Source organism: Chiloscyllium plagiosum, chromosome 24 (assembly GCF_004010195.1).
Source record: "Chiloscyllium plagiosum isolate BGI_BamShark_2017 chromosome 24, ASM401019v2, whole genome shotgun sequence".
NCBI classification, from domain to species: domain Eukaryota; kingdom Metazoa; phylum Chordata; class Chondrichthyes; order Orectolobiformes; family Hemiscylliidae; genus Chiloscyllium; species Chiloscyllium plagiosum.
Genome location: NC_057733.1, coordinates 47,655,200 through 47,727,288, shown reverse-complemented (window position 1 = coordinate 47,727,288; position 72,089 = coordinate 47,655,200). Strand labels below are relative to the sequence as shown.

General features: G+C 42.7%; 2 protein-coding genes across 2 annotated transcripts; both read left to right on the top strand.

The window, feature by feature from the left end:
• Nucleotides 1-21,313: 21,313 nt before the first annotated feature.
• p4hb (prolyl 4-hydroxylase, beta polypeptide) lies at nt 21,314-54,065 on the top strand. The gene is made up of 11 exons (XM_043715016.1): nt 21,314-21,609; nt 33,358-33,564; nt 37,672-37,805; nt 40,774-40,911; nt 46,798-46,902; nt 47,352-47,477; nt 48,871-49,071; nt 50,106-50,226; nt 50,758-50,939; nt 51,160-51,246; nt 53,272-54,065. The coding sequence occupies exons 1-11, from the start codon at nt 21,471-21,473 to the stop codon at nt 53,356-53,358; spliced, it is 1,527 nt and encodes a 508-aa protein (XP_043570951.1). The 5' UTR covers nt 21,314-21,470; the 3' UTR covers nt 53,359-54,065.
• An 11,309-nt stretch (nt 54,066-65,374) lies between these two features.
• LOC122562256 (protein phosphatase 1 regulatory subunit 27-like) lies at nt 65,375-71,096 on the top strand. The gene is made up of 3 exons (XM_043715015.1): nt 65,375-65,672; nt 68,074-68,224; nt 70,168-71,096. Exons 1-3 carry the CDS (start codon nt 65,492-65,494, stop codon nt 70,286-70,288), a joined length of 453 nt encoding a protein of 150 aa, XP_043570950.1. The 5' UTR covers nt 65,375-65,491; the 3' UTR covers nt 70,289-71,096.
• The last annotated feature ends 993 nt before the right edge of the window (nt 71,097-72,089 follow it).

The window sequence follows — 72,089 nt, the reverse complement described above, 5'->3', positions numbered from 1 at the left end:
CAGGTAATGTTACAGGAGCCCAGGTTCAAATCTCACCAAGGCAGATAGTGGAGTATGAATTCAATGAAATAAAGGTTGCCATGAAAATGTTGTCAATTGTTGTTTTAAAAAGAAAACAATCTGGTTGACTAATGTCCTTTAGGAAAGGAAATTGCCATCCTTGCTTAGTCTGGCCTTCATGTAAATGGGAACTTTGTATCTAAGATGGTGCCATGTGTTGGTGACGTTGTACACTTTCCAATGTACTCCTGCTCCTTTGCACTTGAGGACACACGATAATAAAATCTAATTCTGATGTGACTCCAGACCCGTAGCGATGGGGTTCATGTTACTCCAGTTAGGGACGAGTAACGAATGATGAGTGACAGCCTTGAGTGACTTAAAAGAAAAGTGTATTAAGGCGCTGTCTCATGAGAGATAACTGTTGGATTTCTGTGTGTATTGTTGCAGGATTTGGCCTGAAAGCCAACATGTTTGAAAACATTTTGAAAGACTGCATGACTGAGGAGTCAGTGCTCCTGGTCCAGCTCAGCAGCCTCTGATTAGAGGTAGGATCCAATCTGGTTGGAACATCCGGACAGTAACTCCACACTGATGCCAGGAACTCAACCTGCCAAATCCATCAGCAGTGCTTTTTTTCTGGAAAAATAATTATTCACATTTTATTGCAAAATCAGATGTGACACTGAGAGACACGGTACTAAATTTCTAGCTTTTTCCTGGGGGTCTGTCCATTTTGTAATATCAGAGTTGCCTCACTCTCTCATATACTGAGGCCTGGGAAGGAAGCTTTTGTTTCACAAATAATGACAGAAAATGTTGGCAAAACTCTGTGGTTTCTGGCAGCAACCGTGGAGAGAGAAGCAGCGTTAATATTTCAAAGTTTCACTAAAACTTAACCCTTGCTCACCTACGCTTTTCCAGCAACACATTTTCAGCTCTGATCTCCAGCATCTGCAGTCCTCACTTTCTCCACCTACAGATCTAGTGAAAAGTCATCAGAGGTTTCTAAGGGGCTTGACAGGGTCAATGCAGAAACGCTGTTTCCCCTTGTGGGAGACTCTGGGACGAGAAGGCATCCTCTCAGAATAAGGGGGACGCCCATTTAAGCCAGAGATGAGGAGGAATTTCTTCCCTCAGCGGGGAATAAATCTGTGGAATTCTTTACCACAAAGGGCTGGGCTATTAAGTACATTGAAGTACATTGAAGGATGAAAACGAGAGATTTTTAGTCAGCAACAGAATCAAAAGGACCGTGGAGTTGAGGATTAACACATGGGCCATCATTTCATTGAATGGTGTAGCAGAATTGAGGGGCTGAATGGCATATCTTTGCTCCTATATCTTATGGTGCTGAAATGTTAACTCTTTGTTTGTCTCTCTACAATGCTGGCAGGCCTGCTGAGGTATTTCCAATTGGGGCTGTTAACCTGGTTCAATCAGGGAGCCCTGGCTGACAGATATAAACAATAGTGTCAGAGGTTCAGTTCACGCTGACGGCGCAGGCTCTGAGGGAGCTGGATTAGTGTCAAGGACTCTCCGTGTGTAAATAAAGGGGGATTTGGTGACAGGATTCCAGCCTCTGGGGAGTTTTTTCATATAAGTGACTGGATTAGTTTTGATTTGTTTCTCAGGTTACCTGCATTTACAGCATTCCCCTTTCTGATTCACCATTTTGTTTTTGTGATTAATGGAGAAAACGCCCAGTTTTTACCCAGTGTGTAACGCCAACACTTTTCCACACAATCACGACAGTCTGCACACTGATAACAGGTGATGCGGAGGCTTGTAAGTATTTTATAAAAATTAATTCATAGGACTGCATATGGCTGGCTAAGTCAAATTATTGTCCAACTACATTGCTGTGGGTCTGGAGTCACATGTAGGCCTGACCAGGTAAGGACAACAGATTTCCTCCCCTAAACAACATGACATAGTGATTTGAACAGGGTCGTTCAGGTGGGCCTCATAGAATATGAGTTCCAACTGGGGCTGTTAATCTGGTTCAATCAGGGAGCCCTGGCTGACAGATATAAACAGGAGTGTCAGAGGTTCAGTTCACTCTGAGGGAGCAGGCTCTGAGGGAGCTGGATCAGTGTCAAGGACTCTCCGTGTGTAAATAAAGGGGGACTTGGTGACAGGATACCGGCATCTGGGGAGTTTTTTTCATATAAGTGACTGGCTTGGCAGGATTTGAATCCAGGTCCACAGGACATTATCTGGGTCTCCGGATTAACAGGCCATCCCCTCCCTACCTAGTGTCACTATCTGAATGGAATTCATATCGCTGGTGGTATAAAGGGAGTGGCCGAGAGGAAGAAAGACTAAGAGGGATCGAGTCCCTTCAGATGCAGAAAGACTCAAGACTCGAGACTGCTTTTGGAGCAGTGTGTGACAATTATCTCAATTGAAGGTATTTAAAAATAACATTCCCTGCCTTCATTCTTCACACATGCGGTTCCTTTTATTTTTTCACTTCTGCATTTACTGCTCTGAGAGAGTTAAAAAATGTTTCAACCACTCGGTCAACCGTCTAACGAAATCGTTGGCAGTTGGTGGAGTACGTGCAGTCTCACACTGTGTCTCACTGCCTCATCAGCTGGGATATACTCACTCCCCTGTGGTACACCCACTCCCCTGTGGTACACCCACTCCCCTGTGGTACACTCACTCCCCTGTGGTACACCCACTCCCCTGTAGTACACTCATTCCCCTGTGGTACACCCACTCCCCTGTGGTACACTCACTCCCCTGTGGTACACTCACTCCCCTGTGGTACACCCACTCCCCTGTAGTACACTCATTCCCCTGTGGTACACTCACTCTCCTGTGGTACACTCACTCCCCTGTGGTACACTCAGTCCCCTATAGTACACTCATTCCCTGTGGTAAACCTATTCCTGTGTGGTACACCGACTCCCATGTGGTACACTCACTCCGATGTGACACATTCAGTCCCATTTGTTTGAGAAATGTTGTAAGGAGAAACCAGGGATCCATAGACCTGTGAGTCTGATTTTGGCTGTGGGTAAATTGTTGGAGGTGATTATAAAAACTGGGATTTATAAACATTTAGAGAGGCAAAAAAATGTTTAAGGATAGTCAGCATAGTTTTGTGCAAGGAAAATCGTGTCTCTTAAACTTGATTGGGTTTTTTGATGATGTTACCAAAAAGATTGATGAGGACAGAGCAGTAGACTAAGTCCAATCATTTGGATTTTAGGAAAGCCTTTGACATGGTTCCGCATGGTAGACTAATTGGTAAAGTTAGGTCACGTGGGATTCATGGTGAGCTTGCCAATTGGATACATAATTGATTTAATGGCAGGAGACAGAGAGTGGTGGTGGAGGGTTGTTTGTCAGACTGGAAGCCTGACACCAGTGCTGTCCCACAGGGATCGATTTGGGTCCTCATTTATATAAATGATTTGGATGAGAACGTAGAAGACTTGGTTAGTAAGTTTGTGGACGATACCAAAATTGGTAGCATAGCAGACAGTGAAAAAGGTTTTCTAAGATTATGAAAGGATCTTGATCAAACGAGTCAATGGGCTGAAAGCAGCAGATGGAGTTCAATTAGGATAAATGCAAGGCATTGCATTTAGGTACAACAAACAAGGGTAGGGCTTACTCAATTAATGATAGGGCCTTGGGTCATGTTGTAGGACAGAGGGACCTAGGGGTGCAGGCAGATTAGATTAGATGATTAGATTTGTGGGCGGCACGGTGGCACAGTGGTTAGCACTGCTGCCTCACAGCGCCAGAGACCCGGGTTCAATTCCCGCCTCAGGCGACTAACTGTGTGGAGTTTGCACATTCTCCCTGTGTCTGCGTGGGTTTCCTCCGGGTGCTCCGGTTTCCTCCCACAGTCCAAAGATGTGCAGGGTCAGGTGAATTGGCCATACTAAATTGCCTGTAGTGTTAGATAAGGGGTAAATGTAGGGGTATGGGTGGGTTTCGCTTCGGCGGGTCCGTGTGGACTTGTTGGGCCGAAGGGCCTGTTTCCACACTGTAATGTAATCTAATTACTTACAGTGTGGAAACAGGCCCTTCGGCCCAACAAGTCCACACCTCCCCGCCGAAGCATAACCCACCCATACCCCTACATCTATCCCTTACCTAACACTACGGGCAATTTAGCATGGCCAATTCACCTGACCTGCACATCTTTGGACTGTGGGAGAAAACCAGAGCACCTGGAGGAAATCCTTTGAAGTTTGTGTCACACATAGACAGGGTGGTTAAAATGGCGTTTAGCACACATGCCTTCATTACTCCGTTCTTTGAGTATAAGGGTTGGAATGTTCTGTTGAGGTTGTACAGGACATTGGTGAGGCCTCTACTGGAAAACTGTGTCCAGTTCTGGTCACCCAGATGTAGGAAGGATATTATTAAGCTGGAAAGAGTTCAGAAGAGATTTACCAGGCTGCAGCAGGGTATGGAAGGTTTGAGTTATAAAGGAAGGCTGGATAGGCTTGGAGTTTTTTCACAGGAGTGGAGGAGGTTGAGGGGTGACCTTATAGAGATTTATAAAATAATGAGAGGTATAGATAGAGATGGTGGTGGTTGTCTTCTCCCTCGGATGGGGGATTTTAAGACTGGGGGACACATTTTTAAGCTGAGAGGAGAGAGGGACAATGTTTTGCGTGTGGAATAGACTTCTTGAGGAAATGGTGGATGTAGGTACAATTACAATGTTTAAAAGACATTTGGTTATGTACATGAATAGGAGAGGTTTGGAGGGATATGAGCCAGGAACAGGGCAAGTGGGACTAGTTTAGTTTGGGAACATAGTTGACATGGACTGGTTGGCCCAAAGAGTCTGTCTCCGTGCTGTATGACTCTATAACTCTATGTGATACATTCACTCTGATGTGGTAGACTCAGTTTTTAACCAGCATGTTAAACATGGCTTGGAAGAGAAATTTATCTTCCTTGTTAATGGAGCTGAGGAATGATTTGACAAGGACACTGTAATCTCAGTGCACTGTGAACCTGTTACTCACTGCTGATTGATGCTGGATTGTATTCAATTTACAAGCTGTAACATCAGCTTCATATTTATTCAACAGAAGAGCCAAAAATACACTACCACGAGGAGCAGGTGAATTGATGCTAAAATACTGAGTTAATGTTTAAACAATTTTTTCCTGACTGCTAATATTGTCCCATGGAGTTAGTGTACCATAGATACTCCAACTCAACACTGTGAGTAGCTGCAGGAAATGGAGCATTCTATACTGATGGTTATTCTGAATTGTTTGAAACTAGTACAATGTGAAAGACTAGGGTGTGTTTGTCTTTCTGATGAAGTTCAATGGGGCTCTGCTCGGTTATCGGACCCTCCTGGTGCCTCAAATGTTTGTAAGTATGGTCTTGTACAAGTAAGACATGCCTTGGATTTTGTTTCTGGATGGAGAAGTTTTGAGCAAACTTCTGCAGATGCTGGAATCAGTACTGACAGCAACAAACGCTGGAGATCACAGCGGGTCAGACAGTATCCGTGGAGAGAGAACAAGCTAACAGAAGAGTCACCTAGACTCGAAGTATGAGCTTGCTCTCTCTCTGTAGATGCTGTCTGACCCGCTGTGATCTCCAGCGTTTGCTGTTTCCAATCCTTGTTTGTTTCTTCATATTGCTACTGTCCAAAACCAAACTGCTTTAGTGACTGTGTATGTAGATAAAGATATTTTATGAATAAAGTATATTTTTGAAATAAAGAAAAGGATTGTGTGGATTTGTTTATTCTCCATATGTAAAGACTGTGTACAGAATCAAACTAGGACACAGTGAGGACTGCAGATGCTGGAGATCAGAGTTGAGTATGTGGCGCTGGAAAAGCACAACAGGTCAGGCAGTATCCGAGGAGCAGGAGAATCGACGTTTCAGGCCAGAGCCCTTCTTCTACAGAATCAAACTACTCGGGCGACCCTGTATGCATCTAAAGAGTTTGCTGAATAAAGTACATTTTTGGAATAAAAACAAGATCATCTGTTGATAGACACATTAAAACTAGAGACAGATGCTGGAGATGTACAATGGGTAAAGGCTAATTCTCTCAGTGGAAGAAGAAAATATGGGCCTTTGAAATATGGACACTTAAAAATTCCAGATAGCAACCACAATGCAAACAAAGGGGTGTTTGAAACTGCAAGAGTAAAATACTGGAAAGCAGAAAAGGTAATGCCAGAATTTTGTCTGTTTGATCAGAGCTAATCCCTTCTGCAAGGTAAATTGAGGGGCGATTGGAAGGGGGTAGGTTGACCAAATGTAGTTGAATGGTGCACAGTGACTACAGATGATCAGCAATGCATGACATAAGACAGACGGGTAAGATTTTCAATGACGATAGACCCCAGGAAGGGTAGCTGTGAGCAGCAGCTAAACCCCTCCTGCCATTGGAGACAGAGGGGCTGGGACCTGGTAACACACTCGACACTGAATGTTGACATGAGATGTACATCATAAATATTATCTGAAATTGCAGTGCCTCACTACAGGGTCCCATATACTGTACTGAGAGAAATTGAACTCTATTACACTTTTTGCAATCTCAAATTTCTGTTAACCATGTGCTGATCAGTTTTAAAAACCTTATCAACAAACTACATTTTAGTGGAAAAAGAATCAGTGAATTATTTCAAGTCTCTCAGTGTATGTCTGAATGAGATAGGGCTAGGGATGTTAGATACAGGAAAGATGTTCCTGATGGTGGGCGAGTCCAGGACCAGGAGTCAGAGTTTAAGGATAAGGGATAAACTTGTTAGGACTGAGATGATGAGAAATGTTTTCACCTAGAGAGTGGTGAGCCTGTGGAATTCACTATCACAGAAAGTGGTTAAAGCCAAAATATTATGTGTTTTCAAGAAGGCGGTGGATATAGCTCGTTTCTCAGAGGTCAAGGTATTTGGGAGGGGTGAGTGGGATTAAAGCATTGAGTCCGATGATCAGCCATTGTCATAGCACAGCAAGGTTCGGGGTGGAATGGCCCACTCCTGCTTCTACCTTGTATGTTGCTATAAGATTGGCAGAGGTTCGGTATGTGAGTTACCTTCTCTGCTCCAACAACACAGGCTGATCATCCATTCACCACATTGCTATACCACCCCGAGACCATCCGCCCTTCCATCAGAAGGAATTCAGACATACCTGAAAAGAAAATGCTACTCAGTGTGAAGGGAGAGTGGGACCAGCACTGCGATCGATCTGGCACAGGCTGAACCAGCCAAGTGGAGGGCCAGGGTTCTCTTTCATCGGCGGTGAGGACACAGGGCATCCCTCCACCCCACACTAGCTCTGTATACCCTGGGGCCTGCCACCTCCTGCAATAGGGCAGAAAAGAGGATAGGGGCAGTAATGAAGTAACAGTGGGTGGCACACTCTGTGTGTGTCGTGCAGGTTTAGGGATGGTGATGAGGTACGCCTAAGGACTGAGTAAGCAGCACAGAGGCCAGGCAGGGTTGGTGGGGCGGGGGCTGGGGTGGGTGACAGTGAGTGAGAGAAAGCCTTGCTGTACAACTCTATGACTCTGTGCTACATGAGAGTGGTGGAGCATGAGCCTTGCTGGGAGCTGGGCCCAGTAGCGGAGACAGAGAGAGCCTGACCTATCCAAACATGGCACCAACCCTGGCAGAGCAGAGGTCACTGAGCTTGTGCCACCTGCTGGCTGTTCTATCGCACCCTGGAGATTGCATCGACCAGGCGGTAACCTCAGCCTGTTGGCATGGGCTCCCGTGCCAGTCCTCTCCTTTGTACCTACAGATTGACCAGGATCTCCAGGTCCCTGCAGTGCTGTCTTCCCTTCATCCAACATCCTCTGGAGAAGTCCTTGACTGAGTAGGTAGCTTTGGAATGCTGGTTCTCATCCAGGTCCATAGCAGCCTTCTAAAGATGGCACCGACCCAACGGATGCTGGTCTCTCGGTGGATATCTGCTGAGGGATGAGTTGTTCTGGAATGTTTCGAGGTAAGGTAGGGCTGGAATTGGACATGAGGGATGATGTAGGGATGAGGTAGGTGGTTAATGAGGTGAGATACAGTGAGGAATGCCACTGGAAAGCTCCATAGAAAAGCTTCCAATAAACTTGATACAACTTGGACAAAGAAAGATAACATTCAGCCATATATGGGGTTAGAGCAGAGTGGGATTTGGAGATGTATGTGACTCTGGAACTATGTGATGTGGAAATGAATGGGATGTGGCATTATGTGGCTTATGGAGTTTGTCAGAACCTAGAGGTTTATGAGGTCTGGTGATGTGTGGGATATGGGGATGGTTGGGATGGAGGGATATGTGGGGTTTAGTAGTGTGTGAAATGTGAAGCTGTGCGAGATATGGAGTTAAGGCCAAAAGAAATAGGAAATGGAGTAGGCCATTCAGCCCTTCGAGCCTCTCTGCTATTCATTCAGATCATGGCTGATCGGACATTCCTCACTTTCTTGCTCCATTCCCTGACTGATCAAGAATCTATCTCAGCCTTAAGGATACAGAGAACTCTGTTCCCCCCCAGCTCTCTGTGCCCCCCACAGCTCTCTGTGGCAATGAGTTCCAAAGACTCTAAGAGAAGAAATTCCTCCTCATGTCAGCCTTCAATTGGAGTCTCCTTATTCTGAGACTATGCCCCCTGGTCCTAGACTCCTCCAGGAGGGAAAGCATCCTCCCAACATTTACCCTGTCAAGTCCTTATGAATCCTATATGTTTCAAAGAGATCACCTCTCATTCTTCTAAACTCCAGTGGACAGAGTCCCAACCTGTTCAGTCTTTGTTCATAAGACAATCCCTCCATACAGGGGATCATTCTAGGGAACCTTCTCTGAACTGTCTCCATTGAAATGATGTCTTTTCTTAAATAAAGAAACTGCTGAGAGTGCTGCAGATATGGAATTACCGTTACAGTAAGACTTCCCTACTCATTTTTTTTATTCGCTCATGGAATATGGGCACTGACCATCCATAGTTACCTTTGAGAAGGTGGGTGTGAGCTGCTTTCTTGAACCACTGCAGACCAAGTGCTGTAGGTTGACCCACAATGCCCTGAAGTGAGGGAATTCCAGGATTCTGACCCAGCGACAGTGAAGGAACACCGATATATTTCCAAGTCAGGGTGGGGAGTGGCTTGGAGGGGAATTTGCAGGGGGTGGTGTTCCCATGTATCTGCTGCCCTTGTCATTCTAGATGGTTGGTCATGGGTTGGAACTTACGGTTTCAGGATCTTGGGTGAATTTCTGCAGTGAATCTTGTACTTAGTACACACTGCTGCTACTGAGCATCAGTGGTGGAGGGAGTGAATGTGGTGCCAGTCAAGGGGCTGCTTTGTCCTGGATGGTGTGAAGCTTCTTGAGTGTTGTTGGAGGCTACACCCATCCAGGTAAGTGGGGAGTATTCCATCACACTCCTGATTTGTGCCTTATAAATAGTGGACATGCTTTGGGGAGCTGGGAGGTGGGTTACTACTATAGTATTCCTAGCCTCTGACTTGGTGTTATAGCCACTGTGTTTACGTGGCAAGTCCAGCTGAGTTTCTGGTAAGTAGTAATCCCCATGATGTTGGTAGCGGGGGATTCAGTGATGATCATGCACTGATGCAGTAAATGTCAAGGGGCACTGGTTCGATTCTCTCTTATTGGAGATGGTCATTGCCTGGCATTTGTGCAGCGAGAATGTTATTTGCTTCTTGACAGCTCAAGCCTGGACATTGTCTAGATCTTGTTGCATGATACTCCAATCCCCTTGAAATAAGGACCAACATCGCCTTCCCCTTTCTGATTACCTGCTGCCCCTATGTGCTAGCTTTTCATAATTCAAGCAAATGTATCCCCAATTTCTGTTGTGTTGCAGCTTTCTGTAGGTCACCTCATTTATTTTTTGTGTGTGCTCCCTTCCAAAATGAACAACGTTGCATTATCCCACATTATACTTCATTTGTCAACTTTTTGCCCACTTTCTTAACCTAGGTAGCGTGAGATATGGAAGTGTGTGAGATATGGAGGTATATGAATATGGAATTGTGAGGGATATGGAGCTGTGTGGGATATGGAATTAAGTCTGAGATAAGAAGTTGTATCAGATATGAGACTGTGTGGGATATGGAGGTGTCTGGGCTATGGAACTATGTGGGATATGGAGGTGTGTTGGATATGGAGGTGTGTGGGATTTGAATTGAATTGAATTTATTGTCACGTGTCCCGAGGCACAGTGAAAAGCTTTGTCTTGCGAGCAATACAGGCAGATCATAGAGTTAAGTAACATAGATAGTAAATAATAGGCAAACATTGACAAAAACAAAAACACAGGTACAGACGAATGTGAAGAGTTTGTGAGTCCATTCAGTATTCTAACAACAGTAGGATAGAAACTGTTGTGAAACCGGCTGGTGCGTGTGTTCAGGCTTCTGTACCTTCTCCCCGCTGGTAGTGGTTGTAGAAAAACATTGCCAGGGTGGGATGGATCGTTGAGAATGCTGGCGGCCTTTCCTTGACAGCGGGCCTGGTAGATGGATTCTATAGATGGGAGGTTAGCCTTTGTGATTGTCCGGGCCAAGTTCACCACTCCCTGTAACCCTCTCTGATCTTGAATGGTACAGTTGCCATACCAGGTAGTGATACATCCAGACAGAATGCTCTCGATGGAGCACCTATAAATGTTGGTGAGGGTATTCACCGTCATGTCAAATTTCCTCAGCTGCCTGAGGAAGAAGAGACGTTGTTGGGCCTTTGTAAGGATATGGAGTTGTGTGAGGATATGGAGGTGTGTGGGATATGGAGGTGTGTGGGATTTGGAGGTGTGTGGGATTTGGAGGTGTGTGGGATATGGAAGTGCATGAAGATATGGAGGCGTGTGAGAATATGAAGTTGTGGATATATTTTGATATATTTAAATATCAATAATATTTATGTTTGTTGTTTTGGGTTTATGATACTTTGATCTGTGGCATGATTATACTTATAATATTTCAAAGTTACTGAACAATTAATAATATTTTAAATATAATTTGAGGATAAAAATATTTCTGCTAAAAATAGGACTGGAAAAAGTTGTAACTTAGTGATCTGTCTCAAGCTGTACACGTCCCTGAGGGACTGTCTGATCGCTTCATGGTGTCTCTTGTGCAAAACACCAGCTGTGAGCAGCTCACCATTGTGATGGTTTCTTGTTTTTAGAAAAGTTATTGGAGTTTCAATATTTTACATTACCCAGTTCTCTCAACTGAGGACCTGGATTAATCAGCTGCTGAATTTACCAAAGGCACCTCACGCTTGGATGGAGAGAACATTGGAACTGACTGGCATTGTAGAAGTCTCCTGTCTGTGGGTCCTTCTAATCTGCTGGAAAGCAGGAGACCATCAGACAACCAATGAGGAAACACATACGCTTGGGAATAATAAGCTTTCAGAAAGCAGAACTAGGAGAGTAGATATAAGAACATACACTCATATACCTAGTGCTCAGCATAGAGCAGCATTAGATATCAGAATGTAACTCAGAAGCAATTATTGGACATTCTGCCTCTCAGGTCTGCTACACCATTCAAAAATGATTGACTACCTAAACTCTTCCTTCCCACTCTATAGGCGGCACAGTGGCTCAGTGGTTAGCACTGCTGCCTCACAGCGCCAGGGACCTGGCTTCAATTCCAGTCTTGGGCGACTGTCTGTGTGGAGTTTGCACGCTCTCCCCGTGTCTGTGTGGGTTTCCTCCCCCAGTCCAAAGATGTGCAGGTTAGGTGGATTGGCCGTGCTCAATTACCCATAGTGTGCAAGCTAGGTGGAGTAGCCTTGGGAAATGCAGGGTTATAGGGTTGGGTCTGGGTGGGGCATTGTTTGGAGGGTCAGTGTGGACTCGATGGGCTGAATGGCCTGCTTCCACACTGTGGGGATTCTATACTCATACATATATTTAAATTATGAGCAGGAATGGGCCACTTGGCCCCTTGACTCTGTTCAATAAGATCATTGGCTGATCTGACCATAAACACAAATCCACATTCCTGCTTGCTCCCAGTAACCTTTCACTCCCTTTTGCTGAACAAGAATCTATCTGCACAAGAAAAATCCAAGGAACTGCAGATGCTGGAAATCAGAAACGGAAATTGCTAAAGAAACTCAGCAGGTCTGGCAGCATCTGTGGAGAGAAAGCAGAGTTAACGTTTCGGATCTAGTGATCCTTCTTCAGAACTCAGAGAGAATCTATCTGCCTCTGCATTAAAAATATTCAAGGACTTTTAAAGTAGTCAGGCCTAGTTCTAGATACTCTTGAAGACGGAACATAAGACCATAAAACATAGGAGCAGAAATTAGGCCAATCAGCCCTCGAGTCTGCTCCGCCATTCAATCATGGCTGATAAATTTCTCAAACCCATTCTCCCACTTGCTCCCTCGTAATCCTTGATCCCCTGGATACTCAAGAACCTATCTCCATCTTAAATATACTCAATGACCAGGCCTCACAGCCTTCTGTGGCAGTGAATTCCATAGATTCCCCATTCTCTGGCTGAAGAAGTTTCTGCTTATCTCCGTTCTAAAAGGTCTTCCCATTACACTCAGGCTGTGCCACCAGATCCTAGTCTCTCCTACCAATGGAAACATCTTCCCAATGTCCACTCTGTCCAGGCCATTCAGTATTCTGAAAGTTTCAATCAGATCCCCCCTCAATCTTCTAAACCCCATCAAGTATAAACCCAGAGTCCTCAAATGTTCCTCATATGTTAAGCTCTTCATTCCTGGGAATATTCTCGTCAACCTCCTCTGAACATGCTCCAAGGCCAGGACATCCTTCCCGAGATATGGGGCTCAAAACTGCTCACAGTGATCTCAATGTGGTCTGGCCAGGGCCTTATAAAACCTCAGAAGTACATCCCTGCTTTTATATGCTAGTCCTCTCGAAATAAATGCCATCATTGCATTTGCCTTCCTAATTACTGACTCAATCTACCAGTTCATCTTAAGAGAATCCTGGACTAGAAGCTCACAAATTTCTTTGCCCTTCAGACTTCTGAATTTTTGCCCTATTTAGAAAATAGTCCGTGCCTCGTCTCTATTCTTCCTACCAAAGTGCATGACCTCACATTTTCCCACGTTCTCCACATCTTCTCCACATTGATCCTGTCAAGACCCCTCAGTATCTGAAATGTTCAAAATGCTTTGATTCCACCTGTGCCCAAGGGCCTATTCATTTCAGCCGAAAATATAAACAATGACTGTCTTTTTCTCTCTCAGGTAGAGATCTCCAAAGATTTACAATCACTGTCATAATGGCAGAGCCACCTCCTCCTGAATCTCTGCGCCTCAGACTGATTGGAATATTGTGAAGGTCTGTGTGTGTCTGTGTGCGTATGGGTGTGTCTGTGTGTGTGTGTCTGTGTGTCTGTCTGTGTGTGTGTATCAGTATGTGAATGTGCGTGTATATGCAAGCTTATGTCGATCTGTATGTGTGTACATGCATGTGTGTTTAAGTATAAGTGTGTATGTGTGTCTGTGTGTGTGTATCAGTATGTGAATGCGTGTGTATATGCAAGCTTATGTCTATCTGTATGTGTGTACATGCATGTGTGTGTATGTATAAGTGTGTGTGTATGTGTGTCTGTGTATACATGCGTCTGAGAATATGCATTTGTATGTCTGTCTGTATGTGTGTTTGTGCATCTGTGTGTGTATGCATGCTTGTGCCTGTGTATATGTGTCTGAGTGTACAAGTATACGTGTAAGAGTGTCAGAGTGTATATGTCAGTGTGTTTGTGTGTATGTGTGAATGCATGTGCCTGTGTGTGTTTGAGTGTATGTATGTCTGAGTGTATGTGTGTGCATGTCTGTGTACATATGTGTCTGAGTGTATGTATGTGCATGTCTGTGTACATATGTGTCTGAGTGTATGTGTGTATATGTCTGTGTGTATGTGTGAATGCACGTGCCTGTGTGTGTTTGAGTGTATGTGTGTCTGAGTGTATGTGTATATGTGTGTCTGAGTTTACATGTATGTATTCATCGTTCTGCTCATGAGAATCTCTTTGTAGATAGATATGTTTACCAACCATCAGATAATTCCCCGTGGACGGGATGTAAATAGGAATAAATCAGAAAGTATTGGAGAAGCTCAACAGCATCTGTGGTGTGAGAAACAGAGTTAATGTTTTGAGTCTGAAATGATACCTCTTTCCGATCCCAAGCCCACACCCACCCAGAAAATAACGATAGCTTCAGAGTATAGTTCACAATTGAATGACCATAGAAGGAAGTAATTATTAATTGATATTATTTTTTTCTCTCTGCCGGAAACTGTGCTGGAGATATTTATATCTGACTAATAATATATCCAAACAAGAAAAGGTGATTGAAGTATATCTGTTCACAGCTGTTTGTCAGCTACAGTTCATTAAGTAGCTCTGATTCATGAGAGTCATGGGTTCAGTGCCCACTCCAACATGAGCCTATCATTTCGGCTGACTCCATGGCTCAGCACTGAGGGAGTGCTGCACTGTGGGAGATGTCATCTTTCAGGCCCAGTGTTAAACTGATGCCCTATCAGAAGTGGCCGTCAGAGATCCTGTTATAGCATTTTGAAAAACAGCAAGAGACATCTTGTGGTACTCTGACTGATATGAAACCCTCTACTAACATCAGGAAACAAATGACATGGTCGTTCATTGAACTGTCTGCCATGCATCCCATAACACAACAGTGTTGGCACGTTGGAAATATTTACATGGCTGTAAACTCATTGTGACATCCCAAGACTGTGAATATGGATGTAGGTTTGTTCGCTGAGCTGTAAGATTCAGCAAGCAAAACTACATCCAGAAACTCAATCTGAGCTACAAATCTTCCCAAAACTCACTAACTGTGAAAATTGCTGCAAAAATGCGATGTTTTAAGAACTAAGTTGGGATGTTTATAGGAATATTTTACAGCGACCTGATGAAGGAGCAGCATTCTGAAAGCTGGTCCTTCCAATTAAACCTGTTCGACTATAACCTGGTGTTGTGTGATTTTTAACTATAGGAAAATTGACCTCAAAAGAAATTGACCTTCAAAGGTGAAATTATCAAGCGGTCAGAGAACAGTATGAAAACAGCTGATTGTAACTTAGGCCAGTATGGGTTAGGCATAAATAATAGTTTGGAAATTGAAAAGCGCATTGCTGCAGTAGCACTAGACGAGCTTTTTATTATTTATTTTAAAAGTCTTGACAATGATTAGAAACATTATCCTTCAAAGGATTTCAAAGGCAAGCCAGATTGAATGTCAAGGTAAAAATTGGTTTTCCCGTCTAAAGATACAGTGTATGTCTAAAGGCATTTCAATAGATCTTATTGCTAAGGTGATCTTAGCTACAAGCGTGGTTGATAAGGTTTGAGGACCACATCAGATTATTATGACAGAGGCAGTAAGTCAGGCTCATTGGAAGGGGGGGTGCTGAGACTACAAACTGGTGAAGTCTGCCTTCAAATTGTTTTCTGACATCGTGAGCTTGCGAATGGCACTACCCAAATGCTTGAACTTGCTTTCTTCTTTTCAGTTTTTTTTATTTGCACATAGGCATCACTGGCTGGCCAGCACTTATTGCCCGTCATAGTTGCCTCTGAATGGCTTGCTAGGCCATTTCAAAGGGCAGTTGAGGGTCAACCACATTGCTGTGGGTCTGTAGTCACATGTAGGCCTGGCCAGGTAAGGACGGCAGTTTCCTTCCCTAAAGGGCATCAGTGAACCAGATGGGTTTTTCTGACAATCAACACATGGTCATCAGTAGATTCTTAATTCCAGATTATTATTGAATTCAAATTCCACCATCTGCTGTGGTGGAATTTGAACCCGTGTCCCCAGAACATTAGTTGAGTTTCTGGATTAATATTCTAGTGATAATACCACTAGGCCATTGCCTCCCCTGCATTGTTAATCAGACATCCCCTCCCTTTCCTCTGACCTCATGGTACCTCCCTCTCATTGACATTCCACCCAGTTAAAATCCTTCCAAGTGGCCTCTCGCTCTTACCCACGTTAGGATGAGCCCTTCTGCCCACCGCCCCCCCCAATCCCTCTGCTCCCTGCAGCCTCCCATCTCTCCTCATATTGCCGTCCTCAGAACTGAGCTGGCAGACTAGAGAGTGGAAGAGTGTGGTGCAGGAAAAGCACAGCTGGTTAGGCAGCATCCGAAGAACAGGAGGATCGCTGTTTTGGGCATAAGCTCTTGGCTTATCCTTGAAACGTTGATTCTCCTGCTCCTCAGATGCTGCCTGACCTGCTGTGCTTTTCCAGCACCTCACTCTTGACTCTGATCTCCAGTATCTGCAGTCCTCAGTTTTTCCTAGTCTAGAGGGTGGCCCAACATCAAGGACATCTAGCGCTGAGTGCAAGAACTTTCAAGATGGTGCCAACACTGGGTGACTCTTTGCAAGCTCACTGCAGCATCTTATTCTCATATTTTTTTATAACTATTCCACACTTTTAAACCTAAGTTCTAAGTCTGCAAAAAATCCTCGCTCTGTCTGAGCACTCTATAATCTGTATGTCCTTCTATGTTGTGATCTGCCTGTAATGCTCGCAAAACAAAACTTTCCACTGTACTTAGGTACACTTGACAACATTAAATCAAACAAAATCAAATCCGAGAGAGTTTCACTGAAATGAAATGGATCAATGAGACTTGCAGCCCATTAATGAACAGCTGAAACCGTACTAAGTCATGGCAACCTCAGATTGTTTACATCACACCCATCTCCCAAGTGGAACCAAGTTATGAATGAAATCAAAGAGACAGCTAACATATCCCAACTGAATGAATGATCACTGCACGATTGCAGTTTCCCATCTCTCTCTCGCATTGTTTGGTTTGCTTTTTATTCCAGCAAATAAGGTTAAACCTGCAGCTGGTTTCATCATTTGCAAAGGGACATTGAGTGAAGCAGCGAGACCTTCAGAATGAGAATCAAACTCAGAGCACTCTGTGAGTGACCAATTAGGCTTTCTCAGGATTCACTCCTCCACCTTGCTTTTGAATGTGTTGGACATGGAGGGATTTGAAAATCGGGACGGGAATTTTTTAAAAAGTAAGGATTTATCGGATTGGGAATGAAGCAATGTAAGAGAAGTTGGGGATGATGGCCAAACAGCAAATCGCTCCAGCAAAAGTATTGAACCTTCCAGCTCCAGAACTAGCTGTTTCCCTAGCTAAATTGATCCACTCAAGGGAAGGTGATGGCATAATGGTATTATTGGTGGACTGTTAGCCCAGGGACCTTGTTAATGTTCTGGGGACCTGGGTTTGAATCCTGCCATGACAGATGGTAGAGTTTGAATTCAACAAAACAAAGATTTGGAATAAAGAGTCTGATTAGATTAGATTAGATTATTTACAGTGTGGAAACAGGCCCTTCGACCCAACAAGTCCACACCGCCCTGCCAAAGCGCAACCCACCCATACCCCTACATGTACCCCTTACCTAACACTATGGGCAATTTAGCATGGCCAATTCTCCTGACCTGTACATCTTTGGACTGTGGAATTGAACCCGGGTCTCTGGCGCTGTGAGGCAGCAGTGCTAACCACTGTGCCACCGTGCCGCCCACCAATGATGGCTGTGAAACTATTGCTGGTTGTTAGGAAAATCCCACCTGGTTCACTAATGTCCTTTAGGGAAGGAAACTGCTATTCTTACCTGGTCTAGCTGACCATGTGACTCCAGACCCACAGCAATGTGGTTGGCTCTTAACTGTCCTCTGGGCAATTAGGGATGGGGAATAAATGCTGGCCTAGCCAGTGACGCCCTCATCCTTTGAATGAAAATTTTGAAAAATCTCCAACTACAATCTGACAGTATGGAAAATTGTTCAGGTCTTCTGTGCCCACAAAACGCAGCTCAAACAATCTGGATAATTATTGGCACATGAGTTTACTCTCGTCACCAGCAGTGATGGAAGATGTTGTTGACAATCATAACAAGTGACACTTACTCAGCAACAAGCTCCTCACTGGGTTCGAGAATCATCTAATGCCCTGCTAAAGGAAGTATATAATTAAACTGGAGAGGGTTCAGAAGAGATTTACCAGGATGTTGCTGGGAATGAAGGGTTTGAGATATAAGGAGAGGCTGGAACAGGCTAGGATATTTTTCACTGGAGCCTGGGAGGTTGAGGAGTGACCTCATAGAGACTATAAAATCATGAGAGGTATAGATAAGGTGAATAGCAATGGTCTTTTCTCTAGGCTGGGGATTTCAAGACTACAGACATATTTTTAAGGGGAGAGGAGAAAGATTTTAAAAAGACATGAGGGGCAATGTTTTTACACAGAGTGATTTGTGAATGGAATGAACTGCCAGAGGCAGTGGTGGATACAGGTATAATTACAACATTTGGATGAGTGCATGTATAAGAAATGTTTGGAGGGATTGGGCCAAGTACAGGCAGGTTGACTAGTTCAGTTTGGGATTATGGTCAGGATGGACTTGTTGGACTGAAGGCCCTGTTTCCGTGCTGTATGACTCTATGATTCCTGTCCTCATTACAGCTTTAATCTATAGCCAGACAATACTGATGCATTCCAGTGGTGAGGTGAGAGCGACTGCCCTTGGAATTAAGGCACCATTCGACTGCGTATGGCATCAAGGAGCCCCAACAAAACAGAAGTGAAAAAAAAACAGGGAAAACACTTGCTGGTTGGAACCATATCCAGTATAAAGTATCTCATTAGTCATTGGGGAGGCAATGGTTTAGTATCATTAGACTATCAATTCAGAAACTCTGCTAATGCTCTGGGGACCTGGGTTTGAAGCCTGCCATGGCAGATGGTGAAATTTGATTAGATTACCTACAGTGTGGAAACAGGCCCTTCAGCCCAACAAGTCCACACCAACCCTCCGAAGAGAAACCCATTCCCCTATATTTACCCCTAACAAATCCACCTAACACTACGGGCAATTCAACATGGCCAATTCACCTAACCTGCACATCTTTGTACTGTGGGAGGAAACCGGAACACCGGGAGGAAACCCACGCAGACATGGGGAGAATGTGCAAACTCCACACAGACAGTTGCCCAAGTGGGGAATTGAAACCAGGTCCCTGGCGCTGTGAGGCAGCAGTGCTAACCACTGAGCCACCGTGCCACCCCACAGTGAATTCAATAAAACAATTAATCTGAAATTAAGAATCTAATGATGACTGTGAAGACATTGCTGATTGTTGGAAGAACACAATTAGTTCATTAATGTCCTTCAGAGAAGGAAATCTGCCATCCTTACCTGGTCTGGCTTACATGTGACTCCAGACCCACAGTGTTGTGGTTGCCTGTCAACTGCCTGTGAAATAGCCAAGCAAGCCACTTGGTTCAAGGGCAGGCAGGAGGCTGGAAGAACATAGCAAGCCAGTCTTCTTCCAGCCTCCTGCCTGTCTATTTTGGATTCCAGCATCTGCAGTTTTGTTCTCTTACTTGGTTCAGGGGCAGGTAGGGATGGGCCAGTCAGTGACGTCCATGCCCCACGAGTGAATTAAAAAAAGCCTCAAGGATTTATCAGCAGGAGTTATTCAGGGTAGTGTCCTAGGCCTAACCATATTCAGCTGTTTCATCAATGACTATCACTCCATCATAAGGTCAGAACTGAAAATGTTTGCTGATGATTGCACAATGTTCAGAACCATTTGGGCCTCAAATACTGAAGCAGTCCATGTTCAAATGCAGAAAGTCCTGAACAACCTAACATCAGATTGTGGCTGATGTGGAAAGTAACATTTGGTGAGATGAGGGGGTTAACTGGTTAGAAACTCAATCTGAGAACAAATATAGCACCGATGTTACTTGATGAGTCAGACTTAACCTCAAACAATTACCAGCAACAAAGTAATATCTCTTATCAGAAATGTATGGACTGCAAGTACAACACTGCAAATGGTAGAAATGTTTTGTGCCTATTATGTATTTACATGTGTGCATGTATACCCCATGGTATAAACACACCATATATATCAGATATGTTATTGTATCCCTGTCACCAACAGTGACTTAGACTGCAAGTGCCTTAAATATTTGTGAATGTATTTAATTTGAAATAAATGTGACAGAATTCATTTCCGCTTGTTATTGCTACTTTCAGTAACTGTCTCAGTGTGCCTTCAATTTCTTCACGCTGTTGTCACTTTTTGTTGTTTGGGTCAGACCCATAAAGGGTTTTTCCCAACTCACTCTTATTCCTAGTGAAAGGTCAAAACCATAGCATCAGCTGGTCTTTCTCTTTCAGATGAGAAACAGACTCAATGTTTAGTTTCAGTTCCACCTTTCAATTTCTTTTTCATTTCAGTTGTGTCTTTTCAAAATACACATGCTATTGTTATTTTCCATACGTCAAAGTAGGAAATTTGTAACCAAGGGTCAGTACTGAGGAATTCCAGGAAATGGCACCTGTCAAGCTTTGTCTGCATATAAGATTTCCTTTAAACGGTGTGAGAAGGGTCAAAACCTAACATTATAGAAAGAAGCCAGTACAATAATATATCTGACAGATAAAAGTGTATCGGAGGATTCAGCAATCCTGGCAGTGTCACAGTATACTAACATCACAGAATAAGGGGTCATGTTAACAGGCCTGCCGTAGAACAGAGTGTATCAGGGCTTTGCGCCACTGTTGTAGTGTCCCCACCCCTGAGTCAGGAGGTCTGGGTTCAAGTCCCAGTTGTATCACAATATGTCTGAACAAGTCGTTTAAAGTAAAAATAGAAGAGTGTGTAGCGAATTGGCTTTGATGTGGGAGGGGCCTCTGTGGGAACAGTGTGGGGGTTTGGTGGTCATTGGCTGTTAGTGTTGGGTTGCTATTTTTGAGACGGATAGGTGTGAGAGTCTCTCTCTTGGTGTCGTATCTGTCTTTGGGAGATTTGCTTTGTAGGAGGGGGTCCTGTGTGTGTGTGGTTCTCTTTTTAGTGGTTTTGATGGGGAGGGTCTCTATCTTTGTGGCGGGAGCATTTTTTAAAGAGGAGTTGATATGGACAAGTGTATCCTTTTGGGGGCTTTGGTGTGAGGGTCTCTGTATGGGGCATTTGGGAGCTGGGGTCTCGCCTTCTGTTAATGGAGATTTGGTGTGGGGGAGGGTTCTCTATGGGTGATAATGGAGAAGTAATTTTAACGGTTATCTCTTTATACAGGGTTTTGGTGCTGGGGGATCTCTCTCTCTCTGTATGGTGGGGGGTGCTGTGGAAGTCTCTGCCTGTATTGAGGAGATATTTGAGGTGGAGGGGGTGGTGTAAGTGGAGTGTTGAATCTGTGCCTGGACATGGTCGCCGCCATCTTTGATCCTGGCAGCGGCGGGGCCTGACCGTTGATCCGGAAGCTGCCCCCCCGCGCGCGCGCACACACCGTCCCCCCCCCTCAGAGAGAGAGAGAGTGCCCGCCTTCCCTCAGGGTCACCGGGCCCTCAGCCTCACCGCCGCCGCCTCTACCCCCGCTACCGGAGTCGCACTGACCACCCCCCACCCCACCCCCGGGAGACGCCATGTGGCCCGTCCGCCTGCTCTCTCTGGCCGCCCTGGCCTTGGCCGCCGACATTCCCGAGGAGGATGAGGTCTTGGTGCTGAAGAAGGACAACTTCGAGGAGGCGCTTCAGAAATACCAACACCTCCTGGTGGAGTTCTGTAAGTGACTGGGGCCACAGCTGGTTAACCCGGGGCCTAGTAACCAGTCTGTGTATTAAATGTGGGCTATAACTAGTCAGCATGGGATCTGACTGACAATTGGATCTACGCAAAATAAACCTGTAACTAGCAACTAAACCACGCCTGTAACTAATAATAAACCATCTGTAACCAAATCTAATTCTAACTAACAACAAATCTCCTCTGTAACCAGCCACTTTTTCGCTTGTAACTGAGTAATATGCGCTGTCTGTTACTGATAGCTGTTCCCTTTGTAACCAGCAATAAACCACTGATGAGAACAACTAATGGTAACATATTTAACGTGTAATTGATTTAAATAATCTGTAATTAAACCTTGTCTTTTGGGTCTCGTTTCATCCACTCGTCCCCAGACGTTGAGTTGCACCTTTCCCCTGCCTGCATTTGGATAGCTTCGTCTGGTCACATACTCCCTGCGTTTCCACTAGCGCAGGTAGCCAGACCGGTTCCGTGATATTCTCGCCAGCTCACTGACCAGCTGTGCTCTCTAGCCCCTGGTTCTGTACTCCCTTTTTGATTTTATGTTGCCCCTCTTGTGTTTCTGGCTATGTCTGTCTGTCTGGAATTAATTACTTTTAAAAAGGGAGCGAGGTTGCTGTTTTTCCTCCGGTGTTGCAGACAAGCAAATGTGCTTTATTTTCAAAAGCTGTGTTTAGAAACTGAAACCCTGCGGATGTTGGCAATGTAAATGAAAAGCGGAAAACGTTGAACACTTCATTGGAGAGTGAAAGGGTTCATGGTTCAAGCTCGGTGAAGACGGGACACTTTTTTTGGAGGAGGCAGGGCCTTTTTTTTATTGCTTTTTCGGGTGAGGTTGTACGTGTTTAAACTACACGTACTTAAAGCAGGAGGGATGGCACGACTGGAACTAACTGACAGTTCTGTCGGCCACTAGCGACCCGCAAAATCAAAAGTGAAGGAGGCGGGTTTTCTGCAACTTGGGAATGTTGACGTGTACGAGAGTCAATGGGTGGGGGAGTGTCTGCTCTCCAGACCCCCACGGTGGACCGCAGAGGGAGTGTCTATGGGCAGTACTTTCAGCTAGCCGTTTTAAAGTTAGGCTGACGCGTCCCCTTTTTATTTGCAATTTTTTAAAAACTCCAGTGTGATGTGTAATCTTCTAACAAATGCAAAGGCTCTTTGAGGGATAGTTGCCTATTTAATATAAAGTACTGTATTGTCAGCATTTACTGTCTTTCTAGTTAGTGACCTTACTTTGATCCAATGAATTTGGAAATTGAAAGATCCCTGTTTGTGGCAAAAGTGAGGGCTGGCTTTAGGACATGTCTGAAATCAATTGTGAAGGCAAAATGCTGCAGATGCCATGAAATTTTTTTAAAACTTAGAGCTCACTCTGGACAAAAGTGAAGTGCTGCATATGGAAGGTCAGGTAAAGGTGGAAATTAGTGAATGGCAGAACCCTTGGGAGTGTTGAGTGCAGAGTGTTAAGTCCACAGATCATTGAAGGTGGCAGTGCAGGTAGGTAAGGTAATAAAAATGACCTATGGTATGTTTGCCTTCATTGGTAGAGGCATGGAGTGTAATAGACAAGTTATGCCAGGCTTTTTAGAGATTCAGTTAGGCCATGCTGCTGAAGGGTCTTGATGCTTTGGAGAGGGTACAGAAAAGATTTACCAGTGTTGCTTGTTATGGGGGATTTTAGCTATGAAGGAAGATTGAATAGACTGAGTTTGTTTTCACTGGAATGTAGGAGATTGAGGTGCAACCTAATAGAAGTTTGATTGTGAATGAGATGGATAGGGTGGAAAGTGAGGCTTTCCCCAGGTTTTTTTGGGGGTGGGGTGTCTTAATTTCTAGGTTCAAGGTGCAAGGGGTTAAGTTTTTAAGCGATCTGCGAGGCACGTTTTTCTCTCTAGGATGGTGAGTGCCTGGAGGTGGTGGAAGCAGACACAAAATAGCAGCATTCACAAAGCACCTGGATGAATACCTGAAAAGGAAGCAAATAGAGGGATATGGATCCTGTAAGTGAAGACCGTTTTAATATGGAAGGACAAAATGTTTGTGTGGTGAGAAGGAAGGGAATAGAGTACAACACTTGTGTGAAATACCAATTCCACTTGTGTTAAGCCACTTACAGACTTGGGATGTGCAATCAAGATAAATGGGTTGGGGTCAATCTTTTCACTTCCCAACATGCACAAGTTTCTGCCAGCCTTGATATTTTGCTTAAAATGTCAATCATGTGATCTTTAAAAAAGAAATTGCTACAGGTTGGGAAAGATGTGATTTAATCATCCAGCACAGAAACTGACCCTTCGGTCCAACCAATCCTTGCTGACCATAATACTAAACTGGTCCCACCTGCCTGTGTTTGGCCCATATCCCTCCAAACATTTCTCCTTACTGTACTTCTCCAAATGTCTATACATGTATCCACCAATTCCTCTGGAAGTTCATTCCACATGCAAACCACTCTTTTAAAAAATAAAAAAAAGCCCCTCATTGCCTTTTTAAATCTTTCTCTTCTCTCCTTATAAATATGCCCCCTAGTCTTGAAATGCGCCATCCTATGGAAAAGGCACCTTGTTTGTACCCTTGATTTTTATAAACACCTATAAGCTAACCCCCCTCAACCTCTATGCTCTTGACCTAGCCTCTCCTCAATGCAAAGCCTCCATTCCAAGAAACACCCTTGTAAATCAAGCTGAACCCTCTTCAGCTTGATATCCTTTCTATACCAAGGTAATCAGAACTGGACACGTACTCTAGGAGAGGCATCACAACGTCCTGTACAACTGCAACATAACATTCCCAGCTCCTATACTCAATGGACTGAGCAACGAAAACGAGCGTGCGAAGCCCAAAGCCTGTCGCATCCTATCTATCTGATGCAAACTCTAAAGAATTATGTACCTGTGCCCCAGTCTCTGTTCATAACGCTATTCAAAGCCCTACTTTTTAATTGTATAAGACCTACCCTTATTTCTTTTACTAAAATGCAATACCTCGCATTGATCTAAATTAAACTCCATCTGTCACTCCTTAGTCCATTAACCTCATTGATCCAGATCTCTTTGTGGAGTGCCACATGGATCAGTGCTGGGTCCTCTACTTTATCATTTACATAAATGATTTGGATGTGGGCATAAGAGGTATAGTTAGTAAGTTTGCAGATGACACCAAAATTGGAGGTGTAGTGGGCAGCGAAGAAGGTTACCTCAGATTACAACAGGATCTGGACCAGATGGGCCAATGGGCTGAGAAGTGGCAGATGGAGTTTAATTCGGATAAATGTGAGGTGCTGCATTTTGGGAAAGCCAATCTTAACAGGACTTTTACACTTAATGGTAAGGTCCTAGGGAGTGTTGCTGAACAGAAATCTTGGAGTGCAGGTTCATAGCTCCTTGAAAATGGAATCACAGGTAGATAGGATAGTGAAGAAGGTGTTTGTTATGCTTTCCTTTGTTGGTCAGTGTGTGGAGTACAGCAGTTGGGAGGTCATGTTGCGGCTGTACAGGACATTGGTTAGGCCACTGTTGGAATATTACGTGCAGTTCTGGTCTCCTTCCTATGGGAAAGATGTTGTGAAACTTGAAAGGGTTCAGAAAAGATTTAAAAGGATGTTGCCAGGGCTGGAGGATATGAGCTACAGGGAGAGGCTGAACAGGCTGAGGCTGTTTTCCCTGTAGCATTGGAGGCTGAGGGGTGACCTTTTAGAGGTTTACAAAATTGAAGGGCATGGATAGAATAAATAGACAAAGTATTTTCCCTGGGATCGGGAGTCAAGAACTAGAGGGTATCGGTTTAGGGTGAGAGGGGAAAAATGAGACCTAAGGGGCAACTTTTACACGCAGAAAATGGTAAGTGTATGGAATGAGCTGCCAGAGGATGTGATGGAGGCTGGTACAATTGCAACATTTAAGAGGCATTTGGATGGGTACATGAATAGGAAGGGTTTGAAGGGATATGGATTGGATGCTGGAAGTTGGGACTAGATTGGATTGGGATATCTGGTTGGCGTGTACAGGTTGGACCGAAGGGTCTGTTTCCATGCTGTACATCTGACTCTATAATCTTAATGGCCAGTGCAGCTGGCTATCTGTATGTATATCTATGCTTGCACTATATCTACTTGTTAAAGATATGTTAACACCTGACTTTTTTAACATGTTAATTTTGTGCATGATTATCAATGCAAAATCTGCTGAAAGTGTTTGTCAAAGATGCTTTAGGCACCAGTTGCTTACAGAAAATCAAGAAGTTGGCAAATATTTTATTTCATTGCACCAAATCAGTTGAAGTCTGGAATCAGGATTTGCAAGTCCTCTTACAAATAAAGATCAGATGTGGCAGGCACCATAAGTAGAATTTTTGCATAAGGCATTTTAAAAAGTAAAAGGAAGCTAACTAGCTTAAATTGCTAGTAGATTTAATAGACGTGAACCATTAATGTACAGCAGGTTTGTTTCCTACATTCTATCTACTTTCATGAGAATTTTGTTCTCCTTCACTTAGTCAAATACTTGACGTCAAAACTTACTTGGCTTGCACACTGACTTGTTTAGCAAAATCCTTAAATTACAGGGAGAGGTAAGGGTTTTGTATAGAAAGCCTAAACATGCCACAGCCTCTAGCTTCAAAGTTTCTAATTTTGACTACTTTGGAATGTTGGTATAATTGTAAACTGTGCTCACTTTTGCATACGATGTGATCATTGTCTTGTCTTGTAAGAAGTTGAATTAAACCCTGTATTGAAGTACCTCTTACACATCGTTTCTGTCAAATTGACAGTTTGGGACTAAGACTGCAAATTATAAAGAAGGTGCCAGAGATGTTGTAAATGGTTCCAGCATAGGATTTGATCCATTGGGGCACTGGAAAAGACTAAGATGAAGCAAGATCTTTGAGGGTGTGACAAGGTGATATAGATACAGATGAAGATATCCTGCTTGAGTAGGGAGATCAAAGCTGGCTGTCATAATGCAATAATTGCTAAATAGGTGAAATAGGAATTTTAAGAGAAACTTCTTAATCCAGGGCAGGGTTAAAATGTACTGCTTGGAATGGCTGAGGCTGATTTAGGGGAACAAAGATGTGTTGGAGTTTGGGAGGGGGGGAGAATGGGAAGTTATGAAGTAAGATGCTGATGTAATGGGCGGAGCCTTTTGAACTGTGTAAACACTGATGCAGGTTCAATGTAATCTGATAGCTGAGCATACAGAAAAAGGGTGGGGAAAATTTAGTGTTTGCCTGAAATCACTGCTGAATTGTTATGGAATGTTTGTGCAGTGGCTCTGATATTCTAGTTATCTCTTGTTTTCTTGGATTAAGATGTTGCTTTCTGTTGCTGCAACTATTTTAGTGATGGTGTAACTTTACAGTGGACTTTGCCATTACAAAGATAAATGAGTTTCTGTGGTTAGTTGGGAGCCATGTTCTGTACTCCTTTCTGATCTTACCAAATAGATTAAAGGAACTTAGAAATAATACCCTGAAAATTACATTTTTGTGTAGACGATCCTATCCCTAGTAAGGTGCTAGCACCTGTTGGATGGAGTTGAAACAAATCTACTGTTCTGATTTTTATATCAATGGTAATTAGAAAGGGATTGGAGTTAGATTCCTTGACTCCAGGTTGTCGGTCAGTTGTTATGAAACTTGTATTGACAGAATTTTTCAAAATCTCCACAACTTCATTAGTATGAAGAGGCCCTCCTTGCAATGAAAGATCTCTCTCATTTAGGGTCTCTGATACAGATTGCTATCTGTGAGGTAACTTCGGTGCAAAGCGACATAATTCACATCTTTTAAAAATGTCTGAAAAGTGGTTTGGAAGGATCTGTACTGAGCAACTTCTTAATGCAGGCCTTTGCTCTCTGCTGTTCCCGAGAATGTATGAAATGCTCATCAGTTGCTGCTCAACGGCTATGAACTCAGAAGCTGCTTTTCATCTGCATGAAACATTCTTGCTTCCAACCAATGTCTAACCTCCGGGACTACCATACCGAGGAAAGCACTGAACTGAGCTGTCACTACAGCCTTTTTGTGACAAGTTTGCAATTGGTTGAATTTAAATTCAGTTAAAACCTGGAATAAAAAACTAGTTCTTGTAATCATGCCCATGAAATATCTAGTTCAGTTTTTTTGTGAAGCATCTTTGGTCTCCTTGCCCAGTTTGGCCTGCATGTGACTTGATCCACATTGAACATCAGTGGTGTTTTTTTTCTTAACTGCCCTCTAAAATGGCCTAACTAGCCATTTGGTTCAAGCGCAACAAATGCCCATATCCTATGAATGAAAGAATAGAAAATGGCAATTTTGGATTCTGAGGCTTTCTAACTGAAATCTTTTTGGTTTTGTATGAAAATGTTTACATTCTGTGGAATGAAGAGTACAGAGGACATGCCAGGGGCAGCACTAAGTTTCAACCTGGTGAAGCTATAAATCTGGACTACTGTGTACCAAACAGTATAGGTAGCAAGTGGACAGAGCTAGTAGTCTCAGACCAACAGATTAGATCCAACCTCGGCAGTCCTGCCACATGATAATGGGCAACTAAAAACTCATTGGAGGAAGTGACTCCACAAAATCCCTATCCTCCGTGGTGGAATAGAGTGCATCTAGTGTGTAAAACAAGGCTAAGGCATTTAAAGCAATCTTCATCCATAAGTGCCAAATGGATGATTCATCTTGGTCATTTCCAATGGTTTCTAGCATCACAGATATCAGTCACCAGTCCCTTTGCTTTACTTCATGATATCAGGAAATGATTGGAGGCACTGGAAATGACAAGGCGATGGTCTCTGACAACATTCTGGCAATAGGATTGAAGGCATGAGCTCCAGAAAACTAGCTGCATCCCTAGCCAAGTTGTAACACTGACTTCAATGTGGAAAACTGACCAGGTATGTCAAGTTATACATGGCGAATCCTGTGTAGCAGCCGATTTGTCGATCCATCAGTCTCCTGTTGATCATTAGTGATGAAAAATGTTATCAACATTGCTACTAACAGCACCTGCTTACTGATGTCTAATTTGGCTGCCACCACATCCAATGAGCTCATAACCACCTCAGCTTTGGTTCAAACATGAACAAAAAGTTCATCCACGGTGGCATGCACTTGTCATCAAGGGTGCATTTGATAATGCAACATCAAGGAATCCTAACAAAACTGGAAGTCAGTGGGAATTGACGGGGGGAAGGGGGGGACCTCTCTGGATAGTTATATTTGGGGTGGTGGTGGATGCTAGTAATCCTAACTGCAGGAGTTCCTCGATCAAAATCCTGGAATGCCATAATGACACTGTGGTCTACCTACAGCACATGAACTGCAGTGGCTCAAGAAAGCAGCTCACCACTCCCTTGAGGGTCACTATGGACAAGCAATAAATGCTGACCCAACCAGCAACACTCACATCCCACAAGTGAACTAATATAACTGCATGATTCTGGATCAGTGCGCCAGACTATCACTGTGCCCCCTTTATCCGCTGGCTTAATGATGAGGTTGGGATTAGAGCCGAGGGATTGGAGGGCTGCGCGTTGTGAGGGTGAAAGGTTGGAGTGGGGTCGACAGGTTGAGGTGGTTAATGTCCCGGCGGCAGTTGGGAATGAAGAGGTAGAGGGCAGGTAATAGGCCAGCGCGGGGTGTCCAAGTGGATGCAGTGTGTTGGAGGTGGGCGAAGGGGTCCTCGGAAGATGGGCGGGAGTCCTGATTGTGAAAGTAAGCTCGGAGGCGGAGGCGACGGAAGAAGTGTTCAATGTCACGGCGTGTATTAAATTCATTGATGTGTGGACGGAGGGGGGTGAAGGTGAGTCCTTTGCTGAGCACTGATCGTTCGTCCTCAGTGAGTGGGATTGCCGTTAGGCCCAGGAGTTGGTTTTCCCCTATACACTTGCTGGCTATCCTCTTGTCAGATTATGGGGTCACTTTTTTAACGGCGTATTTAAAAATAAATGTCAGAAGTTGGGTAAAGTGCTTTTGAATATTGACTTTTTCCTATCCAAGCTTTGAATTGGAGCAGTGTATAAATGCAGAGTTCTGTTTAGAGTAGAAGCCTGCCTTGGCTTGCCAGACTGCCACTCTACTGTTTAAGGGTAGACAAGCAGCCTTGCGGTGTTGTGGCATTAGATTGGTGTGATGCAGGTTCAATGCTGCATTGCATTTTGAGGTGAAGTGCAGACCAGTTGCATTCGTGGACTTGCTCAAAGGTGTTCATTGAAGTTTGTACATACTGCCTGGTTTGATTCTCTGACAATTCTAGGTGGTATGACCAGAGGTGAAGGATAATCTTGAGCAAATCATTGTGCTACCATGTTTTAAAAATCATTCTTGTCACTGATCATCTTAGTTAACTTAAAACTGCAAAAATACTTCTGTGCCTAGAGCAGAAAGCATAATCATACCCAGACTGCTCATCCTTTCAATGCTCCCACTATTCTAACCTGTGCTTTGCACCATCACTTGAAAAGTTGCTCACTATAGCTCATCTCCCATGAAAAATTAATTATTATTAGCTGCTCAGTTTTAAGGTTGCATGGTTGAAGGGGCATAATTACTGGCTGAATACACAATTGAGATGTAATAGGATGTTGATTAGCCAATCTACTGATTTTGGCTAAACTTTTATCTGGATAATCAGGCTGCTTAATCTGCCAGAGACCGTTCCCTCATATTCCATGTCAAGGGTATTTGGTAGCTCAGTTAGCTGGATGGCAATTTTGTGACCATGATGTCAACAGCATGGGTTCAATTCCTGCACTAGCTCAGATTTCCATGAAAGGCTCTTTCAACCCTTCCCTTCTATAGGAATAGTGCCAGAAGACGGAGGATAGCAAATGTTATCCCTTTGCTCAAGAAGGGGAGTAGGGACAACCCTGGTAATAGACCAATGAGCCTTCCTTTGGTTGTGGATAGTGTTGGAAACGATTATAAGAGGATTTATAATCTAGAAAGGAATGATTTTATTAGGGGTAGTCAAGTGTTTTGTGAAGAACTGGTCCTGCCTCCAAACCTTCCTTTTGAGAAGGTGACCAAACAGGTGGATTAGGGTAATGCATTGCTGTGGTGTATATGGATTTCAGTAAAGCACTTAAGGTTTCCCACGGTAGGCTATTGCACAAAATATGGAGGCATGAGATTGAGGGTGATGTAGCAGTTTGGATCAGAAATTTTCCATCTGAAAGAAGGTAGTTGATGGGAAATGTTCATCCTGGAGTTCAGTCACTAGTGGTGTACTCCAAGGATCTGTTTTGGAGCTACTGCTGTTGGTCATTTTTATAAATGACCTGGATGAAGGCATAGAAGTACGCATTAGTAAATTTGCGGATGACACCAAGGCTGGTGGAGTTGTGCATGTTGCAGGTTAGAGGGGCATCAATAAGCTGTTGAGCTGTGGGACATGAAGTTTAATGTGGAAAAATGAGATTCCTTTTGGAGGAAATAACAGGAATACAGAATACTGGGCTAGTGGTAAGATTCTTTGAGCAGGGAGATCAGTATCCATGCGTAGATCCCTGAAAGTTGCCACACAAGTTGATAGTGCTGTTAAAAGGCATACTGTGTTTTAGGTTTTATTGATAGCGGGATTGAGCCACGAGGTCATGTTGCAGCTGTACACAACTCTGTTGCGGCCGCGCTTGGAGTATTGCGTACAGTTCTGGTCACCGCATTATACGAAGGATGTGGAAGCATTAGAACTGGTTCAGAGGAGATTTACTAGGATGTTGCCTGGTATGGAGGGAAGGTCTTATGAGGAAAGGCTGAGGGACTGTAGGCTGCTCTCATTAGAAAGAAAGTTGAGAGGTGACCTTGGAGACCTAAAAGATGATCAGGTTAGGGTGAGCTGCGAGAGCCTTTTTCTTCATTAGTGATGGCTGGCATGAGGGGACATAACTTTAAATTGAGGGATTACAGATATAGGACAAATGTCAGGTAGTCTCTTTACTCGAGTGAGGGTGTCGAATGCTCTGCCTGCAATGCTAGACTCTCCAACCGTAAAGGCATTTAAATGGTCACTAGATGATCAAATGGATCATATTGGAATAGCGTAGGTTAGATGGGCTTCTGATTGTTGCACCAACCTGTGAAACCCTTGAGGACCGGAGCGTCTGTACTGCGCTGTAATGTTCTATGTTCTCCTTGCCAGAAGTGTGGTGACCCTCACGTTTATCCATTACCAATTGTTTCATGAGCGAGTAGCCCTGCAGTCCTCTGGGACTAGATTTATCTATCTTCACTATCAGATGTGCCCTGATGGGGAGTGCAGGTGAGGCAAAGATGCAATTGTATCACCTTATTCTTTCCTCCCTCCTGTCCTGGAGGACACTGCCTGCGATCGTGCTTTCTAACATCTGTTTTAAATGTTGCTGGCCCCTTGCAGTAATGTAAAGGCATTGCTAAATGTTACAACCTGTCCATTGACTTGAGTGACTCTTGGAGCAGTCAGTCTTTTTGCAACCCAGTGTTAGCAAACTGTCACAATTGCTTCTCTACTGTGGCTGAGCAAAGGACCGTTGCTCCCGGTGTATAGGATGTGTTAACTGGTGGACTGTCCCATTAATTTGTCACTTCCACCTCTTATTGACTGTGTTTCTACAAAGTGATACTGAAATGATCTGAAGGTCATCTGCCCAGTAGTACCCAACCTATGGAGTTAATTTGTACCATACTTTAAAATGGTGCTCACGTTGGTTGGAGAACATGACTCAGGATGTGAGTAAATGCCAGTAACTGTCTGGGTGTTGGATTTCTGTGGCAAGTTTTTCCCTCTGAAATAGCTTTTTCCCTACCGTCCTGTTTGGTTGTAGTGAGCTGAATTTAAAGTGGTTATGCTGTATTGAGTTTCCCAATGGTCAGTACAGACAGGAAGAATGCATACAATGAGCTTGTGATTTGCTGCATTGAATGAAGGTGTTGCTATGCTTTCACTGCTGTCGTTTTGTTTGAATTGTGTGGTTTTGTTGTAACCAGCTGCTACATTGATGCATATCTTCTGGAACTTTCTTGTAAATGCTGAGTTCCCTGTAGAAGAGAAGGATATGCATTGCAGCAGTTACAATTGCAAGGGAGTGTTGTGTGGAACCGAAGACTTTATTGATCATTTGAGAGGTTGGAACTCTATTTCCCTGTGGATGGTATGTTTGTCTGCTTTTCCCACTCTTGCATGCTATCCTACTAATTGCATTGTATCCCAACCACTGGCTGAAGTAAATTTAACCAGTTGTGGAGGCTGATTTTATAAAGTACTTAATCTTTTGATATTCCAAAAATCCGATGGCTATTCTGAATTAAGAAGTTGAGGCCTGGGTAGGTCAGTCATGATTCTCTTGAATGGTGGGTCAGTCTTAAGGGGCTGAATGGCCTAGCTTTCTAATCTTATGTTCAATGCAGTTAGTTCACGTATGTGTGAATTTTGTCTTCCTTTCTGAACTCATTGCAATATCTAAATATAATCCTAACTAAATATGTATCCTACTGCCATTAATCTATTGCAATATTTATCCCACTTTCTTAGAATATGGCAAAGGCTAATTTTAAAATTTTAGAGCTTTGAACACTTCAAAGCAAATGGGGTGAGCTGTATTCTTTCTATGTTTTAGACTTTGTATTGGAAATCCTTGGATAGGGAATATGCTGAAATGCAGCATCTCAGAAAAATCAATGACATTTTAGCTTTTGTTCTAAATGCAGGCTTTGTTGTACACTTTCAGTTGTAGCCTGAAATGTTTGCTTTCCCTACAGATGCTCCCTGGTGTGGACACTGCAAGGCGCTTGCTCCTGAATATGCCAAAGCAGCTGCAAAGCTGAAAGAAGAAGGCTCTGAGATCAGACTTGCAAAAGTGGATGCCACTGAGGAGTCTGACCTTGCACAGATGTTCTCAGTACGGGGGTACCCAACCATTAAGTTTTTTAAAAATGGCGATAAAAGCAACCCTAAGGACTATTCAGGTAATATTTAAACATTAATACATGGTCCAATTAATGTATAAATAACTTTTTGGATTGTATTTTTCAACTATTTAATTTCCCACTTCTGAACTTGAGCTATCAACTTTTGTTAGTGGCTAACTTGTCAGAATTGGGCTGTGCGGTCTGTGTAGATCAGCTCCATTTGCAACTTAATTGCACATGGATGGTATAGAACTGATCACAGTTGAAACAATGCACTAAATTTACTCAAACTAATTGTTGCTTTTTTTTTGTTACTGCCAATTCTTTAGCCACTGTCCTTTCTTTGTCTGAATTTCTAACTAGAACCTCTTCAAAGTTACAGCCCAGAAATTGGCCATTCAACCCATTGACTGCACTAAATTAACTATCCAGATCCACTTTCCATCACCTGAACTTAGCCTTGCAGGTTCTAGACTTTCAGGTGCCATTTTTAGTTACTACTAAAAATGAGTGAGTTTAAGATTTTTTGCCTTAACCATCACTGAAAAGTGAATTCCAGGCATTCAGCATCCCCTGGTAATTGATTCACCAATTAGGGGAAGTAGGTCTTCCCTACCATTTTTATCTATCTGGGGCTCTGCTAATTTTGTGCTTCAAGTCACACCTCTCTGCCTCTAAGGAAAGCAACCCTTGTCTATCCAAACTTTCATAGCTGCAGTTTTCAAGTCCTGGCAACATTCCTGTGAATCTCCTGTAGGCCAATGATGTCTTTCCTGTTTTGGTCAATGAAGGTAGACAGCACTTTATTGAAAAACTAACCCCTTCAGGAACCTATGGATTGGTTTTAAGGTCTTTTTTTTTTTCTACACCTCTTAATATCCTCCATTTATTGTGTATTCCCTTGTTTGCCTTCAAATGCATAACCTTTCACGTTATGTTGAAAAAATGGTAAATGGAATTCATTCATCCAAACCATGGACATTGTGCTATAGTCAATAGTTATCCTCTTCAGTATCAGCTACTTGGTTACTCTGCAAATTTCTAAGTTGTGCTCCAATCTAATTCATTAACATAACCACAACAAGACATCCACGTTGAGCCTTGTGCAACATGACAGGAAACCACTTTCGGTTTGCAAACACAGATCTACGGTTATCCTTTGTTTCCAGTCAGTGTCAATTTTGGATGTAACTTGCTACTTTCCCTGTCCCTTGGGTTTTCATTTTTGCAATTTGACTCCCATATGAGACTGTCAAAAACTGTACTAAAATTGTATAAATATCCATTGGACTGCCTTTGTAAATCCTAGTTATTTCTGCAAAACGTTGAATTCTTGGTCAGACATTACCTTCTCTTAAAGCCATGTTGATTATCCACGCCTTTCCAAATAAACTCATTCTAATGGACACTGATCCCAATATTTTGTCCTTTACCCAGGTTGGACCGACTAGACTGTAACTATTCATTTCTGTACTGCAGAAATGTAGATAGTGTTTGATCAGCATTCTCTTAGCATGAGCAAGTTTGATTTCCTTCATGTGGTTTCATTCATCTTTGTCTTACATTTTGTGCAATTTATTACATGGTTTTTGTTTCACTTTGAGACTGAAAATCCTGTTTCATTCAGGTTTGTTGTCAGTGTCTTAGAAGTGAAATCCTAGTACTTCACACTCGAACATGATGCCAAAATTATATCACTTGTGTTGGCTAGTATTCTCATTTAAATCTCTGAATGTATAATTGTGAATGTGAAATTTACATCTGAGGGCTGCAGAAAAGGAATTTAAGGTTGGAAATGTTTTGGGCATTTTGCATTTCAGGATATGACTTGAGCAATTTTGATCCAGACCCAGTGATAAAATTAGTCACCTGAAGCATCAAAATGGTTAAAATCCTTTTGAAGTAGAAATTAATTCAAATTGAAGAAGAAAATGGAGGGAGCTATGTTTGACCTACGCTTCTATCAACCAGGACTGATCTTTATCCCACTATTGCTACCTGCACTTTTACTTTTCCTTGACCTCTTACTAGCTCCTTTTTATCTTGCACCATTGTCCTGTTCCACATCTAACCACCCACATCTTTCGCAGACCTCTCCTATCTGTTTTGTCTCACTCCCTGCTGTCTCATTCCTTCTTTCATTATTATAGCGTCTTGCATTTTCAATTTTTCCGACTTGAGGTAATTGGGCTGAAACGTTAACTGTTTCTCTCTACAAGTGCTGCCTGATTTGCTATTCATTGTTTGGGGCAGGGATTTGAAATTCCTGAGTTTCTTCAAGGTTACCCTTGGAAGGCATTAGATGCTTGTTTTGGGATATCGTTCCTATGGCCTTTATTGTTCACAATTATTGTTCCTCCAACCACAAGGGATGAACTTGGATTTCACCAGTTTCCTCATTTCCCCTCCCCCCAGCCTGTCTCAGTCAAATCCATCAAATTCAGCACCGCCTCCCTAACCTGCACTCTTCTTCCTGACCTCTCCGCCCCCACCCCAATCTGTCCTATCACCCTCACCTTGACCTTTTTCCACCTATCACATTTCCGACGCCCCTCCCCCAAGTCCCTCCTCCCTATCTTTTATCTTAGCCTGCTGGACAAACTTTCCTCATTCCTGAAGAAGGGCTAATGCCCGAAACGTCGATTCTCCTGTTCCCTAGATGCTGCCTGACCTGCGCTTCTCCAGCAACACATTTCCATCTCTGATCTCCAGCATCTGCAGACCTCATTTTCTCTTTATTGTTCACATCCTAGTTAGTAGTATACCGGTATAAACCTTGCAGTGAGCGGCTTATTGGTGGTGGGGGGGGGGCATCTGTTTTAATTCCACTTGGACCTTGGCTGATGTCCAATCATGTGAACCTGATTTTGGATAGTGTGGCAAGCATCTTTGGACATGGAAGATCTCTGGGAAGGGAGAACCTCAGCTGTGAACCTTGTGACTTTCTTCTTGAATTGCCAAGTGATTCCCTGCACTACTTAACAAAAGAGCTCTATCTCCCTCCCACTTCTGCAGCATCTCTTGTCAATTCAGTACCATGTCATAAGGATTCATACTGTGATTTACTGATAAGATTTCTTGCATATTGAGACTGATGTTTTATACAAAATTATTTTCCCTATCTGACTACAAAACCTAACATGGCAAGAACAGATCTGATTTTTGACATTAAGTCCCAAAAGTATGGATATTGCTGCAGTAATCAAGGTAATGGGTGCTGGCTGCTGGAACTCTGATCTTCTGAAGCCAGTACTTTGAAAGTCTGATTATAATGGTTTGGTTTATTTTTAAACGGAAACCTGTTTAACTTGTGTTTAACAATATTGGGAGGGGGGGGTGCCAAGACACTTTGCAGTTTCAAAAATTCATCCCGAGAACAATAAATAATCCTCTTCATTAGCAACCTTTCCCAGAAACTAAGCTATTTGCAGAGCTCTTTCCTTTGGGCCTGCTTTGAAAGAAGTTAGCTAGTTCTCAATTTTAACAAAGATGCCATTGCATTTAAATGGTAATAGTGAGCACTATCTTATACAATGGGAGTAAAGCTTCATTATTCAGTTCCCATCAGCCAGTAACTCTGAAGTTCAATGCTCCAGGAACTTGATTACAACGCTCAGCCAAAGCCTCCAGTTCATTAGCAATTTTTCAACAATACTAATCAAAAGGACTTGCCTAACAGTTGCGTGTGTGGACCCTGTTCATACTTTGTGCATTGCACAGTAGCAGACCATTTGGTCCACACTAGTGTTTATGCTCCACATGAACTTCCAGTTTGCTTCTTGTTGCTCTTTATTTCTTAATTTCTTTCTCCTTTTGTGTGCTCATCTATCTTGCCCTTCAGTGCATCACTGGAATGTTAAGTCTTTTAAGTTCTCTGGTTCTGGTGAAGGGTTGTCAAACTGCACTTTGCTTGTCTGCAGATACTGCTTGACCTGCTCTGTATTTCCAATCTTTTGATTTTTTTGTATCATGAGAGAGCCTGGAGTTAGCTAATGTTGCTTTTCTCCTGGATTGCCAGTGTTAATAACAAGGTTGGCTCTATAAAGTGCACAATAAAAAGGTTAGCCAACGACCCAAATGGCAATCCTCATTACTTCATGAACTAGTTGCTCACTAACAAGTATTCCTTTTTTTAAAAAATTCTTTGATCTTTGGTTTTGTTAGCTGGACGACAGCATGAAGATATCATGAACTGGCTGAAGAAGCGTATGGGACCTGCAGCAGACACCATTAAAGAAGCAGATGCTGCTGAGAAACTTGTGGACTCATCAGAAGTGGTGGTTATTGGGTTTTTCAAGGTACTGATTATTTAAGTTTTCGGGCAGACTGTTGTGGATTTACCACCATGAGGGTAGTACCATGTGAGTAAGGGCCAAGTGCTATATTAGCCACTCGTGATTTGGGAGAAGTTTTTTTTTTGCAGCAGATTCTTTTTCTAGCTAATGGCTGCAGATGATTAATGCAAGAAACAGGCAGACCTGCCCCGTGCTTCCCCTTTTTTTTTCCTTGAATGATACATTACTTCCACAGAAGTAGATTGAAAGTCAGGTTGATGGTGGTTGGAGTTTCCCCAAATTAAACTGACACTGTAGCCTTGATAGAAGTTTTAACATGTTGCAAATTAGCAAGTTTACATGCTACTGCTTCTGTATGGGATTCTAATAGAATAGCAATTAAAGAATGTCTTGAGCATGTAGCAAGTGGAGGCTGAGAGAGACTAAATGATAAAGATGCTAGGTTTATTTGTCCCCTGCTCCTCTATGCACACTTATTGCAGCAACAGGTTAGAGGATTGAGTTTTGTTTGCTGCGATAATACTAAAAGGTAAAAGTTTAGCAATACTTTAAATTCTGTTATTTGTAGGTTGCACAAACTGTATTGAAGATTCTAAAGTATAACTCCAATTCTGGAAATACCCATGGATCAGGCATCATCCATGAATAGAGAAACAGTAAATGGTTTTTGGTTAACAGCTTGTCATCAGTATTTGGTTGGCAACATAATCCTGGGTCAAAATCCTGGAACTCCCTCCCTAACTGTGTGCGCCTTCACCAAATGGACATTGGTGGTTCAAGAAGTCAACTCATTACTTTCAGCTAGGGATGGGCAATAAATGCTTGTGCAATCAGTGAGTCTCTCATGCTATGAACAAATTTTTTTTAACAAATAAAGTAGTCTCTACACTCTCTCCTCTCTCTCCTCTCTCTGCAGAAATGCAGATTTTGCTTCAGTGTGTACCATGAGGTCCAGTGCTATTCCTCTGTCTCTTTCAGATTTGAGACTGACATTCTCCTCCAGTTTGACTCTTGCCAGGATTAATGCTTTACTGGTCCTGACACAGATTGTCACTAAAGACTAGTGATGGAGTTTAGGGAATACTGTTCCACTCATTTCTGCTGATCTGCTCTTCCTTGATTCTTCTTGCCTCTGCATTGTGTGTGTTAAATGGCTGCATGCAATCTGTACTCTTGTTACCTGCAGTCTTGATTTGAACTGTACTAAAACAGCAGCTCTAAACCAGTCCTCCCAAATTTAAAATTGATCATCTTCTAGCAAAGTCTTGGATCTGTAACTTCAACTGTCCAGTTTACACTGGCTCCCTTACATTTAGCAAGTCAAAATTTCTTGCTGCCCTTTATAATCTAGTCCCAGCCTGTGTCTCAATCTCTAGCTTTGTAACCCTTCAGATGTCTTTTGCTACAACAGAATCTCTTTTCTCCCCTTGTTTTGATAAATGCTTATTGAACCACTACATATCCAACTTAGTCCTGATGCCTTTATTTTTAAGAAAAATAATTGTTTTAACCCACTCTTAATTGTCTTCGATGTTCCTTCTTGTATGAGTGCTAGAAAAATGCAAGCTGTTTAACTTTGTATCCAGTACAAAGCTTTGACATCAACTCTTCCTAATTACTATAGGTCAGAGTTCTAATTTTATTATTCCTGAACATTACAAAGGGTCATAAAGCCCAACTGAGTGGTGCTTTGAACCCATGATGGAAGTGTTTTAATCCTGTGCAGCCTGTCTTTCACTTTCCCCTGTTGTGATTTAAGGCCATGTAGATCACTATCTGCTGTCATCCAATAACATGGCTGATTTTACTCCAGCAGTCACTTCACTTCACTTCACTTGCCTGTTTTCTCCATAATTCTCAACTCTCATCAATCAAAAATCTAAATCGCATTGTGACAGTTTCCACTGCTGTCTGGGGAAGAGAGTAGAGGAGAGATTCCCCCTACGTTGAAGGGGTGGCCCCCTCATTAAACAGTTTCCTGTTGGTGGTTCTTTTCCCTAAGGGGAAGCATCCTTTCATCACACCAGAGAATTGTAACTGGTGCAGTGTCTGCAATGATGGCTTGAGTTTGAAGTGATTTGAATACTTAATTTCTTACCATATTCTGTCATTGAATAGTCCAGATAAGGAACAAAGCTTAAAAATGTGTTGCTGGAAAAGCGCAGCAGGTCAGACAGCATCAAAGGAACAGGAGAATTGACGTTTCGGGCATAAGCCCTTCAGGAATTCCTGAAGAAGGGCTTGTGCCTGAAACGTCAATTCTCCTGTTCCTTTGCCTGACCTGCTGCGCTTTTCCAGCAACACATTTTTAAGCTCTGATCTCTAGCATCTGCAGTCCTCACTTTCTCCTAGATAAGGAACAAAGTTTTTCATTGCTTATGTCATTGCTGTTACGTGTTGCTTTCTTCTATTGCAGAGTTGCTTATTTGGACTCCTGGATGAGATGATTTAATTCTATATCCTGGCCCTTGAGTATATGACTGGCTGCTCAGTGCATATGTGCTGAACAGCTTCAGTCTTTCAGTTGCTCGTTTTGAAAGGATGTTCTTATTGAACAGAATTTCTTTTAGCTTTCTCAACATCTTTTCATCTGTACCTTTATGAGCACCAATGCAATCATTATTTTTGTCAACTTGTATAAAACGTTATTAAAAAGACATGTTTCTTTTTCAAAGACAATTGTCACTGAAGTAAAACTTTAAAACCTGTTGCATCTTTCTCAATCTTTCACTTTAGTGTAAGTATTCTCAATTAGTGTATGGTTGCTAGATAGTGACATTGGCATTTCATGTAGTCTGAAAGTTGATTTTAATTTAATCCTCCTGAAATGCAGTTACTATTTAATGAAAACTCTATGGTCTTACTACAGTAAGAAAACCCTGCCGTTTTTGTTTTTTGTTAAACAAGCTCAAACTTGCATGGCTCCTGAGTGGAATGGGAATGTATCTGAATAAAATGGTTTCCCTTTCAGGATATGGAAGGTGGCGATGCCAAAACATTCCTGCAGGCTGCAGAGACATTTGATGAGGTGCCATTTGGAATCACTTCAGAAGGAGACCTTTTCAAAAAATATGATGTGAAGAAGGATGGTGTTGTCCTTTTTAAGAAGGTATTTGATTAATCCATCTACTTTGTAGCAGATTTTGATTGTTAGCCTTGGCTGTTTGTTTTATTTTGAAGCAAATGGTCTCCAAGTGGAGACCAATCATACTCCTGACTGCAGTTGGCCCAGTGATAATAAGATGTACTCTCGGCTAGAAAGCTGCTGATGACATACTTTTGACCTCGACTTTAGGTAACCATAGGTTTGTAATGTTGGTGTTGGGCTGTTCTTGCAGCAACTCTTGAGAATTTTGACTGAAAAGTGCAGCAGTACAATCAAATTCTTTCTAAAATTGATTATCTGTGACATTTTAAGTGGGGCTGTCCACAAGAAAGCTTCAGGGTTTTGAACCTTAACATTCAGGGATGATGCTAGGAATTACTTCAATGTGTGATGGAATTTCGTGTCTCAAAAACTTTGCTGAAGCAGAATTAGTTTGGAAAAACTTCAAGGCTGATGGGTCTCTATCAGCAAGGGATTTAAGGAGTCATAGAGATGTACAGTATGCAAACAGACCCTTCGGTCCAACTTGTCCATGCCGACCAGATACCCCAACCCGATCTAGTCCCACTTGCCAACACCTGGCCCTTCCTATTCATATACCCATCCGGATGCTATTTTAAATGTTGCAAATTGTACTAGCCTCCACTTCCTCTGGCAGCTCATTCCATACACGTACCACTCTCTGTATGAAAACATTGCCCCTTAGATCACTTTTTATATCTTTCCCCATTCGCCCTAAACCTATACCCTCTAATTCTGGACTCCCCTACCCCAGGGAAAATATTTTGTCTATTTCTCCTATCCATGCCCCTCAGCCTCTGCTCTAGGGAATACAGCCCCAGCCTGTTCAACTCTCCCAGTAGCTCAAATCCTCCAAACCTGCCACTTCTCAGCCCATTGGCCCATCTGATCAAGATTCTGTTGTAATCGGAGGTAACCTTTGCTGACCACTACAACTCCAATTTTGGTGTATGGAACATTTTGTTAAATGGAGCTAAGAATCAGATCCAGCTAATTGAGTGATAGTGACACAGAAGGGATGAGGAGATTGCCTTACTACTTTATTCCAAAGGGCTAGTGATTGGATTCTTTCACTGGGAGTGGTGGAAATAACTTGCGGTGAACTGTTCTTAAAGCTGTCCCACACTTTCCCAGTATAGGTACTGACAAGTTAATAAAATTCTTTGAATGCACTAAATTCAGATTCCAGTTTGTGACTCCCATGATGAGTAATTAATGTGTGCAATAAATAGCTCATCTCAGTTACTGATGTGACCCCTGTGTTAATGTCTTTGGATTGCAGGGTGATCCATTCATTTGTATTGATCTGGCTGGCATGGTCCTGAATTGCAAACAAGTGTTACCTATTTTTTCCATTTGGAGCTGCCAACACATTGCTAAATAGCTGAATTTGTAACTATTTGTTACATTTTTTAAAAACTGGAACCGTGTTAATTGCCCAAGGCAGAGCTGTAGTCTCCAGCCATTAAGTGCAGCTGTTGCATATTTTGTAGGTTTGATTGACTTTGAGCCTACAACCTGATACCAGTGGGCGGCAGTATTTGAATGTTAAAGGGAAAGCATTTGAGACGATAGCTTAAATAATTCTTGTTTCTGATGCTTCCATGTTCTAAAAATATCCAGACTGCCTGTAACACTTTCTTTCTGCATAAAATTGTCATGCAGCTAACTTTTTAACTTTAAAGGTGAAACTTTTTTTTTTCCCCTGAGGTAAGGTGTAGGAGGTAAAAACAATGACTGCAGATGCTGGAAACCAGAGTTTCGATTAGGGTGGTGCTGGAAAAGCACAGCAGGTCAGGCAGCATCCGAGGAGCAGTAAAATCAGTGTTTCGGGCAAAAGCCCTTCATCAGGAATACAGGCAGAGTACCCGAAGGGTGGAGAGATAAATGAGGGGGGTGGGGGTGGGGAGAAAGTAGCAGATCTGAATTCTTAGACCCAAAGCTCCTGGCATTTTCTCTGGAAAAACAAATAGGTCAAATAACTGGGAATGATCCTTATTCCCACGGTGAGGACTATTAAACCACCTGCCACGGTCCATCAGTTTCCCATGTTGTAGTTGGAGTGAGCTGAGTAAACAGGGTATCAGGTGGTGGTTCTTCAGTCCCCTGTCATCCACCCAATGCACTCGGTTACTAGCTAGTTGCTAAAGAGTTCAGTTTTTGGGAACATAATGTTTGAAGGTTTTTTCAGGGGAAAAAAGCAAGAACCAGTTGTCCTTTCTGATCAGTAAAGCCCATCTGCCAGTTCAAATGGAAATCATATATTTATTATTTTTATTTTAAACTTTTTAATTTACTGGAACTAGTGATCTGGTAACCACCCTCCCTTCTGCTTCACTGCACAGTCTAGTTTCAAAGGATTCCCTGAACTATCTGTTTCTGGTGATAGGTGAAAAGTTTGAAATTTTATGGTTTTGTTCTCCCTTGTGTGTTCCCTTTTTGAATGGAGGTTTTGAGTGTCATGTCATTAGCATGGATTTTAGATGGTCTGTTGTTGGGGAGGTGGGGCTAAGTATTTAGCTTTTCTGCAAATGGGCAATTGTGTGGAAGATTTTCTTCACCCCATGACTAAATCCTCATCTGTGGGCATATTGCAGTGGGAACAGAGTCTCTGGTTTGACATTGAGCGAAATAATAGAAATATACCAACTTGAGCGACACTGTCTTGTCTTTGTTGTATCCCAACAATCTTGTATGCTGCAAACTCAAGGGCAATTGTCAGTGAATTGGTTCTATGCCCTGTTAATGGGGACCATGCCCAGACTGTGTGATGTAAAATCGAAGTTAAATCTAAATCCTTATAGCTGCAATTTCCAGGGAGCCACTGGGTGGCAGGATTGATCTAATGCATTAACCAGCTTTGGTTTATCCAAGCCTTTTTGGAGGTCCTATGAAATGTTGGCTTTGGCTTTGACTCCACATTATTAAATTTGAAATTCAATTACTTTTAAACTATTTGGAAATCATTACCATGAAAGTTTTACAACCCATGGTAGAGCATCATAAACTGAGCCCTGCTAATCCTAGAATTGTACCAAATGTTTGAAATTATGCACACTACCCCAATTTATGTGCCTTTCAGATAAAGGTTGATACTGCAGTCAAGATTTCTGTAGTAAACAAAAGTTAAGTAATGAGTAAATAGATGTAAACCATTGACGTATAGCACAATACTAACTAAAATTCTAATCCCTACGAACTCCCCCCTCACAGGCAACATAAGGAAAATTGTTCAGAGGCAGAGAAAATCTAGGGATGTCAGCTCTGTGGTCATTGCTTCCCAATTCAATATTGAAATTGTACATTGGGTAGCGAGGGTCTTGGTATTCCATTGTCTTTCTCTGGAAGCTTCTGGTGAGTTGTATAGAGAAACTAATTTTACTTGGACAGGTCTCTGATTTATCAGTTGTAGCAACTACTACAAGAAAGGTAAGTACTTTTCTTCAAGTTTCATCTGTAAGTCCTGTTTGCTGTCCTATCTTTGCCTTATTGTGACCTAGTGATATTTTGAATGTTCCTTGTTCAGACAATAAGCAAAGTAGCTGGAGTTCCCAATGTTTGCCTTCAATCCTATAATTACTGAAATGGTCGCTTTTTAAGGAAAAGATCTGGTTTGTTTTGTTTCCCTGAGTGACTTTTTTTTTAAAAACTTTGTTTGTGGGAGATTGCTTGGCATTTCACTAGTGATCTGAGTGCCCTATTGTTTATCAGCTAATAATTTTTAAAATGAGGTTAAGGAACTACTTTTGAGCAGCAAGTAAATGAAGTAAGACCCTTGTTTGGTAGTGGTTGTACCTGGAATAGGTTATTTTTCTGCAGTGTCCAGTTGAGGGCTGGACACTTTAGCGTTCCCTATTTATTGTGAAAGCAAGCTCCCTTTTTTTCCTGGGTTGTCATTCCTGATATTTGAGTCACTAAGCAGGGATCAAAGTATTATTTTCTGCTAAGCAGATGTTGGGAAATGATTTGGAATTTAATGTCACTTCATTCTTTTGCTGTGGGTGGCACGGTGGCTCTGGCTCGCACTGCTGTTCTCTCAGCACCACGGACCTGGATTCGGTAAATGCAGTGAAATGTGTGGGTGGGTTACTCTTCAGTGTCAGTGTGGACTTATTGGGCTGAAGGCCTGTTTCCACACTGTAGGGAATCTAATCCTGTTGTGCTTTGGATGTTGGGTCTTGACAGTCCCAGTTCAAGCACAGGATTATCATGTAATTCCCTGCACTCACGTACAGTGTGTGTGGCCTTTGAGATTTGGCTGTGCTTTCAGTTCTAAGTGACCATTTCCAGTTACGGTTTTAAGTTTCATGGGGAGGTGGGGATGAGCAGTGCTAACTTAAGATCATGATCCCATGTGTTTAAACTAGTTTGATCCACTTGTCACCAGTCCATCCCACTAGATGTACAGATTTAGAATGTGGGCTTCAAACTGAATGCTGAGTCAGAAAGGATGATCATCTTAAGCAAAGCACAAAACTTTAAAAGGGGAAATGAAACCAGTTGCATTTAATTTCCTGTTACTAATGTTAATAATTTCTTTACATTTCAACACTATCAACAAGTAACAACACTTTCACTTTTGTTTTAAGCCCTTCCTGAGTGGGAAATGCTTCATGATCTTCTAGCTGTGCTAACAAAGAAGAGCATGTAACTCTGGATTTTTGTGGTGTGCGGGAAAGAATGAAATTCTGGCTCAGCACTGGTATTTTCAATGGGTGAGATACCACAATTACAGTTATGCTGTGTGCACTGGAGATGTGCAAAAGTTTTACTTTTTTTTTTAAGTAGTTTATTTTTGTCAGTCTGTGTTGAGCAGCCACAAACCATGGGGTATTGAGTTTAAAGGATTAGGAGACTTGAAGAACTTGTCTGCTGTCTTGATGTGAAGTGATGCACGTAGGCAGAATGCTGGAATAACCTTTCACTTGTCACTAGTGGCCTTCAGACTTCCTAGATACTGTTGCTGTGTAGTCTGCTAGTTGTAGGAATTCCAAATCTGAGAGATTGTCCATCCTCTCTCGAAAGGGAAAGTAAGGTGACTGGAGCTTTTCTTTAAAAGCTTAATTGCATAAATTATAAAGAGGTATCAAGCTTTTATTTTTAGCTTTGATATGGTGCAAGCCTCATTTAGTGCTTTCTACTGCTAAACCTGATCTCATGTGTGTAATTTCACACTTCCTGATGGGAGGTACGCCTTAAGCATGACTTAATGCGCAGGCAGGAAGATGATGTCCATAATTTCCTTCTAAATTGGGGACTCAGTGACTACTGGATGACTATATCTATCTATCTATCTATGAGCTGGTGTTAATGGAACTGGGGTTGTAATGCCGATGTGATATTTCTAATTGCAGCTGAGTTGGTCTCAGCTTTCCTGGTATGTTTTTACTCCCTGCCTCAGGACAAAACTGGGATCTGTCTAAAGGGTCGTCCTAGATGGATGAGGCTTTGTACAGGAGGCAAATTAAAGTTATCAATGCAGAATCAGGCCATTCACCTAATTGTCCTCACTGCTGTTTATGCTCCCCAAACTTTCCTGCCCACTAACTGTCTGCAATGTATGTTTTATAACCTTCTCCATGGTGTGCTTTTTGAGCTTCTCAAATGCATTCATTTTAGTTTTGTGCTCCCTGGGTGGCAGGCTCCACATTTAGATTATTTTCCAGGTGAACATTCAATGTATCAAGCTGGTCAACTTCCTTTCAATAACCTCTGCTTTACATCTTGAAATAAGGAGGCCAAAACTGGCCACAGTGTGATTTTATAGTTGGACATTGTGTAATAAAATGGCCGCTTTCTCTGTATGTAAAGTGTTTCAGTGGTTATTGAATTTTTTAAACTGATGTTTAAATGTTACTTCTGTTTCAGTTCGATGAAGGTCGTAATATCTATGATGGTGAAGTTACAAAGGAGAATATAATTGAATTTATTAGGAGCAACCAACTGCCTCTAGTTATTGAATTCACTGAGCAGGTACAAAAACATCTGGTTATTTTTGGGAACTGGGTGCTCAGTGTGATCCCTCCTAAATCTATGGATTAAAAATCTATGGATTAGCAATGGCACTGTTGATTTTTCTCACTGTATGTTGAGGGAATATGTATAGTGCCTTGAATGAGATGTGAACAAATCTTGTAAGTTGGCACAATTGACAATCTCTTGCCAACCTCTTGCTGCCATTGTGTATAATAGCATGTTGTTTTAAAGTGGGTGACTGTATATTAATGTACTATAATTGTGTTGCAGCAATTAGCTGTTGGGAAGATGTCACTTCACACAGACTTGCAGCTTGACCCACCTTTGTACTTCAAATGGACATTAACACAATGCTGTGAAGTATTAATGTTGGGGGAGCATGCTGGTAAAAACAGTTTTGCAACAATTTGGGTGAAAGTTCATTCACGAATGATGTTTTCTTGCAGTCTGCACCAAAGATCTTTGGTGGTGATATCAAGACCCATATGCTGCTGTTCATCCCCAAGAGTTCATCAAGCTTTGAAGAAAATTTGAACAATTTCAAGAAAGCAGCGGAGAGCTTCAAGGGCAAAGTAAGTGCATGCTTTGACATTGATCTTTTCTAGATCAGACATAATTATGGTGAAGTTTTAACCCGTGGCTTAAATATCAAAATTCCATTAATGAAAATGGAAAGCCTGTGTATATCTCCTAACTATATCTCTATTCTGGTCTAATTAGAGTTCTTTCCCATTTAATCTTATCTGAAGTTGAAGCCATCCACTTTGGATTGGAGTGGTGATTTAGTGGCTAATGCACTGCTTAGACACATGTCATCTGAAGCAAATGGAATTTTGGTTGTAATCTCGATTGATCTGACATTCAAGCGAACAACTAATGATTAACTTCCACGATCTTCCATTTTTTTTGGTATCAGGCTGCTTCTGTATTGAGCAGATTCACCATGATAAAGTATGAAGGGGTTACACTGATAACTGGCTTGTTCTCTGGAATTTAGAATGAAGAGTATTTACAACTGAAGGGATTTGCTAAGGGTGAATGTTTGTTTGTCTCCAGTGGTGAGGGGCCATCAACAGCATTGGCTGAAATTTAAATCCAGGATGTTTAGGAGCGAAACCATGATTTTAATTTTATCAACCAGCTAGCTTCATCAAGCTGCCACTGAAAATACTATGACCTCCAATCTTTCTCTACTACAAGCAGCATACCTTGCAAATGGGATCTCCTCTCCAGTCCATGCACTGCACCCCAGTCACAACTTTTTTTTTTTTTGTGCCCTTTTCCCATACCACTGTGTGGTACTTGTAATCTGAACCCTAACTGCCTGCCTTCATCTGACTTAGTTTACGTAACATTTGAATTTAGATTATGTTCCTTTTTGATCAGGTTCGGTTAATATCATCTGAGTGCTCTATAAGTTAGCTCAATCCTCAAAGCAACTGATTCATCTGGACTTGCATTATTGCAACACTATAGACTGTGTTTCTAACTTAGCATCAGAAACACAAGTGGACTTGCTGACTCTCCAGCTGTTTAGCAACATGATCCCAGACTTTGCTTATGTCCCATTTTCTACATTTGCATTTGTCATTTTCTACTTTAAATCCTTAAGGAATATTCTAGTTAATATACACTGGCCATGAATTAGATATTGGGGTGCTATTTGTCACTAAGACCCAATTGTATTCCTTTATCTTCGTGCATTGCTTTTGTAGTGGATGATTAACGATGAAGTAAAGTGCTTTCTTGTCTCTTGTTAACCATGGGCTGCTTGAGTGTCCAGGTACTAAATCCCACCCTGATATACAGAAACCAAATTTGATATGAATTAATGTTTATATCTCTGGATTTGGGGGAATGACTGTCACTTAATAACTAGGTTTTAAGGATCTTTCCGTCCCCATGTTTGAAGCAGCTCCTTTTGATCTTTCAAATGAATCTGCCCCTTCACAACTCTCCCACCAGATCCTCTTCATCTACATTGACAGTGAAGTCGAGGACAACCAGCGGGTTCTGGAGTTCTTTGGTTTGAAGAAAGAGGAATGCCCAGCCATTCGCCTCATCACCCTTGAGGAGGAGATGACCAAATACAAGCCAGAGAGCAAGGACATCACTGTAGACAATGTCAAAATGTTCTGCAACCAGTTTTTGGAAGGGAAATTGAAGGTGAGACATCTTTCAAATCACCAGGTACTGTCTGTCTGTGGAAGCCTGTTTTATAAACTGTGTAGTTTTCTTTAAGAATGTTGGTAACCGGAGGTGAATCGTGGATAGTGCTGACCAGGTAAGGGGAGTCTAGGCACCAGGGAGAAAGGAATTGAAGAATATGCTCGTGGTTTGAGATGAAAGTGTGTGAATGCCCTTCTGGGGCAGTGTAAGCTGCTTGGCTGGATGCCATTTGGGGAGTAGTTGTATTAGAGCTCTGTTTTTGTCTTCGTTTTTGCCCTTTATGATAGTACTAATCGTGCACTGGGATGCATGTTGTAGATATTGGCAGACTTCTACTGTGCTCAAGTGAGTATCATCTTTATTTGATAGTAATGCAGTGTTCCATTTTTCAGTTGCATTAATTTACACTTGTGGATAGTACTCCATTTCCCTACCTAGCCAGTGTGATATAGCAAGTAGATGATTGGTGAAGGGGTGTGAGGGTGTTGAGACTAGTGAGTGTAGAGGGCTTGTAAAGCTGAGGACGGTTCATAAAAGCCTGGTGAAGTACTTGCTAATTATGTAGACACTGAGAGTTTAATTAGGTGGACTGTGAACTGTAGCCTTGATGTTTGGATTTATAATGGAGGAAATCAAATCAAACTGGAAATATCAAGTGAACTAGGCTGATTATTTTATAGGGTTAGAGTAGAACATATGTACCAAAATGTTGTAAGTGAAACTTATCACTGGATGTGGAGGCCATTTAGTGTTGAGGATAAAAGCTAGCTAATGCTTTGCTTTATCTTTATTCTGAAGTTGAATGCACAACTCCATGCCAGATGCCACACAGGTTTAATTATGATGGGGACTGTCCTCCTGATGGCATGTATTACCTATCGGTCAGAAGTACTTAAATGTGCTTCATCTGAAAAATACAAACACTGGTAGCAATTTAAACATTTTCACTGTCAAATACTTAACATCAAACGTAGCAGTGACTATCCTGGAACTGAAAACTTCAAGGTTTTTTTTTGCTTTGACTCCTGTAGCCTCATCTCATGAGCCAAGATGTTCCTGAAGACTGGGACAAAGAAGCGGTCAAAGTTCTTGTTGGCAAAAACTTTGAGGAAGTTGCCTTTGACGAAACAAAGGATGTTTTTATTGAATTCTGTAAGTGTGACAAGCGCTTCAATGCGGTTCTCTTCATTGGCCTTTCTGTTTGATTTGAGTATACCTCTTTAAGTTTTAAAAACACAAATCTTTTAAGGTAATATTTAGTCATTTAAATGGTGACTAGTGCATGTACACCTAAGAGGCCTTGAAGTAGAGTTGCAGTAGACTTTATTGGAAATAATTGTGCTTCCATGATCCAGCAGCCTTGGTACTGGTGTTTGCCAGACTGGAGAAGGGAGGTCAAGTGTATTCAATACACACACCTTATTCTATCTTTCATTTGCATGCTAATTGGATGAATGTCTATTCCAATTGGAGACCAGAACTGAACAAAGTATAACAAAGTAAAGATCAATCTAGAGTCACTACAGGGAAAGCTGAAAGTGCTATGGGTACCAGATGAGATCCCTCTGATTTTAGGAAGGTACAGTTTGTAATGAAATGAATTCTACATGGGCCCATGAACCCATGTGCCAGGAACTGCAATCTGGGGGTAACTTACTGGTATAAAACATTCTTTTGCCACAGATGCTCCATGGTGTGGTCACTGTAAACAGCTGGCTCCTATCTGGGAATCTCTGGGAGAAAAGTACAAAGATAATGATAAAATAGTAATTGCGAAGATGGATGCCACTGCCAATGAAATTGAATCTGTGAAGATCCACAGTTTCCCCACACTCAAATTCTTCCCTGCCAGCTCTGAGCGAACGGTGAGTGTTGGTCCACAGATCTCTGAGACCAATGTTTTGTTGCTCTGATATTTTCATTTTCGACGTTTAACTTGCAATAAGACGTGGCATTGCTGTTTCACAGGAGATGCTGAAAATATTTGATTCTCCAGTTACTGAGTTAAACATAATGATGAAATGTCTTTAACATGAATATTTACACTTACCATTTCTCTAACTTAAGTTTAATGTCTGTTTACAGATTATAGATTTCAATGGTGAGAGGACACTTGAATCTTTTGTCAAATTTGTAGAGAGTGGAGGAAAGGATGGAGGTACCATTGATGAAGTAAGTATGAACCAGTCTGGCCAGGTACTCTGGTTTTGACTGTGACCTAGAAGGTGGTAATATTGAACTTGTGCTGTTCTCAGATGTTAGTTCTAGTGTGGTATGCAGTGAGCTTCACTGTAATGACATGTGGCTGCAGTGTGACACTTTTGCCCAGATCATGCTGGCTGCTATTAGAGTTGGACGTATTGTTCATCACATGGTTTTATTACATTGGGGAATACTAATCTGGATAGCATGTTGTAATACCCTACTTCTTGTTAATTTCTTTGAACAATGGTTCAGAGCTGAAATGTGAGGAAGCTGGAGGGATTTAGGAGGGAGAAAATAACATGTATTTAAATATACTTAATACTATTTTTAAAAGCACTCGGTATATTTTTGGCCTCCGTTGGACAAATACAATCCACATTCCTTTGTCCTTAGACAATTTGATCTTCCCAGAATAGTCAGAGTTGCTTTCCTGGTAGTCAAATCTGATCAAGTGGAAGGACGGGTGCATGTTGGTGTTGATTTTTTAAAAAAAAAAAAATGTTGACCAGTTTTAAACTTAAATAGCTGTATGTCTTTGACACCTCTAACATTGTTGTTTGTCTTTTGCTGGTCAAGTGTGCTGCCTTCAAATCCCTGCTAACTGCTTTAATGTTATCTAAAGTGGCTAAAAGAGTTTAGCATGCTTGTGTTCATCACTCAGCCCTTTGAATTAAGGAGTTAGGACGTAATGTTCGGGTTGTACAAGACGTTAGTGAGGTCTCTGAATACTGTGTCCGTCTGGTCATCCAGTTGCCGGAAGGATATTAAACTGGAGAGAGTTCAGAAGAGATTTGCCAGGAATGGAAGGTTTGAGTTATAAGGAGGCTGGGATGTTTTTTCACGAGTGTATAGATGTTTTTTCCTAGGGTGGGAATTTCAAGATTGGGGCTACACTTTGTGACAGGAGAAATACTTTTTAAAGAAATGAGGAGCAATGTTTTTGAGGGTGGTTTGTGTGTGTAATGAACTTCCTGAGGAAGTGGTGCATGTCAGTACAATGCAAGCTTTACAAGAGGCTTGGATAAGTACACCAAATAGGAAGGGGTTTGAAGGAATATGGGCCAGGAGCAGGCAGGTGGGGCTAGTTTAGTTTGGGGTTGTTTGGCAAGGACTGGTTGGACTGAAGGGTCTGTTTCTGTGCTGTATGACTGTGACTCTATTACGTCTTTCATCTTGAAAGCTGTAATATAGGATGGAAATGACCAACTCTCATTGATTGCAATAGTGCATCTAAGGGGGAAAACTGGCATCTGGTAGTCCTGAAAGAGAGATTGTCCTACTTGAAGGGGAATTGGGTGTTTAACTATCTAGTCAAAATCTAGATCCCTGGCAAAAACAATGGACTAAGTGATTAAGAACATGCTTGCCAGGCTTTTCTAGAGCTTTATTCTGTTGAAATCTGCATTTGAGTAACCAATCTTCATTTCAGGAACCGCCACCCTAAATGATTGGATGGGTCACAGAATAAGTCATCTAGGGTTCTCTGTCCTTCCTCAATGCTCACATTCTCTCTCTCTCGCGCTCTCTCTCGCGCTCTCTCTCGCGCTCTCTCTCGCGCTCTCTCTCGCGCTCTCTCTCTCGCGCTCTCTCTCTCGCGCTCTCTCTCTCGCGCGCTCTCTCTCGCGCGCTCTCTCTCGCGCGCTCTCTCTCGCGCCCCATAAAATGAGGCCGGGCTGAAGGAAGAGTTTTTTACCTGAAGCGTGTAGCTGTCTGATCAGTCCATTAGAGGCTGTGATTACATGTTTGGGCACTGGTGTGATTTAAGCTATTGATCCTATTTTAAGCATATGATGCCTCCAAATGCCTTTCTCATTCTAGAATGCCAGTAAACAGTTGACAATATTGTGTGCATTTGGCAGGTCGGGACTCAGTTCTTGGAAATGGAATGATGGTTGGGGGGAGGCAACTGAAGATGTGTGAACTGATACTGTGAGCAACTCGTTCTACAAATTGGTGCTGCTGCTTAATACCTGCATCTGTCTGTTCACTCAGGACCTTGAAGATCTTGATGAAGATGAGGAAGCAGAGGAGTTAGAATCAGAAGACGAAGAAGCTGATCATCTTAAAGATGAATTGTAAAAATAATTGCAGCCAAAAACACTACTTTTTTTTTTTGTACAACTCAAACAGTAAACATGGAATATTTAACATCAAGTTCTGAGTTGATAAACCAGGGACTATCCAAACAATTGTCAATGCACACAGTGCGATTGCTATCACTTAATTTATTAGGGATCTTCATCCTTAATTTTTGAAGCCACAAACTGATATCTACACTTGGGACTTTTTTTCTTGTTACTGATTCATGTAATGTACTTTTGTACAGGGTTTTTAAACTTGTTTGTATTAACATTACATATTTGACTAGTGATGGAAGGTTGTCTCTCACTTAGTGTCTGTGTTGCCTAGAAAGTGATGAATGTTGAACTAGGGGCCACTGATTTTGGGGCAGGGCAGGGGGAAGAAATATACAAGCCATTAAAATCCATCAACTGCAGTATTGTTAAAAGGATGTGGCTTCTAGTTTTGCATTTCAGGGACACTTCTGTTTCAAAGTAAACCTTTTTGATGTTTGAATTTGGATCCAAGCTGATTAACATTTTGTTTTTGCTCAAGGGTGGGTGGGGTGGGGTGGGGGGAGACCATGCAACAGTTGAAGGGTGGGGTGACAAAGCTTCATATGTGAATTGTGCAATTCTTTTGAGCATTCCGAGCTGTTTAAACAGAGGCAAAAGATTTGGTGGTCAGGATAAAATTAAAGGAAAATTAAACCTTTTTTTTCTCCATTCTGTGACTTCTCCTTTCATTCTGTTTAGCTCATTTTTTAAAAAAAAAATTCTTGTTTGTATTGAGGCTTGTTGATCTTAAAGATGTTGTGTTGGGATTGCTGGTCAGCCATTTTCAAATTGAATAGAATAATCTCCAGAAACTAGCTACCTGCAGTCTTTATAGTGCAGTCTCTCAGCAAGTCTGACTCCATCAAGTTGATCATGACTGGGCTTTAAAATCCAGTGTACTGGATTTGTAGACCCCACAAGCTGTGTTTCAGAATGACCTGTCCATAATGTCTCATCTCGACTTTAAACCTTGCTAGCTCTTTCCTTTCTGGGCTGCCCCACCTTGTTCAGATACACCTTTCTATTTGGTGGATCTATTCAGGAGCAGCATAGTTCAAACCAGGCTGCTCCCTATGCACCAAGATTAATTGTACTTCACAGCAGCTTGCACAGTTGTTTGGAGGTCAGTGAAACATAATTACTTCCAACCCCTACAGATTCCACTTAATGAACTGGTCAAGGATTCTCTGCTCAGTTTGTACTGACCTGAGAATGGCATCTAAGTTAAGTTGGAATAAATTATCTAAATCCTGACTTGTTTGGACAGCAGTAAGGGTACCCTTATTTGACAGTACTTCAGTTGGGAATTGATCAGGGTTGATGAGTGTTTGAATAATGGGTGAGGATGTGATTGTCTAAGATCTGACTTCAGTGCATCATGGAAACCTGGTGGTATCAGACCATGTGAAGAACTGTTTTAGGGTTACATGGTGACAGGACATCAACATCTGAAAGTTTAGTCTGCACCTGTTTAAGATCACTTGCCTTGCCCAGTCCACAGTAAAGGTCCAATACCTCTGGCCTGGCTAGCATACAAGAACTTGTTTAATCATTACTCTCTCCATTTTGCATATGTATATGCTGGTCTATAAGTTGCTTTTTCAACAAGGGGAAAGTCAGGAAAATGAGCCACAAGGGTTAAGTTTCTCATGTTTGACTGGGAAAATCTTGTTAACGTGACAATTTTTTTCTATTGCTGAAAGCAGCCATTCTGAAGCAAGCAATAGTTAACTATTTAAATGTTAGACCTTGGGGTGCTAAATCATCTAATTTCTGTTAATCTATCTTCAGTGTACCTACCTGTATCTGATTCAGCTCCTTGACTCTAATGAACCTTATAGGTCCTAGGGAGTCTTGCTGAACAAACAGACCTTGGAGTGCAGGTTCATAGCTCGTTGAAAGTGGAGTTGCAGGTAGATAGGATAGTGAAGAAGGCGTTTGGTATGCTTTCCTTTATTGGTCAGAGTATTGAGTACAGGAGTTGGGAGGTCATGTTGCGGCTGTACAGGACATTGATTAGGCCACTGTTGGCATATTGCATGCAATTCTGGTCACCTTATCGGAAAGATGTTGTGAAACTTGAAAGGGTTCAGAAAAGACTTACAAGGATGTTGCCAGGGTTGGAGGATCTGAGCTACAGAGAGAGGCTGAACAGGCTGCGGCTGTTTTGCCTGGAGCATCAGAGGCTGAGGGGTGACCTTTATAGAGGCTTACAAAATTATGGGGCATGGATAGGATAAATAGGCAAAGTCTTTTCCCTGGGGTTGGAGTCCAGAACTAGAGGGCATAGGTTTAGGGTGAGGGGAAAGATGGGCAACTTTTTCACGCAGAGGATGGTGCATGTATGGAATGAGCTGCCAGAGGATGTGGTGGAGGCTGGTACAATTGCAATATTTGAGAGGCATTTGGATGGGTATATGAATAGGAAGGGTTTGGAGGGATATGGGCCAGGTGCTGGCAGGTGGGACTAGATTGGGTTGGGATATCTGGTCGGCATGGACGGGTTGCACCGAATGGTCTGTTTCCATGCTGTACATCTGACTCTATAACCTCTTTTTGATTTTCTTGTTGCTGGCTGGACCTGTTTATTTCTTGATCCTAGGTGTCCTTGAAGGCAGTGGTGAGCTGCTACCTTGAGCACTAGGTTAATCATCTAGTACCATCTTTGAAAAGGCCCAGTTGATGAATTTGATTGGATTGTGAGTCTGTACATGTCCCTGTGAAGTGAATACCAAAGGGCTTTGGGGCTTGCCCTCAGCTGCTGGCAAACTGACCTGATGGTGAACTCTTTCACAATCCTGAGCGCTCTTAAAATTCCCTTCTCAAGGCTTGGTTTGTGGTAATGTGAATCACATGAGCCTCTAATCCAGGTAAACATGCTGACTTAGCTGTTCTGATATTTGATTAGATTACTTAGTATGGAAACAGGCCCTTAAGCCCAACAAGTCCACACCGACCCTCCGAAGAGCCACCCACCCAGACCAGTTCCCCTACATTTACCCCTTCACCGAACACTACGGGCAATTTCCCATGGCCAGTTCACCGAACCTGCACATCTTTGGACTGTGGGAGGAAACCGGAGCACCTGGACGGAACCCACACAGACACTGGGAGAATGTGCAAACTCCACACAGTTGCCTCAGGTGGGAATTGAACCTGAGGGTCTCTGGCACTGAGGCAGCAGTGCTAACCACTGTGCCACCATGTTGTTTTGACCTCCCAGCTTGCGATTGGTGTTTTAAAATTAAATAGAAGTGTTGCCATGTACTAAACCTGGAATTCTGTGCATCTTTCTGGAGCTTGAGCAGCTGTAGATGGTCAGCCTTGTCATAAGATCAGAAGTGGAGATGTCTGCACAATGGTCAGCACCATTTGTGACTCTTATATTGAAGCAGTCCATGTTCAAATGCAACAAAAACTGGGCAATGTCCAGGTTTGTGCTGATATGGCAAGTATTGTTTGTGCCAGGCAATGACTGCCTCCAGTACAAAGCAACCTAACCACCACCAATTTACATTTTAGTGCTGTTACCATCACCAAATTCCCCCACTGTCAAAATCTTGGGAGTTGCTGTTGACTAGATTTACCATCACTACTGGCTACACTAACAGGGCAGAGGGTAGAAATCCTGCAGCAAGAACAAGTGAGTGTGGAGTCCTCTCCTTGCCTAGAAGGGTACATTTCCAACAACACTTGAAGCTTGACACCATCCAGGAGACAGCAGCACACTAGATTGGTACTAAGTACAGAAAACTCTATTCCCTTCAATGCTTAGTCGCAGCAGTGTGTATTAGCTAGGAAATGCACTGCAGACATTCACCTGGAATTGTTAGCACTTTCCAAAACCGTCACTTCCATCTGTTGGAGAAGCGCAGCAGACACATGGGAACACCACCTGCAAGTTCCCCTCTAAGCCGCTCGCCATCCTGCCTTGGAGATACATCACTTGTTTCAGTGCATCTGGGTCAAAATCCTGAAATTTCCCTCACTAAGGCAATTATGGGTCAATTTTCAGCACCAGGATGACCAGTGGTTCAAGAATGTAGCTCACTGCTGCCATCTCAAGGGCAACTAGGGACAAGCAATAAATGCTGGACCTGTGCTACCATTAACATTTGTAGACAAGGAAGAAATATTGTGTTTTAACATCTCTTTTTGAGGGAAACAACCTGAACTCACTCCTTGCCCAATTCTCTCTGGTTTGCTACCATCAAAATTCAGGGCAAGTTACACAAATCCCAAATTTTGTCCTTTAAAATACCCAAAGATGCGCTACCATTAACATTTGTAGACAAGGAAGAAATATTGTGTTTTAACATCTCTTTTTGAGGGAAACAACCTGAACTCACTCCTCGCCCAATTCTCTCTGGTTTGCTGCCAGCAAAATTCAGGGCAAGTTACACAAATCCCAAATTCCTCTATTTTGTCCTTTAAAATACCCAAAGATGCTTTAAGCTGTTTCGTAGTACCTGTTCTTTCTAATAGCTACAAGTTTTTACTTCTAGTTATCCAGTTACTAACTACTTGCTTTCAGCCATGTTTTATAATTATACTTTTATCCAATAAAACTGCATTTTTAAAAAGTACCCCTGAATTTCCCCTTCCTAAAGCTGTTCCTGATTAAAGCATATGTTTTATCACTTAACTGACCAGAGCAATGGAATTGTTCCAATGAATTTTTGTAAGCTTAAAACCTCTTTTTGCTTTGGTGTTATTGTTAATGATATATTGACATGACTGATCTCAGTCTCGGTGAATATAGGACAGAATGGGCATCCTGGCCTTCATGCTTGAGCCATATACTGCGTATTCCCAGTCATATGACATGTAGTTCCTTGTATTATAATGTAAAAGTTCACCTCAGCAATTTAATCATGTGCATTTCAGATCATGAATTCTTAAACTGCAGGCAGGGGACAGCAGTCTAAATTTAACCTTGTCCATTGGTGACCAGGAAGCTGCTAGGATGGGACAGAATTTGCAGCACAAAAGCAGGCCAGCCAGTCTGTGGTGTTAAAAGCTTCAAGTTGATCTCTATCTAATCCCATCAATATCTTATTCCTGTTCTCACTTAGTGCGTCCTTTAACGTGTCTGCAGAAGATGCCTTTATTGTTCCCTTTGGTTGTGATCTTCCCTGCAAGTAACAGCCTTAAACTTGCATTGATGCTTGGGGAGATGTAATGTGTCAACAATACAGTCAATGAATTGGTTTGAAGTGGGCTTGTGAAACATGGCAGTTGACGTGTACTGTATAATCCCATAAAGCAGACAGACTTGCTTTTTATTAGGCAGATGAGTACTATACCTGCTTAGGAATCAGTATCTTTGGGGGGAAAGCTGGCAGTAAAATAACTGATTAGATATGCAGCAGGAGCAAGTGAGGACTGAAACTGCTGGAGTCAGTGTTGTGCTGGAAAAGCGGAGCAGGAGAGGAGAGTTGATGTTTTGGGCATAATCCATTCAGGACCTGGTACAGGCCATCCATTGGAAGGGAAAGGGTGCCCACACTAATCAGGAAGATGAGCTGGAAGTGGATTAAATCTGTGTTTTAGATTTCAAAGATTTGAAAAGTCATACATTTGTATGTTGAAGGTGCGATTACATGAAACCGGGAGAGAGTTGATTTTTATTTTGAAAAGACTGTGATATTCAAAGATGTTGGTGATGGTAAAGGGAGGAACGTGCAAATTCGTGAGGAATGAGATGGAGCTGAATGAACCTAAATCCTGAGACCATGCTGGGTCAGGCATTTTTGGGAAGATGAGGTCATGTGTATACCTGCTTCAGAGCAGAGAGGGGAGTATAGCTATAAATAAGAGGAATGTTAAAAAAAAAATTACATTTTTAAACTGAGCAGGAGAGGTGACAGTTGGGTCAATGATCTATCCCAATCATTTACAGAACAGAAGGAGATCTTTCATCCAATCGAATCAATGCCAGCTCTCCATGGAGCAATCCAAAAATATTTTCCATTTACTGCATTATTCGAGAATTTTCTTAATTTCTTCCAAAAACATGCCCTATTTAACTCAAAACAAGATGCTGCCTTACCTGCTGAATTTCTGCACTTCTTAAAGCAGATTGTGATTGATGACTCTCATGATGTTGGTTTGGGGATAAATAATGGGGGAAATTCCGAATGATGGCTGTGGATTGTTTTCGGTCTGACTCAGAGAACAATCCGGGGACTCCCGAGATCTTGGACCTTGTCTGGATGGGACAAACGTCAACAAGCTGGTGTGAGCTTGAATTTTGATTTCCAGTTTCTGAAGTGGTCTGTGAAGGCACAACCTACTGCCTCAGGTGGGAGTGCCACCTGCAGACTGTTTGCTGACCCATCAGGGCAATGAGGAGGACACTTCACGCTGACTGAATGAAGGATTTTGTCTACTGCTGAGAGTGGCTAGAAACTTTGGAGGGTCATGAAACTTGGTGAACCTATTTTTGTCTGACATGCAATCTTACACTTGTTGATCTCAAGTTGAATTAGTTTCTGTGTTATTGCCATTCAAACCTTGTCCTTGTAGTAATCCAACTATAATATTTCTAGTACCCAAGAAGGGTTGCACCTGAAATGTTGACTTCTCCACCTCCTGATGCTGCCTGGCTTGCTGTGTTCTCCCAGCCTCCTGCTTGTCTACCTTGGATTCCAGTACCTGCTCTAAATAATATTTCTAATTAGCTGTACAGTTAGAACGTTCAAATAGGTTGGACCTATACTTATCAGAGTTTAGAAAGAATGATCTTATTGAAATGTATGATTCTGAGGGATTGTTAGGAGGATGTTTCCCCTTTTGATACAGAATAAAATCAAGGGATATTGTCTTGAGAGGGAGACCATTTATTCTAAACCGATTAGATGATTTCTTTTCCTCTCTTGGTTATTAATAAATGGAATTCTTTTCTGCAAAAGGGAAGTGGAGGTATTAAATTAAATTTGAACATATTTGATGGTACAGTGGAGTTGCAGGTTATGGATTGCAGACCAGAAAATGGAGTTAAAGCCGCAATCAGATCAGTCAGCTGCTAAGTCCTCTGTAAATCTTAAACGGGAGTTTATTTACAGACTGGTGGGGCTCTGGTCCAATGGTAACAGGCTGGGACTAAAGGTCTCTCTACATGTAATTCAGTTGTTGATCCTGGTAGGCTTAAGAGCAGATGGATTTGGTATGAGAATATGAAAAGACTTGCGTTTATTAATAATTTTAATCCACCTGTTCTGATGCAAGGTAATATACCTCTGGATTTGGCAGAGCTTGTACCCGGGCCTCCTGGCTCCACGACAGGGACACTACCACTGCACAAGAGGCAGAACGTACACTAATATTACTACCTTTTATTATGTGGAGATGCCGGTGTTGGACTGTGGTGTACAAAGTTAAAAATGACACAACACCAGATTATAGTCCGACAGATTTATTTGGAAGCACTAGCTTTCAGAGCACTGCTCCTTGAGGCCTTATAAGCAGCAGCGCTCCAAAAGCTAGTGCTTCCAAATAAACCTGTTGGACTATAATCTGATGATGTGTGATTTTAACTTTGACTACCTTTTATGACCTTGAAGTTCAAAAACATGTTGCAGGCAGTGCAGTTATTATCGTCACTGTTTTAGAGTAGGAATCCTGTAAGATAATTTGTCTACCACAAGCAGAAATGAGGGGGGAGGCAACGATGTAATAGAGTTTTGCCACTGGACTAGTAATCTAACAACCCAGATACTGCTCTGGACAAAAACTGAAATTGCTGGAGAAACCCAGCAGGTCTGGCAGCATCTGTGGAGAGAAACAGTTAAAGTTTCCAGTTCAGTGTCAGCCTGTTAGTTTGAATGCCAGGGTAGCAGTTGGCGGAATTTGAATTTGGAATTAAAATACTAATGGTGACCATCAACCCTATTTGGTTCACTAATGTCTTTGGTGAAGGACACCTCTCAGGTGGACATGTGACCCCAGACCCCAGCAATGTGGTTGACTCTGAAATGACTAAGCCTGTTATGTCCAACAGCTTCAGTATTTTTATAGAAAAGAATGAAACCATCTCGGGGCCAGTGCTAAAATTGGTAGAACTCTCTCACAGACTAGCCTGACATCGTCATGTCCAAAGTAATACCCCTGTCCCTGTGCATGTCCAATCTTGTTGGCAGGACAGCCCTGACCCAGCTGGTGGCACAGTGGTATACAGTCAAGTGGGATTTGTTAACATTGACTCCAGGCCTCATGAAGTCTCGTGGCATCAGGTCAAACATGGGCAAGGAAGCCTCCTACTGATTACCAAATACCACCATTTTGGCTGGTGAAGCAGTACTCCAGTGAGTTGAACACCAATTGGTGGCCAGACCACCGAATGTACTTTGGGCGGGAGCTTCAATATCTATCAGCAGGCGTGGCTCAGCAACAGCACTACTGAGTGGGCTAGTCAATTCCTAAAGGCCATAGCCGCTAGACTGGGAAGAGACCCAGTCTCTACCAGGTGGCTGTGAAGATGCAGAAACATGCTGGTTCTCATCCTCACCATTCTGCCCTGCCTTGTTTGTCGCACATTTCTTAAGGAGCTGAAGTCCTGCCTTCACATTAAGAAAGCATCCCATTGTCTTATAGGATGCCATCACTACACTAAACATGATAGACTGTGAATAGATCTGGCAACTTTAAAAAACTGGGCCTCAACAAGACACAATGAGCCATCGACAGCAGCAGAATCACATACCCCACACAATCTGCAACCTCATGGCCTAGCATAACCCCCACTCTACCATCAAGTGAGGAGATAAACTCTGGTTCAATGAAGAGTGGAGGAAGGCATTCCAGGGGCAGCAAAAGGCACACCTACAAAGAGGTGGCAACTTGGTGAAGCTACAGCAGAGAGCTACTTGTGTGTCAAGCAGCATCCTCAGTCAGTGATTGACAAGTGATTCCACCACCTATGGATTAGATCTAAGCTTTATAGTCCTGCAATTTACTCTCAATCATCAGTAAAGTGATGGAAGCTGTCATTGACAGTGCTGTCAAACAGCACCTGTTCATGATGTCCAGTTTGGGTTCCACCAAGGCCACTCGACTCCTAACCTCATTACAGCCTTGGTTCAAACATGGACAGAAGAGCTGAATCCCAGAGGGGAGGTGAGAGTGACAGCCCTTGACATCAGGGCTGCATTTGACAGAGTGTGCCTTCAAGGAGCCCTGGCAAAATTGGAATCAACGAGTCCTGGGGGGCAGGGAAGTGAGGAAAAGGCATGAAATCTCTCCACTGGTTGGATTCATACCTGGCACTCAGTAGGATGCCTGTGGTCAGTTATCTCAGCTCCAGGACATCTCTGCAGGAGTTCCTTAGGATAGTGTCATCAGCCCAACAAACTTCAGCTGCTTCATTAATGACCTTCCCTCCATCATAGGGTCAGAGATGGGGGATGTTCATCAGTGATTGCACAATGTTCAATCAGGACTCGCCAGACACTGAGTAATCTATGTTCAAATGGAGCAAGAGGTGGACACTATCCAGACTTGGGCTGACAACTGGCAAGTAACATTTGCACCACACAAATACCAAGCAATGACCATCTCCACCGAGAGAGAATCTGACCACCTCCCGTTAACATTCAATGACATTATCATTGTTAAACCCCCACTCTCAACATTCTGAGCATTGCTATTGACCAGAAAGTGAAGTGGACTAGCCACATTAGTGTGGTCAGAGTAGGTCAGAGGCCTGGCAAAAATCCTGTAGTGAGTAACTCCCTCCTGACTCCCCAAAGCCTGTCCACCATCTACAAGACACAAGTCAGGAGTGTCATGGAATACTCCCCACTTGCCTGGATGGGTGCAGCCTCCAACAACACTCAAGAAACCTGACACCATCCAGGTTAAAGCAGCCCCCACTTGATTGGCACCACATCCACAAGCATCCACTCTCTCCACCACTGGTGCTTAGTAGCAGCTCAGTGTGTACTATCTATAGGATGCACTGCAGAGATTCACTGCAAGATCCTCAGACAGCACCTTCTAAACCCATGACCATAGAGTTATTTATTTATTTATATACACAGCACAGAAACAGACCCTATGGTCCAACTTGTCCATGCCGACCAGATATCCTAACCTAATCTAGTCCCACTTCCCAGCACCCAGCCCATATCTCTTCAAACCCTTCCTATTCATATACCCATCCAAATGCCTTTTAAATGTTGCAATTTTACCAGCCACCACCACATCCTCTGGCAGCTCATTCCATACACGTAACACCCTCTGCGTGAAAAAGACGCCCCTTAGGTCTCTTTTATATCTTTCCCTTTCTCACCTAAACCTATGCCCTCCAGTTCTGGACTCCTCCACCCCAGGGAGAAGACTTTGTCTATTTATTCTATCCATGCCCCTCATAATTTTATAAACCTCTATAAGGTCATCCTTCAACCTCCTGGGGTTCCCGCTCCAGGGAAAACAGCCCCAGCCGATTCAACCTCTCCCTGTAGCTCAAATCCTCTAACCCTGGCAACATCCTTGTAAATTTTTTCTGAACCCTTTCAAGTTTCACAACATCCTTCTGATAGGAAGGAGACCAAAACTGCACACAATATTCCAAAAGTGGCCTAACCAATGTCCTGCACAGCCGCAACATGACCTCCCAACTCCTGTACTCAATACTCTGACCGATAAAGGAAAGCATACCAAACGCCTTCTTCACTATCCTATCTCCCTGCGACTCCACTTTCAAGGAGCTATGAACCTGCACTCCAAGGTCTCTTTGTTCAGCAACACTCCCTGGACTTTACCATTAAGTGTATAAGTCCGGCTCTGATTTGCTTTTCCTAAATGCAGCACCTCACATTTATCTAAATTAAACTTCATCTGCCACTCCTCAGCCCATTGGTCCATCTGATCAAAATCCCATTGTAATCTGAGGTAACCTTCTTTGCTGTTCACTACACCTCCAATTTTGGTATAATCCGCAAACTTACTAACTATATCTCCTACGTTCACATCCAAATCATTTATATATATGACGAAAAAAAGTGGACCCCGCATCGATCCTTGTGGCACTCCATTGGTCAGAGGCCTCCAATCTGAAAAGCAACCCCCCCCACCACCACCCTCTGTCTGTCAGCAAGAGGCCCAGCAATCACTTCCCTAGCTTTCCACAGAGTTCTAGGGTACACCTGATCAGGTCCCAGGAATTTATCCACTTTTATGCATTTTAAGACACCTAGCACTTCTTCATCTGCAATATGGATATTTTTCAATATGTCACCATCTATTTCCCCACATTCTTTACCTCCAATGTCCTTCTATTTCCATCCAGAAGGACAAGGGCAGCAGATACATGGGACCACCACCTCCTGCAAGTTTCCCACCAACCCACTCACCAACCTGACTTGGAAATATTTTACATACATCAAATGGGAGTGACAGAAGAGTGGACCAGGGTGTTACAGAGGAAATACTTTGTAGAGGAGGTTTTGGCTCCCATGATTGCATCTGGAATAATAAGGAATTCATCCCCTACCCACCCACCACAAACCCGCCCATGTCATGTGCACATTCTCTGTAACCGAATGAAAGTCCCAGCTCTCATTCTCCCTCTACTGAACTTGATAAACAGGGACAACCTGTCCCCCTGAACACAGCAAAAACCATGACTATAAACAGCCAAGTTGCAGAACTGTGTAATCTCCCTCGGGATAGCAGCTGAAGTTTGAGGATGTTGCAACTTGTGTTTGGTGAGATGATCAATTTAACTGGAGGAGGACGCCCAAGGTGAGACTGGGGTGAGATCTTGTTTTGGGAAGGCTCATTCACCTTCTGATCCTCCCCCTCCCGGCTCTGCAACAGGCAAGTGGATCAGCTCCATAACATGTAACTTGCAACAGGTGCCGAGTACGTCAGGCACATGTGAGAGAGAGTGTCGGTCCGCCCTCTGTCCTCCCTCAGTGAGTCAGCTCTCTGTCCCCAGAAATAGAGCAAGCTGCTGTATAAAGCTGGGATCTTCTCACTGACAGGGGGATGGTTTACTGAGCAGCAGCAGTGCAGCTCACCACTCAACAGAGGGAGAAAGGACAGGCGCTTATTCTGTCTTTAAACACTCAGTGGTGGTCCGAGGCTTTGCTATGAAATACTACACAGAAGTTTCCAGGTGTGCGGTGCCAACTAGCAGACTGAAGCCAGTCCGCACAGTCCACTTCCCCAATGACATAGTCTTCCTGGATCACATCCGCCAGGGTGACCTACAGCAAATCGGGCGCTTCATCAGAGCAAGCAAGGTGAAGCTGGACACCTTATACCTGACCGGTGAGTACAACAGGGCTCAGTGACTGTAGGACCTTATACCTTACCAGTCAGTACAGCAGGGCTCAGTGACTGTAGGACCTTATACCTGACCGGTGAGTACAGCAGGGCTCAGTGACTGTAGGACCTTATACCTTACCGGTCAGTACAGCAGGGCTCAGTGACTGTAGGTCCTTATACCTTACCGGTCAGTACAGCAGGGCTCAGTGACTGTAGGACCTTATACCTTACCGGTCAGTACAGCAGGGTTCAGTGACTGTAGGACCTTATACATGACCGGTCAGTACAGCAGGGCTCAGTGACTGTAGGACCTTATACCTGACCGGTCAGTACAGCAGGGCTCAGTGACTGTAGGACCTTATACCTGACCGGTCAGTACAGCAGGGCTCAGTGACTGTAGGTCCTTATACCTGACCGGTCAGTACAGCAGGGCTCAGTGACTGTAGGTCCTTATACCTGACTGGTCATTACAGCAGGGCTCAGTGACTGTCGGACCTTATACCTGACCAGTGAGTACAGCAGGGCTCAGTGACTGTCGGACCTTATACCTGACTGGTCATTACAGCAGGGCTCAGTGACTGTAGGACCTTATACCTGACCAGTGAGTACAGCAGGGCTCAGACCTTATACCTGACCAGTGAGTACAGCAGGGCTCAGTGACTATTGGAAGGCTGTTGTGAAACTTGCAAGGGTTCAGAAAAGATTTACAAGGATGTTTCCAGGGTTGGAGGATTTGAGCTATAGGGAGAAGTTGAATAGGCTGGGGCTGTTTTCCCTGGAGCGTTGGAGGGGTGACCTTATAGAGGTTTACAAAATCATGAGGGGCATGGAGACGGTGAATAACCAAGGTCATTTTCCAGGCAGGGGGAGTCCAGAAGTAGAGGAAATAGGTTTAGGGTGAGTGGGGAACGATTTAAAAGGGATCTAGGGGGCATTGCTTTCACACAGAGGGTGGTATGTATATGGAATGAGCTGCCAGAGAAAGTGGTACAGGCCTGTACATTACAGCATTTAAAAGGCATCTGGATGGGCATATGAATCGGAAGGGTTTATAGGGATTTGGGCCAAATACTGGCAAATGGGAAAGATTAATTTAGGATATCTGGCCGGCATGGATGAGTTGGACCAAAGGGATTGTTTCCATGCTTTACATCTCTATGAGTCCATGCCTACCCTTCTCCCACACAGGGAGAGAGGGGAATGGGGAAGTTGCTGCTGGGGAGTAAGTTCCCACCAGCACCACTCATTGTTGGCAAATAGGGAGATTTACAAAGAAAATTCAGTGGCATCTGTTTGAATTAAAACCATCAAATGTTTTTGTGCATCTGTCCCAATAAATATATCTTTATTTAAAGGGCTGTCGAACTGACATGGATGAAATACTCTGATTCATCCTGCAGTTTTCTATGGCATAGGCAAACTCTCATCAGAGAGAGAGAGACAACTGGTAGTGGTTTAACCTGAGGGTCCTCAAGTGAGGAGAGAAGTGGGATCTTTCATAGTAACCTCAGGTGGTGCGGGAATTGAACCCATGCTTTTGGTCCACATTGCAACCAGCCAACTGAGCCCAAAGGGCTAGTCCCTGTTACTTTATCATTATTACATGCTCACACTTTCTCTGCCACACCTATTGTATTGCACCAATATTACTGTCACATTGTTACACACCGCCCCTATCGCAGTTACCCTGTTTTTGGTCCCAGATTTCCAGGAGTACAAACAGCTTCTATATTAAATGCTGAATCGTATATGGCGGGGGGAGCAATTTACAGACAGAGTTGTGGGATTTTCCTAGCCCATAGTTTGACTCTAGTATTTAAGGCTGAGGGGTAGTGAATCTGATTGAGGTGTACAAACCTCTGAGGGGCATAGATAGAGGCAACAGAGAAACTTTACCCATTAGTAGAGGGGTCAATAACCAGGGGGCACAGCTTAAGATCAGGAGCAGGAAGTTTAGAGGGGATTTAAGGAAAGTTATTTTCACTCCGATATCTGGAACCCACTGCCTGAAAGGGTGGTAGAGACAGGAATCCTCAAGACATTTATAGTAAATTAGTTGAACATTTGAAATGCCATAGTATATAAAACTAAGTGCTGGAAAATTAGATTAAAATGGATGGATGCTTGATGACCAGTGTGCACCCAACGGGCTGAAAGGTCTCTAAAAAGTCTGATTCAATTACTGTAGCTGCTCTGCAAGTAATGAAGCCCTCTGGCTGGGGCATATTATCTGTCTGGTGTGCTCTGGCTGCCTCCAGAATGAAATGTGAACTGTACAGATTGCAATGCATTCTGAAATTAATTTGCTGTCAGATTTACTTCTGTGAAATTAAAGAATTGCTCTGACAGTGGGTTTTGGAAGCTCTTTTCTTAATTAAATGGTTGGTTTGTATTTTGATTTTAGGAATGGCAGCGCTACACGAAGCAGTCCTGTCCGGAAATTTGGAATGTGTGAAACTGCTGATCAAATATGGGGCTGATATTGAGCAGAAGGACGAGAATGGATGGACTGCACTCCACATGAGCTGCAGTGACGGGCACTTGGAAGTAGCAAAGTAAGAATCACACAGACAGACAGACAGACAGACACATACACCCACACCCACACACAGATAGACAGACACACAAACACACACACACAGATACAAACACACACACACACACATAGGCATACACACACAGACACACATGCACAATCACACACACACATGTACACACACACATTTTACATCAGTAGAACATTCTGTGAAGAGGATTAAAAGCTAAATGTTTAATTACAACATATATGAGGTGCTTAAGCGACTTGATCAGGTACACATTAGAAAACCACTCCTATCCCTTAGAGAATCTAGAACACATCGTCACCGTCTCAGAATAGATGTTTGATTGTTTAGAACTGAGGGAGAATACAGTTCTTCAGTGAGAAGGTCGTGAATCTCTGGTATTCTCTAGTTCAGAAGATTGTGGAAGTTCAGTCGTTGACTGTATTCAAGAGAGGGTTTCATAAGAATTTTACATTCTTAGGGTATTGAGGAATGCAGGGATTGGGCAGGAACGTTTTGGAGATGAAAGATCAGCCCTTTTTGTTTTATTAATTCAGGTAAAATGGACATCACTGACAAGATCAGCATTTCTTGCCCATCCCTTAATTCCCCTATTGCCCTTGAAAGGAATCAGTGTTTAAGCCCCAATTATTCACAATCTATATCAATGCTTTGTGGACCAATTGTAATCATTCCAAACGTATAGCTGAAACAAAATGCGATGGGAATGAGTTGTAAGGAAAATGCAGAGGTTTCAGAGTGACTTAGACAGGCTGAGTGAATGGGCAAGAGCATGGCAGATGGAATATAATGTGATAAGTGAGGGTTTATCCACTTTGGCAGGAGGAACAAAGGAGCAGAATGTTTCTTAAACTGAGAGAGATTAGAATGTGTGGATGCCCAAGGGAGCGGTGTCATTGTTCCTAAATTGCTGATGATTAGCATGCAGGCAGGGGCTCTCTGGAATTGAGTGGTAATGTCCCAACCCCTGGACTGAGGGACCTGGGTGCAAGTCCCACCTGTTCCAGAGGTGTGTAATAACATCTTTGAACAGGCTAATTAGGAAAAATAACCTAATTTAAAAAAAAGAGACAAAAATGAGCACGCAAATAGAGCAAACAATTTGGAAAGCAAACGTTAGCTTTTATTTCAAGAATTTGAGTACAGAAGCAAAGAAATCTTGGTCCAATTGTTTGAAACACTGGTTAGATTAAACTTTGAGTTTAGTGCACAGTTCTCTTTGTTTAAGGAAGGGTATACGTGCCACACAGAGAGTACAGCAAAGGTTCACTAGACTGACTCCTGGGAGGAGAGATGAGGAGAATGGACTTGTATCCTTTGCATTTATAAGATTGGATGTCAAGATCTCAGAAAAATTACAAAATTCTTGAAGGGATGGGACAGAGTAAACACACAAAGGATATTTCCCCAGGGTGTGGGGTCTAGAAACAGGGAAGACAGTTTCAAAATAAAAGGGAAGTCATTTAAGATTGAGATAAGGAGGAACATTTTTACTCAGAGTGGTGGCAGTTTGGAATTTTGTACCTCAGACACCATTGGAAGCTTGGCTGAGAAGAACATTCAACACAGTGTTTGACATATTTCTATTTATTTATGACATTAAACGATACGGGGATGGAGCAGGAACATGGTGTACAGGTTCATATTCAGCCATGATCTGGAATGGCAGAGAAAGAATAAAGGGGTTGAATAGCCTACTGCTGCTCTTATGTACCTTAAAGATGACCATTGTCATATTGTTGACCTTGGGAGATTCTTGTGTGTAAATTGACTGTCATATATCCTACATTACTGCAGTTAACTAGACTCCAAAAGTATTTCATTGGATTTAAATATGGAGAGTCCTGTAGTTGTGTGAAAGGTACTATATAAATGAAACCTTGGATATTTCTGTGGTAAAAATCATGTATTTCATTTGTGTCTGACCCATGTAGGTACCTGTTGTCTCAGGGAGCCAGAGCGGACATGGCAAATGATGATGGGGAGCTGCCCAAGGACCTTATTGATCCTAAAGATGTCAAATTGCGGGCACTGTTTGAGCTCAGGGACGGCTGAGAACACTCCCTGATTCAGGCATATTTCACTACCAGACAACACACCATGACTAGCACCAAGAGCATAAACCAATGTTCAGTCTGTGACTCTGGACAAAAAGTGCTAATGTTCCTCTGTCAGCCTGGAGAGGTTTGTGAGCTGCAAGTGCAATGTGAGATCTGCAGAATTTCTTCAATCATCTACATAATTGCTTGAGTTCATTTCCTTTTGAACTTTGACTCTCTGAATATCATTGCTTCCAGTCTTTTTGAATGAAGCTATCAACGGGTTAATTGATAAGTTTAAAGAATTTTCCGTTTCTGCTGCCAACTGTCAGCATTTCAAGGTTTTCAATGATCATGTTTAGCACTGACTGTTTTTGCCAGCCCCTATAATGATCTGAAGAATGACAAGTCTTACAAACATTAGTGTCTTAATTTGCTGTGATTCCTTGTTTATCCCTGCGGCTTCCTATATATCCAGGGTCTCCCAATGACTTACCTCCAGCTATCGCTGTAATTAATACCACTTAGAACAAAGCATAATACTTAAGTGAACGTAAAATTTTAAAACTGTGGTGAACAATGTTTGCTGCACTTTAAATACCAGAGTAAGACAGGGAGTTACCTACTTATTTAACAGCTATCAGTTATCTTTCCTATTACACCCTTGTTTGACTTGGTGCCAACAGTTTTTCCATATCTTATGCACTTGGGGACATTGTATTGTGTTAATTTTGTTCTGTAGATGCAAGTTTTTGTTATAATATGTACTGGACCATGTTTTGTATATTTATGAATGATTAAAGTTCTACATTTTGTTACTAGTAGTTGTGCAAATCAACGTCCTATCTCTTTTGTTCATTTTCCTCTTGGGCCTGAAATATCCTAATTATCTGTCTGATGATTTCACTATCTTGTTTTTAAGTAATCTGGTCCAAAAATAGGGATTACATTTGGTGATCTTAATAGATTGTTCAATTTTTCAAAACTTTCTTAAGTTTTTTTTATTGTTCCCTAAAAATAGAGGCTTAAAAGAAACTTAATCATAAAGAGTACCCTCAACAATTCCAGATCAACAAACCAAGGTTCCTGCATTAATCAGTTCTACAGTTTCTCAAAGAGATGGTCTTGTTACTAACCATTGGAATTAGCGTTAGACTATGAGGAACTCAATGATCGTTGTATGTAGTGATTGTAGGTCAGCTAGGTGGACCTCATCGAATATGAGAAAAACGTGGGTACTGCAGATGCTGGAGATCAGAATCTAGATTAGAGTGGTGCTGGAAAAGCACAGCAGGTTGTCGGTTTTCCTGCTCCTCAGATGCTGCCTGACCTGCTGTGCTTTTCCAGCACCACTCTAATCTAGTCTCATCGAATATGAGATCCTTGATTGGGATTGGTGGTAACCTGGTCCAATCAGAGAGACCTGAAAAAGAGGACGTCACCTTGTGTCTCTCACTGTGTCTCACACCTGCACACACACACAGAACATGGGTGCTGGGGAGAAAAGAAGCACTACCGCAGTTAGGTGGCAGTGTGGGGGTAAAAAAACAATAAACAGGAGGTTGAGTGGAAAAAGAAGAAAAAAGAGGGCGTCAGACATTCTCACACTCTGAGAGCTGCCTCTGAGGGAGCTGGACCAGTGTCAAGGACTTTTGTAAATAACTGAGGGTGACTTGGTGACAGAATACCAGCCTCTGTGGAGTTATTCCAATCGGGATTAATGCTGGACTCCGGGCAGTTTAGTGCTTCTTGGGTTTGGCACTATTTAAATGTAGTCACTGATTTAATGTAGAAAGTGTGGCAGTGAATTTGTACAG

What these genes read in the sequence shown, in the direction of transcription:
- p4hb (XM_043715016.1), top strand. Translation starts at nt 21,471, where the DNA reads ATGTGGCCCGTCCGCCTGCTCTCTCTGGCCGCCCTGGCCTTGGCCGCC. An exon ending in ACACCTCCTGGTGGAGTTCT is followed by an intron (nt 21,610 to 33,357) that starts GTAAGTGACTGG and finishes CTTTCCCTACAG; the next exon opens with ATGCTCCCTGGTGTGGACAC. An exon ending in ATGGAGGTACCATTGATGAA is followed by an intron (nt 51,247 to 53,271) that starts GTAAGTATGAAC and finishes CTGTTCACTCAG; the next exon opens with GACCTTGAAGATCTTGATGA.
- LOC122562256 (XM_043715015.1), top strand. Translation starts at nt 65,492, where the DNA reads ATGAAATACTACACAGAAGTTTCCAGGTGTGCGGTGCCAACTAGCAGA. An exon ending in GGACACCTTATACCTGACCG is followed by an intron (nt 65,673 to 68,073) that starts GTGAGTACAACA and finishes TTTTGATTTTAG; the next exon opens with GAATGGCAGCGCTACACGAA. An exon ending in GGGCACTTGGAAGTAGCAAA is followed by an intron (nt 68,225 to 70,167) that starts GTAAGAATCACA and finishes TGACCCATGTAG; the next exon opens with GTACCTGTTGTCTCAGGGAG.